This window comes from Sminthopsis crassicaudata, chromosome 4 (assembly GCF_048593235.1).
Source record: "Sminthopsis crassicaudata isolate SCR6 chromosome 4, ASM4859323v1, whole genome shotgun sequence".
In the NCBI taxonomy this organism is placed as follows: domain Eukaryota; kingdom Metazoa; phylum Chordata; class Mammalia; order Dasyuromorphia; family Dasyuridae; genus Sminthopsis; species Sminthopsis crassicaudata.
Window position 1 is genome coordinate 33,869,085 of NC_133620.1, and position 70,720 is coordinate 33,939,804.

Below are 70,720 nucleotides of genomic sequence, written 5' to 3' on the forward strand. Positions count from 1 at the left end.
ACAATCAGTTTGTTTGAAAATCTATCTGTCTGAAGAATAATAAAAATGCATAAATTTAAATTAGAAAATGACCTTAATACTACAATGAGAGACAATATAAGGTTTGTTTCTAGAGGCCATTATGATACACAATGGTTTCAAGATGGCACTTCTAATGCATATCCTCTGCAATCTTGGTTTTAAAACGTCTGGCATTTGTACTGTAAGAATCCACATAAATAATATCTCAATCATTTGATTATACAGTTGATGAAATATGAAAACAGAATAACAGAGGCTAATGAAGGAACTACTTTAATGCAGTATACAGAATACAAAAGAGTAAAGGCATTCATCTGATCATCTATTATATATCAGTTTGCTTTTGAATGTTGAACCCTTAGGATGGTTTGGAAACAATTTGATGACAGGTTGAGAAAATGCAAGAATACATTGTGTTTCGTCAGAAGTGGTTTATGATAGAATTGCTACACAAACATCAAAATCATTGTACACATTAACATGAGGAAACAAGCATCCTGCTATATTTTTATTAAAACTATCATAATGTTATAAGATTGATCATACCCTTTAACCCAGTTATGGAAGAAGAAGAAAAAGATAAGGGGGAGAAGGGAGAAGTTTACGTAGCACAGAAAGAATCCCTAAATTCAAATTCCTCTCTTAGACACTTATTAGCTATGACTGAGCAGCTAGTTTTCTCTCTGTAAAATGGTGATATAATTCCTATTTCCCAAGGTGATAAAGAAGAATAAATGAGACATTTATAGGTAATTAGTATAGTGCCTGTGACATATAGTAGGTCCTATATAAATATTAGCTATTATTGTTTCATTATTGATAATATGAGGAGAGAAGGAAAGGATGATTTTATAAAACTGTTCATAGCCTATCGATAGCAGTGCTAAGGTTTTTAAAAAAAGAAAAGATAAAAAGAAAGAAAAGAAAAAGGAAAATATCAACTATCTATACATAAATATTCTATTTATTCTTTTTTGTACAGTGGAAAGGGCAGCAACAAATGTAAACAGAAAAAAGGGGTTAATAAATAAATTATGGTATATCAGTATTCATGAATTATTTCAACATAAGAAAACTTGAATGTACTTAGTGAAGTAAGCAGAATCTAGAAAATAATATATTCAAAGAGTATAACAATATAAATGAGAAGAACAAGAGCTATTTTTTTAAAAATCAATGTAATTATGATAAGTGAGCTTGTCCCAAAGAGGAGAAGAAAATGTACTAGCTTCCCTTGTTTGCAGAAGTGAAAGACTAGGGTTATAAAATATGACAAGCTGCTCATTCTTGTAACCCCTCTCACATGGAGGCTAAAGCTAGCTAGCAGATGTAGAGTTTGGGACTTCTGAGCTGCAGTAGGTTGTCAGTCAGGTGTTCACATTGACTTCAATATTCATAGAGTGAGCCAAGAAGGAAGAATATAAGCCACCAGGTGGCCTAAGGAAGCATAAATTGGTCCAGGTGGGAAAACAGAGCAGATCAAACCTTCCATATTGATTAGAAGGAAATTAGCTTGTGAAGAGTTGCTGAGCTTCAAGTCTGGGTGAAACAGACTTTTTTTAAATTTAAAAAATTAAGAAAAAAATTTTAAGGAGCATAACAGACTCAGCTTATGCTTGTTTTGCATAATTTCTCTTCCCTATTTTGCTATCTTTTCTTCTTTTTTATGCTACAATAAGATAATATAAAAACAAAATACATTAACAAACATATCTTTTCATAAGTAAAATAAAACTACATGAAAATTTCGATGGGCTACTTTGTTTGGGGCCTTTTGACTTGCCAAGCAGATAATTATCTTATCAAATAGGTCCAAAACCTCTGACAGAGTACAAGAAAAGGAGTATGAACTACTGATGATTCACTAAGGCATTGAGGCAATAGCTTTTCTGCTCTCCATCTTTCCTTTGGCTAATCTGTTTACCTGACAATAGTAATAGCAGCTAAGCTGCTGGGTGACCCAACAATACCACTACTATATATATACCCCAAACAGGAGGAAAATAACTAATGTTTACAAAGATACTTGGAGCAATACACAGTTTTCAGATAATGAAATTGAAACTGTTTCTCCTCATATGAAAGAGTGTTCCGAATCGCTACTGATCAGAGAAATGCAAATTAAGACAACTCTGAGATATCATTACACACCTGTCAGATTGGCTAAGATGACAGGAACAAATAATGATGAATGTTAGAGGGGATATGGGAAAACCCAGACACTAATGCATTGTTGGTGGAATTGTGAATACATCTAGCCATTCTGGAGAGCAATCTAGAACTATGCTCAGAAAGTTATCAAACTGTGCATACCCTTTGATCCAGCAGTGCTACTACTGGGCTTACATCCCAAAAAGATATTAAAGAAAGGAAAGGGACCTGTATGTGCAAGAATGTTTGTGGCAGCCATCTTTGGAAGGGCCAGAAACTGGAAACTACGTGGATGCCCATTAATGGGAGAATGGCTGAATAAATTGTGTTATATGAATATTATGGAATGTTATTGTTCTGTAAGAAATGACCAGCAGGCTGAATACAGAGAGGATAAGAGAGACTTACATGAACTGATGCTGAGTGAAATGAGCAGGACCAGGAGATCATTATACACTTCAACAACAATACTATATGATAGATCAATTCTGATGGAAGTGGCTATCTTCGACAATGAGAGGATCCAATTCAGTCCCAATTGATCAGTGTGAACAGAACCAGCTACGCCCAGAGAAAGAACATTGGGAAATGAATGTGGACTGCTTGCATTTTGTTTTTCTTCCCATGTTATTTTTACCTTTCTAAATCTGATTTTTCTTGTGCAACAAGAGAACTGTATAAAAATGTACACATATATTGTATTTAAGATATACTTTAACATGTTTAGCATGTATGAGACTGCCTGTCATCTAGGGAGGGGGTGGAGGGAAGGAAGGGAAAAGTTGGAACAGAAGTGAGTGCAGGGCATATGTTCTGTCAATAAAAAGCTATAATAATAGTAATTTTTAAAAAAATACTTAGAGCATCCCTTTTTCTGGTTGCAAAAAACTGGCAATTAAGGGAATGCCCACCAAGTGGGAAATGACTGAACAAATCATGGTACATAGTCTTTTTTACTCTAGCTCCCACTGCTTAGAAACCAGGTATGCTATCTCTCAGCCCTTTTACATGGTTCTCTGTTCTTCTTAAGAGATTTGGGGGAATCTACTCTCTCTAATGGGTTCAGCCCTCCCAGATGATCTTCCCTCAAGAATAGGGGATGGATTCCCTGCACCCTAATTCCATTCAGCTTCTAATAGATTAGCTCTTACAAAAAAAAATTATTTCAAAGATATAATAACATACTGCTTAACACCTTAGATGGTAATTCCTTCTCTGTACCATCTGAGTCTCTGGGGAGGGAAAGGGAATTGTTAAAGCTTAGTTTAGTTCCTAGATAGCACAGTTCCAAGTCCAAAGCCTGCTTTGTTCTTGAATCCCAGATACCCTGGTTTCTGAGGGCTGTTTTGTTGGGCTGACTGGCTATATAGTACGCTATGTGGAATCCTGACTCCAAGGCTGCCCTGACTCAAATTCTTGGGTCTACTGGGAGTCAATGCTGGCATCTGAAATTGAGGCAAAGAAAACAGAACAGAGACGGACACACATCAAGCCACCTAGAAAAGGGGTGTGTGTTTTGGGGGTGCTATTCAATCCTTCTTAGTTCACTTCATGCTTTCTGTACTGTGGGTCAACAGAATGATCTTCACCCTCTGGGACGCAACAAGAAAATATCACAAAGGAAAGCCAGAGCCTATTCCAGTTTAGTAGTTTTTTAAAGGTGTGGCCTGTTCTGACTGGGCAAACAATCAAAGAGGCTATTCCTAGCCATGAGGTAGGCAAACACAGAGAAGCAGGATTAGATGATCTGGGTTATGCTCCAAGGTTATGCTTCCAAAAGTTTCTGAATGTAACAGAAAATCATTGTACCAAAAGAAAAGACGAAAGGGACAGTCTCAGAGAAACCTGGAAAAACCTGAATGAACAGATGCAGAGTGAAGAGTGTAGGACAATTTATGCAATCACCACATTATGAAGGCAATTGATTTTGAAAGGCTTAGGCAACGATCAACCAGGGTACCTTGGACAGTATATGCTTGTAACTTCTGAAAGAAGTGGTAGACTCGAGCTACAGAAAAAGACAGGCACTTTTTGATGTGGACAATAAAGACTTTATTGGGGGTGGAGTTTGATATTTTTTCAAGAATTTCTTTTCCTTCTTTTAAATTGGATTGGAGTAAAAGAGAGAGAAAATAAATACCTGCTAATTAAACATTCTTTTAATACAGGGAAAAGAAATCAGCTGGATTTCCTTAGGGAATTAAGCTAATGAGCCAGTGTTCTGAGATATCATTTCTATTCATTTTTAAAGTGCTTAAACTTTGACCGCAGTCATTTTTCTTTTACTGCTTTATCTCATTTTCAAAAAGCTATTACAAATTTCTGAAACTCAAGAATTGAAGGGGCCTAAATTAGGAAACATTAAAGTCAGCTAACCAGATAATCCCAAAGAGAGCCATTTCAAGCAAATGACCAGGGAACCTCTCATGCATCCCTAACATCTCCCAAATGCACAGAATCTTCCATATTGGATTACTTTGACTTGGAATGGACTATAACCAAGTCAGCAGCTTTGTAATTAAAAAAAGAATGATTGTTTTTATTAAAGAAACAGGGATCTGATGCTATCTGCTCTAAGAATTACCCTACCACTCACTCCACTAAGGCATTACACTAACAAGGATAAGATACAATACAATGATAAGAAATGTTTAAGGCACCACCTGTCTATAGTTTTTGTCAGGAGGATGAAAACAATCAATAGGTTAAATCTAGTCTTCAAGTTGGAAACTGCCTACTCAAGACCTAACTACCAATCTTCCAGACAAAGAATACCTGAACTAACTGGTCAGTGGGGGGACCTCGCATGATTTTGAAAAGCCAACAGTCAATTCAGCCAATTTCCGTTTCACATACTGTGCCTGGAGACTTTAATCAGGATTCCTTTTTTCAGGAACTTAAAAAGAGGCAAGAGGCTGATCACTTTTCTCCTCCAACGTGCACTTTCTCTAAAAGCTGTGACTTTGCTGCCCTCTGCCGACCATTGTCAAAACTGCCTTGAGACAACAGAAAAATACAAAATTGGAAACCACCTTGTCATCTACTGGCAATCAGGATTCAGCTCAAATATAGTCAGATGTAGCAGCTTGATGAAATAGCTCCAAAGGAATAAGATGTTACCTGAATACAATCAGGAGCGCAATCAACAATACACTTATTTTTTTTCATAAGAATGCTGTTTACACTGTTTGCATTTTTGTTTTTGTTCCCAGGTTACTTTTGCCTTCTGAATCCAATTCTTCCTGTGCAACAAGAAATTCGCTTCTGCACACATATGCTGTATCTAGGATATGCTGTAACACATTTAATATGTATGGGACTGGCTGCTATCTAGGGGAGGGGGTGGAGGGAAGAAGGGAAAATTCGGAATAGAAATGAGTGCAAGAGATAATGTTGTAAAAAATTACCCATGCATATGTACTGTCAATAAAAAGCTATAATTATAAAATTATTTTTAAAAAAAATTTTTTAAAGAATACTGTTTGCATTTAATAAACTTGACTAGTGAGTCAAAAGAAGCCCCATTTCTTCTCAAAAATCTTACAATTATACTATGCATTACTGAAGACACTGTAAAAGTCTGAAATAGTAGAAATGGTAAACTGTAATATCCAGACTGGCTCTCTGGGAGGATTTCCGGACCGATCTTGGTCTTAGTGGAAGAGTGAAGGAGGCAAGAGAGCCAATAGGATGGTCAAAGAGGGAGTGTCTTTATTTCAAGTCCTCTCAGCCCTTAATTACCTTGGTATAATTACATCATTTTAGCACACTGAGCATGTGCCAACTGCAGAACCATTACATCACCACTGAGCACACAGAGCAAGTACTAACTATAAGCACCCTGCTATTGATATGTAAATGCCTCTTACTATAAGTATCCCTTGCTTCACAAGGTGGTCACGCCCTCCCTGACTTCTCAGAAGAGGCACCTAAGAGAGATGGGGAACCAAACCAGACATTGTCAGCAGGCTCCTTCTGGGCTGAAGGGGCTTATACTTTATCCCCAATCTGTGGCCCTCTACAGTAAGCTAAAATCTGCTTAGAACTACTTCATTTCCAAGAACGGATATTTGATTCTGAAAGCTTTAGGGAAAGCACTACTGTGAAGACCTTGTTAGCATCTTGGATACATTAGAATCAGTTGGAGTCAGCATAAGCAAAAGACCTTGAGCTTTATTCTTGGTCATTAGGGGTAGAAGTGAAAGGATTAGACATGGAGGATCTCTGAGACTTCTCCTCTTTGTCCCCTGCCCAAAAGTGACTCTGCCTAGTCTTACTCCACCTCCTAGTCCCTCCTACAATTCTCTGTATACACCAAACATTTAGGCCAGCACAGAATAGTGGGAAGGGCCATTTTCCAAGCATAAGCTAATAGAGTATTGTCCAACCAGTAATTAGGCTTAAGTGCTCAGTTGTTCGACTTCAGTGCCTCAACTCAGTTTCATCCCTTCCCATCTCCCGCTTTCTTTTGTTTTAGAAAACAGGTGGTCACGCCATCCTTCTCAGGGAGGTGAGAACCCCAAAAAGGAGGTAATCATGCTCCCCTTGACTTCTTAGGAAGGGAGGTGAAAGCACTAAAAAGGAGATGATCATGCATCTCAGGAAGGGCGATAAAAAGCACCAAAGGGAAATGGGGAATCAAGCCAGATATTATTAGCGGGTTTCTGGGCTAAAGGGTCTTATTGGAAACAGGTATGCACAAATCCTTTAGCATGGGAGGTATTACACAAGCACATAGCAATAATGTACAGGCTATTAGTGATGACTCTCCCCACAGCTGGTGCAGGCTCAATGCGGTGTAACAAACATGAATTATACATGCAAGTAGTGATATAACAAACAATATGAATCAACATGGTGTTGTAAAAGATTTCCAGAAGTCCTAGAAGGAGGGTAAATATCAGTAACACATACACCTTCTTCAGCAACCAAGAGATAGTCCAAAACCAATCTATTGTCCATTGCTTCTCGTGTCAAGGAATCCAATGATTCCTGCAGATTTTGAAGTCTTGTAACAGTCTTATCATTTCTCAAAAAATCCAATAATTCCTGAGGGTTTTGAAATCCTACAACAATCTTATCATGTCTCAGAGAATCCAATGATTCCTGAGGGCTTTCAAGTGCTACAGCAGTCTTATCATATCTCAGAGAATCCAGTGATTCCTGAGGGTTTTGAAGTCCAACAATTTTTGATGTCCATGAGTGAATTGCCATAACTGCCAGGCTCTTTCAGTAGTGGGCACAGTTAGTAACGGAACCACCCAATGTTTCTTGGATCTTCTCCTTCGTTTCAAGGGTCTGCTCTGTCTCTCTCCAATGGACAAGGTGAATACGGCTCATTGGCACCCATCTGATTCTTTCTACATCTTTGGAGATACAAGCAAACCCTCTCCCCCAAGCAGTTAATCTATCTGGTCCCTTCCATTCACTACTTTCTGGGTCTCTCCGCATCACCTGGTGATTAAAGATAGTGGAGTTGCTCGCACTGGACACTGCCCTTCTGGTGGGTTATAAAACCTGTCTGCCAGAACCAGTACATCTTTGTCAAAAATCAAGAATAGTATGAAGAGCTATATTTAGACGTTCTCTAGGGTTTCCTGTGGCTTCCCCTTTCTTTTATTTTTGGAGGAGTGTCTTAATGTCTCTGTTTCTCCTCTTTACTATTGCTTGACCTTGAGGATTAAAGGGTATGTAAAAATCATACTGTGCCCAAAAGTGTGCAAAATGTTTAGAAGTATATGAAGATCCATTATCTGTTTTCATTGCTTGTGGCACCCATAATTGCAAATGCTTGTATAAGGAATTCAGTGACCACTTGGCTCTCTTTTGCTGCTGGTATTGTAAGAGTGAATCCTGAAGAGGTGTCTACCACCACATGGATATAAGACAGACGACCAAAAGATTTATAATGGATCACATCCATTTGCCAAATTTCATTAGTTCTCAAACCACGGGTTCTTCCCTGGAGGGAGCATAGGATCGTGGAAAGGAGGGCAAGCTATACAGGCTTTTACTATGCTCCTAGCTTCCTCTCTTGTTATTCCAAATTGTAAACATAAAGCTTGAGCAGCTTGATGATATTTAAAATGAGATTCTTGGGCTTCTTGAAATAAAGGAGTTTTGCTCAACATGGTCAGAAGGCTATCTGCTTTGAATTACCATCAAAAATAGGACCTGGAAGTCCACTATGAGAGTGGACATGCAAGATATAAATCTTACCTGGATGTTTTCTCACTTGCTCTTGAAGTTTCTTAAAGAGTTGATATATATTAGAGGTTACAAATTTTATTTGGGCTGTGGCAATACTTTGTACCACACCTACTGAGTAGGCCGAATCAGATATTATATTTATATCTCCTGGATAATAAGGGCTACAATGATTGCATACAATTCATTCTGCTGAGTGGACTGAAAAAGAGTTCTGGCTACTCTCTTTATAGTTAAGTCATGAGAGTAATCAATGCAAATATTATGTTTGGATGCATCTGTAAAAATAGTTGATCCTTTAAGAAGAATTTTAGAAACCTTTTCTTTAAGAATCCATCACTAATTATGTAATAGTCTGGTTATCTTTAATGGAGACCTGTGTGGAAATTTTGGAGTTGTGGCCAATAAAATTTGCCACTCTGGGATGGTTTCACAGCTTACATTAATTTGTGCATTGGTATAAAATGTGTATATCTTGTCAGGTCTTATCCCAGATAATTGTGCTTCTCACTTAATGGCCTTTAATAATATTCTAGCCACAAGCACTGGGTAAGGAGTAAGGCTTTGTTCTGGTTGTCCTGGGAGGTTCATCCACTCTATCACCCTGTCTCCTTGATGAAGGACTGCTGTGGGTGCCTCTTGTGTAGCAAAAACTGATATTTCCAAGGGTTTTTGAGTGACTCTTTAACCACATTGAATAAAGCCAGTTCAACTTCTCTCAAAGCCTCTTGAGCTTCTTTTGTAAGCTGTCATGGTGAGTTTAAAGCACTCTTCCCCTTAAAATGTCATATAATGGTTGCAATTGCTAGGTAGTCAAGCCTAACCCTAAATGCATCCACTGGTTATCTCCTATCAATTTCTGAAAGTAATTTAAGGTGTTTAGCTTCTCTGTTCTTAAGGAGAGTTTTTGTACTGTAAATATCTTAGGATACACTTTATATCCTAAATATTGAAAAGGAGTATGTCTTTGAATTTTTTCTGGAGCTATGTGCAATTTGTAGTTGCTTAGTGTTTCCATGGTCTTTTGTAGACATGCTTCTAACATTTATTCCTCAGGTGCACATCTCAATATATCATCCATGTAATATAATAACATTACTTTTGGAAATGTTTTTTTTTTTTTTTTACTGAAGCAAGAGCAGTAGCAACATACATTTGACACATAGTAGGGCTGTTTTTCATTCCTTGTAGCAAAATGGTCCATTCATATCTTTTATAGGGCTCAGCTAAGTTAACACTGGGCACTTAAAAGACAAATCTTTTCATATCCTCCTTATCTAGAGGGATAGAATAGAAAAAATCCTTAATGTCTATAATCCAGAGAGGCCATTCTCTAGGCAGCTGAGTAGGAGATGGAAGTCCAGGCTGAAGAGTTCCCATAGTTTCCATCTGTTCATCTACCTTTCTTAAATCAGTCAACATTCTCCATTTTCCAGATTTCTTTCTTACAACAAATACTAGGGAATTCCAAGGACATAGAGAAGGTTGTAAGTGTCCTTGGTCAAGTATATAGTATCTAATAGGGCCTGAATTTTATCACTACCTAAGGGCCAGTGTTCTATCCACACTGGTTTATCAGTTTTCCATTGGATAGGAATAGGTGAAAGTGTTGGCAGGCCTTCAACAGCAGCCCTGCCTAAAAAACTGAAGTATTCATTTTTAACCCTAATTGTTGTAAAATGTCTCTTCCCCACAGATTGATGTGGATTTTTTTCAACTATAAAAGGTCCTGTTTTGCCTTCAAATGTCCATCTCAAAGGGGTAGCACTAATTTCAGCTGCTATTGATCCTCCTATGCCAGATATGGAGGTGCCTGCCTTAATCTCTGGCCAGTGACTGGATCAGTTGGCACCTCTAATGACTGTATGATCTGCACCTGTGTCTACCAATCTTTCTAATGGTATGCCATTTATATAGATAGTGAGCATAGGTTGGTCAGCTGTCACAGCTGCTATCCAGTATATTCCTGGATCTTGTTGCTTGGAGTCAGAATCTGGGCGACTGTCACCAGGTTGCTTATTAGGAGACTGTATCAGTAAACCTGATGCTACTAATATGCAATAGAAATAAACTGCAACCTTTCCCAGTAAGATCAGGAGTGAAACGAGGTTGCCCACTATCACCATTACTATTCAATATAGTACTAGAAACGCTAGCCTCGGCAATAAGAGCTGAGAAAGAGATTCAAGGAATTAGAGTAGGAAATGAGGAAATCAAACTATCACTCTCTGCAGATGACATGATGGTATACTTAGAGAACCCCAAAGACTCTGCTAAAAAGCTATTAGAAATAATTCAGAATTTTAGCAAAGTGGCAGGATACAAAATAAATCCACATAAATCCTCAGCATTTTTATATATCACCAACAAAATGCAATAGCAAGAGATACAAAGAGAAATTCCATTCCAAACAAATGTTGAGAGTATAAAGTATTTGGGAATCCATCTACCAAAGAATAGTCAGGAATTATATGAGAAAAATTACAAAACACTTGCCACAAAAAATAAAGTCAGATTTAAGTAATTGGAAAGACATTCAGTGTTCTTGGATAGGCCGAGCGAATATAATAAAGATGACAATACTCCCCAAACTAATCTATGTATTTAGTGCTATACCAATCAGACTCCCAAGAAACTATTTTAATGACCTAGAAAAAATAACACTCTCTGGATGTAGCATCAGCTGCCATCATGCCCCAAGTGTTTTTTGCCTTGGGGCCTGGGGCTGGGCCCCTCATCCCGTTTCCCTGAATCAGTCTACATTCTGAGGCCCAATGGAAGCCTCTGTTTGTCCTGCTAGGGCTTAAGTGAAGGTGTAATGGTACTGTCACAGTGCAAATAAGCAAGGGTAAAGTAAGTTTATATTAGATAGTAGCAGTAATAAGGAATAATAGAAACGTGTTTCACTGGTGGAACGATCACATGATCTACATTCTACAAGAATCTCCTCGGTGGTTATGTGGTAGAAAGGCTGGAGAAGACAAAGACAAGGCAGGAGATTTAAGCCCAGGTAAGTGGGCCTGAACTAGAGTGTGATCCTGTGAGCAGAATAGGGACAGGAGTTATGAGAGGGAAATGAACATCTCAGCAATGACTTAGGATAAAGGAAAGGGAAAGGAACCAGATGCTAACTTGTTTAGCATTTACAATGTGTCACACACTATAAGGTCCCTCCTTCTCAGCTCAATGCTTACACGGCGCCTGGAGGGAGGTAGCAAAATGAGAATCATTCACATTTCTTTTTTCCTACTCAACTCCACCTCGCTGCTATTCTTTGCATGATCTTAAGCCCATTGCTAGCAACATTTGCCTAGGTCCCTTTACATCTGTATTATCCATTTCTTACAAGGTGGGAAAAAAGGCCAGAGTACTGACTGCATTGATTCCTTCCTAATTACTACTGCTACACTGAAAACTTCTGCAGCACTCAGCTCACACTCACGTCTTTTAGTGGGATAAATGCCTTGTCTACAATTACACTGTGCCTTTGTATTCCCCAATGCCTAAAGAAATAAAATTAATTCCTGAGGGAAATGGATGATTGTTAATCTTTCCAACCACGAGAGGCTAATTTAATATATTCCTGGCTACCATACAATAAATTAATACTTCTACAACTAGATAAAACCAACTGCACACTATACAGAAGTGGAAGTGTGCTACAAAATCCAAAAATTTCAACCTATCATCCATTATTAAGTAACTTATTCCTTGCCTACTCTTCCTCCATGGTAAAATCTACCTGGTAAAAATTAGAAATTCTAAAAGGAAAATGATAAATGTTGGAGGATGTGGGAAAATCGGGGCACTAATGCACTGTTGGTGGAATTGTGAATATGAATTATTCTGCAGAGCAATTTGTAAATATACCCAAAAATCTATGAAACTGGGCATATTCTATGAAACAACACTATATAATTGTGAGGGAACATTATTGTGCTGTAAGAAATGACAAGCAGCATAATTTCATAAAAATCCTGAAAGAGCTACATGAACTGATACAAAATAAGTGAGCAAAACTAGGGAACACTGTAGACAGTAACAGCAAAATTATACTGATGATCAATTGTGAATGACTTATCTATTCACAAAATAAAATGATTCAAGATAATCCCAAAGAATTTATAATGAAAAAATGCTACTTGCTTCCAGAGAAAGAATTGATGATGTCTAAATACAGATGGTAGAATATTTCTATGGTTTTTTGTTTGTTTGTTTTGTTTAAAACTAGTTTTCTTACAGAAAATAACCTATCAGATCATTTACCATCTCAAAGGACAGGAAAGGGAGTTAAGATTAGAATAACATTTGGAACATAAAAACTTTTATTTTTTTTTCTAAATTTTAATAGCTTTTTAATTTTTTCCCAATACATGCAAAGATAGTTTTTGACATTCACTTTTGTAACACGTTGTGTTTCAAATTTTTCACCCTTCCTTCCCATCCCACCTTCCCTAGATAGCAAGCAATCCACTATAAATCAAACATATGCAATTCTTTTAAACATTGCTATATTCATCCTGCTGTGCAAGAAAAATTAGATCAAAAGGGGAAAAAATCCATGAGAAAGAAAAAAAATAATAAGCAAACAAACAACAACAAAAGATGAAAATACTATGCTTTGATCCACATTCAGTCTCCATAGTTCTCTCTCTAGATGCGGATGGCTCTTTCTATCACAAATATATTGGAATTGCTTTGAATCACCTCATTGTTGAAAAGAGCCAAGTCCATCACAGTTGATGACTACATAATCTTGTTGATGCAAACATAAAACTTCAAAAAAAAATTTAAATTGTTATATATAATTGGGGTGGAAAATGAAAAAATAAAAATTCTGACATTCAGAATCTGTAGTAAACTGATAAAATTTCAGAGTAATACTCAATTCGCAATGGATATAAAAGACATTTTAGGAAAAAGGGAGAAACAAATTATTAAATTATTTGAAAACTTTAAAAATTCAATATTTGGCAGCGTTATGAGAATAAACATATATTGGTAGAACTGGCTCTTAGCCTAAGAATTACAAAATTGATCAATATTTTTAAAATAATAGCCTCATTAATAGGTTAATATACTAATGATACCATTAAAAGACAGAAAAAAAATCTATAAACTGAAGGAGTTGGACTGAATGACTGATATTTTCCAGTTTTAAATGTATTATTCTATGAAAAATATAAATAAAAGCTACTCTTTTTGTAATAGTGAAAAATGGAAATTATGTGTCCAACAACTGAGCAGTTACTGAAAAAGCCATGGTACATAGCTGTAATTGATTATGAATACCATAAAAATAACAAATGTGAATATAAGCACATAAAGTCTTAATATAATATAGAATGAAAAACTGGAAAAATATTATTCAAAGCAAATACATTTTTAAAATAATAAAGAAAACATTAATATACAAGTAGAAAAGGGACTGGAAATGGACATGGAAAATAATTTGCTCCCATTATTTTAGTGTATTTTCTTTTCTAAAAATCAATGTTCTTACATTTGGTTTTAACATATGTTTAACTTACAAAGCAAACTTTAAAACAAGGGTTTTTTTTCTTAAGGAGTTATAGAATGCATTCTGATGGTAACATTTTTCCATTTGATACACATGCATCCTAAATGATAAAAATGTGTCTTTGAGTTAGTGATTCAAAATAGACTTTCTTAACTAACCAACTGAGAATGGTTGTTGGAACTGGTTACATCTGTTATGTGATCAAGAAGCCTTTAACATAAGTAAAATAATCTTTCACAAAGTCACTAGATTGATTTTGATCCAGCCAACTTTTTTTTTTTTAAAAGACTACACTAAGTAATTGAGGAAACTGACAAGTTTATGAAACTGTAGATAATGTAAGTGGCCAAAAAAAGACAATAATATAACCATGCAAAATAATTCAAACCGAAATATATACACAAACCTGGATGTACTGTAATGACCCTCCAAAATCCCCAATTTTGAAAAATATATTTTTGTACTCTTAGTATAAATTTTTTTCCAAATCAAAAGCAGTCCACTAAATCAAAACCAATTCCTTATTTGGTTTTAAGATGTATTTATAACATGAAAAATTAAACATCAAGTGAGAAAAATAATATTATTTGTTTAAACCATTATATTCTAATTCATTTTAGTTGGTTGAATGAATAACATTTAAAGTTTACTACTAACACTGATTTGATTGTAGAAAAAAAGGCTATATAATTATCCCTTACATATTTTAACTTTCCCTATCATGGTTTTGCTGTAACTAATGAGTGGGTTGGCATAAGAAATTAAATGGAAATTTTGGGGAGAGTTTTGGAGAAGTCACAGGTAATACATGAAGGTCTGCAGATGTCTTTTTCATACAGCATTTACTTAACATTGACCTACATATAGCCTTAATCCAAATTTTACAGCATACTATTCATATCCCATTAAAAAAGAAAAAAAAGAAAAAAAAAGAAAAAAATTTAGATTTCTGTGGTACAAAGAGAAAGCCAAAAAAATTTAAACAGATTTTCCAGATCATGGGGGCAGTGTATGTCTAACCCTTGCAATGTGGAAAGGATAACTATTTTGTTACATATAATTCATAGCTTAAATCATTACATGCTTTAAGTTACTTTATGTTACATTTTATTTGCCTTCAAATTTCATCTTAAGAAAACATCATTTAATTAAAAATAACATGAAGATGGTAGACCTCTTAGACCTTAAAGTTTCATGCTTTAATAGTAGTTGTAGGTTTAAAATTCTCCAACAAGATTCTACCCCACACATGGCCCACTTCCTGTTCAATGTCAAATGTTCATCATCATAGAGTGAGGGATGTCCATTCTCTATAGGAAATTTCTAGCTTGCAAAAAAAGCTTCAAAAAGAATATAAATAGAAAACATTACACGACTACCTCTGAGGACACCACACTGTGCCAGTTTCATCCATCACTTTACCTGCAGTTTCCATTCTGGCTCTCTAGAATTATGGATCAGGGATCTCACTGCCATGCCCCAACTGCACCCCATACCTACTAGAAAAATAAGGAGATTTAAGAGTATTTCACCAGTACTAAACCAAGGATACAGTAGTTAAACAATTGGGAATGCAGTGATTCTAAATTTGGAGGCATTATGCAAAAGAAAATGCAAAATATGCTGTCAAGGGAGTCCTCCAGGAGCAATAGGACATCTTGGCAAATTCTCTGAAGAATAAATTTAACACTTATTAAAGAACACCACCCTATTTTTGCAGACCCGGAACTTTATATCACAAGGAAAAATGCAAGGGATTTTCAGGAAGACATCTGCCACTTAACAATGATAGTGACTTGAGCCTTGACAAGCCATTCAAATCCCAACTGAGGAAGGTGAGTCAACCCTTTGAGGTTTGGTGAACTTGGAGAACTTGAATCACCTGATTGGCAATTATTGATGCTATTTGGGAAATTCTGATGCCAAGGAGAAAAATCTCAAACCCAGCTTCTGATTCAGATGCACTCAAGACACTCACATGTCAAGTGGTGACACCAACCACTGTCTGACTTTTGATCAAATACCACTGCAAAACCTTACAGAGGAAAGAGTAATTAAAATGAGGTCACAAAAAATATAAAATAAAAGTAACACAACTCTTAACAATATGAAAACAACAAAAGGAAAAAGGGACATTTAACCTGTTATCACTCTATTAGGTAGCGTTGCTTAAGAGTTTGAGTTTATAGTTGGCTGTGACATTCTTAAATTTCTTTTTTTTTTTTTTTTTTTTGGCTGAGGCAATTGGGGTTAAGTGATTTGCTCAGGGTCACTTAGGAAATGTTAAGTATCTAAGGCCAAATTTGAACTCAGATCCTCCTGACTTCTGAGCTGGTGCTCTATCCACTGTGCCACCTAGCTGCTCTGACAGTGATATTCTTATGCTTGTTGGAAAGTGTGTCCAAAATGCATTTTTTTAAAGGTAATTAAGTATAATCAAACATTAAAGTCAGATCTCAGGTTGAAATATAAAAAGAGGTAACATTTAATTTCATAAGGAGTCAAACTAGTATTTCAGATCATTTTACCTATAGAATTGAAAATGAATTTAAATTTGATTTTAAGACATTAGAGAAAAAAGCTTAAAAACAAATTTATTTTTTTTCTCAGTCTTTATTTTTTATCTTTATTATAACAACTTTTCTGGGATTTTCATAGATAGATAGATGGATAGTAATGTTCTTGAAGGCAAGAATTTGATCTTATATTTCTTTTTTTTTTTTAAATAATTTTTATTATATATATTTTTTTATAATATTATCCCTTGTATTCATTTTTCCAAATTATCCCTACCCTCCCTCTACTCCCTCCCCCCGATGACAGGCAATCCCATACATTTTACTTGTGTTACAATATAACCTAGATACAATACATGTGTGTAAATACCATTTTCTTGTTGCACAATAAGCATTAGATTCCGAAGGTACATGTAACCTGGGCAGACAGATATTAGTGCTAACAATTTACATTCACTTCCCAGTGTTTCTTCTCTGGGTGTAGCTACCTCTGTCCATCATTGATCAACTGGAAGTGAGTTGGCTCTTCTTTATGTTGAAGATTTCCACTTCCATCAGAATACATCCTCATACAGTATTGTTGTTGAAGTGTACAGTGATCTTCTGGTTCTATTCATTTCACTCAGCATCAGTTGATGTAAGTCTCTCCAAGCCTCTCTGTATTCCTCCTGCTGGTCATTTCTTACAGAGCAATAATATTCCATAACCTTCATATACCACAATTTACCCAACCATCCTCCAACTGATGGACATCCATTCATCTTCCAGTTTCTAGCTACAACAAAAAGAGCTGCCACAAACATTTTGGCACATATATGTCTCTTTCCGCTCTTTAGTATTTCTTTGGGATATAAGCCCAGTAGTAGCACTGCTGGGTCAAAGAAAAACAAATTTATGTGTCTGTAAAAGAACACCACACTTATCCAAGGACATCACAAAAGCAGCTGAGATGAACCAGGAAAATTAACACTGGTTTTTATTTAATTTCCATAAGAATAGTGAGCATGATTTGAAAACAATCTCCTGAAAAGTTTTTTTGTGAATCTGAGTGTTAAGCCAGAGCATGTGATGCTAACGATTTCATATCACCTAAAAGAATTTGCATCTCGAACAGTCATGTTAAATTAATACTTTCTTGAGAACTGACCTATAAGTCCAAGAGAATGAAAAAAATATTTTAAAAAATCAATAAAATTTATAAAACTAATCAACCCTAAAAATTAAAAACTTGGACATAACACAAGTTCAAAACACTGCTCTAAAGGGCAAATGAATTTCTTTAAAGTATCTAATTATGATAGTCTAAAAAAAAGAGGCCCTAAGGGCATATTAAATAACAACTCATTTATACTATGTGTTAAGCTTTTCAAAGCATTCTTATAACCACTTTACAGGTAAGAGTGGGTATATGCCCATTTTTGAGATGACCTCTGAAAAATTAAATGACTTACCCAAGTTCACCAAGCTATAGTGTCTAACAAGAAACTGAACATAGGTTTTCTGGCATTAAGACTAATACTCGTCACACTACCTCATTAAAAATTTCTTCATTTTTTTCCCACAAATCTCGTTGAGGATTTACAACAGAATCAAGTTTCTGAATTTGTTGTTTCATTTCAAATCTCTATAGTTTTGTCCACATTAGGATATTTTTACATCATCAGAAAAGGCTTCTGGGAAACGTATCATTTACATTTGATTTTTGGCTTGCGTTAACCAATTTCAATTTTTCCTCAAATCTGATTTCAGAATATAAATGTACTCATTAAGCACGTCTGTTAAGATAGACCTTAAGTCATCTCAGTAACTCTGTGCACAGATTATTCATATATTTATACTCTGAGACTTGCTGCACCTGGACATTGGTATTCCTGAATTGTCTTAAAGAATTTTTGTGGCAGGGATAACTAAGGGGACCTCTGGTTAAACTTGTGCCTGCCTGAACAATCTCTTCCACAAAGCACCTGATGAAGAATCACTCTGCCTTTGCTAGAAGACTACCAGGGAGAGGGGAATCCATTAGTTTTCAAGATTTTCGTTTCAGATGTTCTAAGTTTGAGATAATAGGACAATCAAAAGGAAAAGTAAATGTCAACTTCTAGTTGACAATAAAGGACAAATTTTCAGGAGAAAGATTAGAACTAGGGAATCACCATCAACAAAGGATAACTGAAGTCATCGAAATAGATGAGATCCCCAAGAAAGGATATTGAGAGAGAGAGAGAAGTATGCAGGACCTTAGACTAAACTGAGGAATACTGACATAAGGGACAAGTAGAGAGAAAACAACAAAAGGGAACAGAAGGAACTCTTAAGAGAGATGAGAACTAAGATAGATGGTAACATTTGATAGGCCCTTCCAGATTACACCTTTGCATACTGACAACTGCGCCCAATAATAGCCTCAAAAAGTCAATGGGAAACTAGGTACTTCCTAAGAACTTTCAAGTTTTAAGTAGACAAATGCACATTTCTACTATCCACAAGAAGAGAAACAAAATGCTCCTTGTTGTTAAGTATCTGACTTTTATGCCAGGAAGACCTATGGAATTAAGGAACCATAATATATTTAAAGCTGGAAGAAACTTGAGCGATAATTTAGTCCCAACCCTCTCATATAAGGAAAATGAGTCACAGAAAGATGAAGTCATACAGAAACAGTCAAGATTTAAACCCTGAGTTTTTCCCACTAACCCACAAGATTTATCAAATACTATGTTTTCGTTTTTTTAATTCAGTTATACTGGCCAACATTTCATAATTGGAATTAAATATAAGCATGATGTCATTAATGAAACCAAACCTATAAAAAAACCAGTATTTAAAGATTCTATTTGATCAATTTTTCAGATGGTCCTTCTGACAGCATCTGGCAAACAATCTAATAATGAACTTTAATCAATATTAAGATAGTTAAACCAGCTATTTCCAGCACCAAATTTCCAGGAATTTTTCAATCATGACCATTTTCACCAGCTCTCACTGTTAACCTCTGCCAATTAACTAGACAACCAACCTCCAAATCACATTGTGTGGATGCAATGTTTTCTTGAAAATCACTGTATTTTGATGCAGAAAAAGAATTTGATAAAATCCAACATTCATTCCTATTAAAAAACACTTGAGAGTATAGGAATAAATGGACTTTTCCTTAAAATAATCAGTAGCATCTATTTAAAACCATCAGTAAGCATCATATGTAATGGGGATAAACTGCAACCATTCCCAGTAAGATCAGGTGTGAAACAAGGTTGCCCACTATCACCATTACTATTCAATGGTGTCTTAGAAATGCTAGCTTTGGCAATGAGTTGAGAAAGAGATTAAAGGAATTAGAATAAATATTGAGGAAACCAAATTATCACTCTTTGCTGATAATATGATGGTACACTTAGAAAACCTCAGAGATTCTACTAAAAAGCTATTAGAAATAATCCATACCTTTAGCAAAGTTGCAGAATACAAAATAAACCCACATAAGTCATTAGCATTCTTATATATCACTAACAAAATCCAACAGTTAGAGTTACAAAAAGAAATTCCATTTAAAGTAACTGTCAATAGTATAAAATATTTAGAAATCTATCTACCAAGGGAAAATCAGAAACTATATGAGCAAAACTACAAAACACTTTCCACACAAATTAAGTCTGACCTAACCAATTGGAAAAATATTAAATACTCTTGGATAGGGCGAGCAAATTTAATAAAAATGACAGTTCTACCTAAACTAATCTATTTATTTAGCACTATACCAGACTCCCAAAAAATTATTTTAATGACCTAGAAAAAATAACAACAAAGTTCATATGGAAAAACAAAAGATCAAGAATTTCAAAGGAATTAATGAAAAAAAATCAAAAAAGACTTTTAGCATAGATACCAGAGAAGCCAAAAGGTAAATAATGAAGAGGGAGAGCGTTATAGGAATGGAAAACTACCAATGGATCATCTTGTTCAAGAATAGCAAGGAAGTCTTTGTCACTGGACTGGAGAGGATGTAAAAAAGTTAGGATATGAGCATATTGTGAGGGGCTGTGAATGAACAATGGATTTATATCTGAGACTAGAAGTGATAGGGAACTTACTAAAGTAAGGGGGTGGGGTGGGTATAACATGATCAGACATGCATTGAAGGTAGATCAATCCGGTAGCAGCCATAGTAATGTCCAGTAATGACATAATAATACACATACAATACTACTTTTACAAATCAATACTGTAAAAAATAACTTAGTAGTATACATATGTGTCCCCCAAAGTATATTAAAGAGAATGGTTTCTGTCCCATCAAAGCTAGCAGAAACAATCTGTGACTGCAGTGTACATTGGTGACACTCAAAAGGTGGTGGTTTTCTTGCTTTGAAGAGATACCCATCTGCATATATAAACAGATGTAGATATGTGTGTCTAGAAAAACAAACTTTTTAAAAAACACCAATGTTTCTTAATTAGGCTCATCACGAAATCGGTCCTGGCTTAGGAATTCTTCATCCACATCAATTCTCTAAAGACAATTTATTAGGTCAAAGAAAAGCTATATGTATGAATAAAGGAAGCAGAGAGAATTACACTACAGGTCCCAGACGCATTCAAATGAGTATCCTCCTGTGGATCCTACATGATAACAAAACTAAGAACAGCACCATCTCAGAACCAAAAAAACCCTAAAAAGTGCAAGTGGACCAGAAGTGGATCAGAAAGATGTAGGGCAGGGGCAGCGAGGTAGCCCAGTGGATAGAGCACCGGCCCTGAATTCATGAGGACCCTAGTTCAAATCTGGTTTCAGACACTTAACACTTCCTAGCTGTGTGACCCTGGGCAAGTCACTTAACCCCAGCCTCAGGGGGGGAGGGGGGGAAAGATGTAGGCCAGGCTAAAGCAAATACAATATATTAATACAGTATGTTGTGACAGATTTGTGCACCAAAAATTACACAAAAGATCTCTTTAAGGACACATGGCTGAAAATGATATGGAAAAGGGATATCAACTGAGAGCTGTGACATACTGAAAGAATAGGAGGAAGGTATTGGATTAATCTATGGAAAGAACTGGGGTCAAGAACTACCCAGGATGAGAAAATGTGGATAGGCTATAGCTGCTTGAGAGCAGGAACTCTTTCCATTATTGAGACTATAGAGCCAGTTATGCATGCTTTTTGGTAACCTGAAGCCAAAAGGCCAAAAGTGTCAGAAAAATCTTTTATACACAAATAATACTAATACAAACCTAAAAATAAATGGATTGTCCATCTACAATCTATCAAATAAAGTCTAGCTGAATGCAGAGAAAAACTGAAAAGTCTTAGAAAACAAACACATTTGATATTTACAAATTATCATCCATTTTCTTTATAAGAATGCTAACATTTTCTATTTTTCCAGAAGTGGCCTTCAAGGGCTCTTCTCTTTAAACATTTATCGTTAAGCATTTACTAAGTGGCCCACAGCTTTTCAGATTTGGTAGCTCTGCAACCTAAAAATCATCTGCATATGGCACTTGTTTAATTAATACCGGGGAAATAAACAAATCAGAATTGGTGGTTTACTACCAGAGAGTCCCATAAAGAATTTTAATAAATGGAATTTTAATTCCATTTCATTAATTCTGAAAAGGCTGCAAAAAGCTTTAAGAGGCTGCTAATGCAAATATGATAAATGAAGATAAATTCTAATAAAAAGACTAAATTCATTTCTCATGAGAACCTGTTAGGATTCTTACAAAGTGCTAAGTCAGTTGTCTAATTTAACATGGTACTTAACAGTTCTCTAGTTCAGAGTTCACACCTTTCACACCTTTAAAAAAGCATATAAAAGGACAAGCCCACTGGAAGCTCAAGGAGATTCAGAGTCAAGATTCAATTCCAACTTCCACCTTTGTTCTGGCTGGAAACATCGGGAGGACGACAGGCTGGAGAGATTCAGAGGGAACTCTTGGAATCAAGGAGAGAGAGAGATAGGCCTCTACTAAAGCTAACCAGGCCCAGGAAAAGCTTCAGGACTTTGAAGGACACAATAAAGGATCTGGACTTTTAACTCTTGTATTTGGAATGATAATACTGAACTGAAACTAAGGCTGCCTCCAGAAGCTCCTCAAGAGATCTGCTCCAAGAGAATGATTGCAATTTGAAGAACAGAACATTACAAGAACCCATACTGCAGCTGTTTAGCATGGTTCAGTCAATTCTGGAAGGATAACAAAGCATTATGGTGATACATCTAACATACATACACAGCAAGGGTAGTGTATGGTCCTTCAGAATTGAAGAAACTTTTACCTCTCAGGTGTGATTGATGGAACTAAAGCTGCTAAAGAAGTTAATGACCTGTCAAATTCTACAAATGTCATTACAGCAATTCTTCAAAGATGTTATTTCTTTTGTAGGAAATATTTCCACCTATGTAGCACACAAAGTCATCTCCATGAGAATCTTAAGCGATGTCTAAAGGTTACAAAGACTAAATAATTTGTCCCAGGTTACAGATGGGTCAAGGATCACAATTAGAATTTTAATTCAGAGCTTCCAGACTACAGATCCTTAATACAATCCCCTATGACATAACTTTTCATTACTGTCTCCTTAATAGCCCCAAATCCAAATTATTTCACATCTGTGGGGAAAAAAATGAGAGCTCTTAACCCCAAATTAAAAACTATCTTAATTTTAGGGGAGAAAACATACATTTAGACAAGCTAATGATATCTTTCAATATAAACAATGATGAACAGTTATGAATAGTTATATTCTGACTTACTTATCCCTCACTAAAGGGAAGGAAAAAATGCTTAAAAGAAAAAATTTAAGGAGAAGTTCCACCAACCCTCAACCATAACTATTTTAAAGAAAGTGTCACAAAAACAGTCTTCTAAAATTCAGTGATTATTTATTCCAAAGAGACAATATTCACAAAAATATGACAGTTTGATTCTTAATCTATCAGTCAGTTAAGTGGCATGACAAACGAACTCATAATAGCTATGATACAATTCTGTATTTAAACATACAATCAAAAAAAGTCAAGGTTTGGCACGGGGAAAAAAAAAAAAAACTAAAAATCTCTAAACAGATCCGCCAAGATATTCAAAACCAATTTTATGCTGGAAAAAATGAAATTTGGAAAGCTCTATATTTGTCAAAAATTTGATTACTGATACAAATGAAGTTCTATCCAACAAATTTTCAATATCTGAATTCTGAAGCTACACAATCTTGATTTTGAAAATACCACAATGATAAATTCCAGTTGATCAAAATTATTACTTCAGGAAAAAATGTTTCTAAAAAGCATTTGCTACTAAAAATTGACACACAGTCCAAAAAGGTTTTTAAGTGTATACTCTTAACACAAATTAGCATACACTGAGTAATACAGTCTAAAAATAGCCATACTTAAAGCAAAAAAGTTCTGGCCCAATCATATTTCAAAGGGGTAATAATTCAAAAGTTTTTTATACATTATGAATATTTACTCCCATGAGCAGCACTTCTAATAAATGATTACAGTAGACATATTAATATTAAACATCTTAGTGTCAACATCTGTAAAGTGGGGGAAAAAAAAAAAAAAAAGGCAAAACAAAATCATACAAACAACTTACCAGATCTAAATTTGGTTACTATAAAAGTTTTACTAAAATAGTCTTACCCTTCATTTTTGTAAAACAAATCCAAAACATTTTGAATTTAAAGATCATGGAATGCATGCACAGAGTATTAAACAACTAATTTTATACTATTTAAAATCTTAGTCAATTTAGGGGGAGAAATGCTACATCTAATTCCTCGTGTCGTTAATTTTCTTCAGGCTGTTCAATATTGAAGTCAACTTGTTCTTCTGTTCCTTCTTCTTCTTCCTCTACTTCCTCCTCTTCTACTACTTCTTCTTCTTCTTCTACAGGCTCATCAATCTTTTCTTCCTCCTCATCAGATTCTTCTCCTTGTTGCTCCTGACTTGGATCTGCAGCTTCAAAAGGATTCTTACCCTGAAACCAAAATAACAATTTGTCTATAGAAGTGACATATTAGTTTTATGTGAATCAAATTCTAATACTCTGAACACTTTAAAATGATAGATACATGTGATCTGTTGTGATGATTACCGCCTGAAGAAGGCATGTTTGTGCCATTTATCCTACTTTTTACCAATAGAGAGCAACCAAAGAGATTTGCCAACCTAATGAAACTGCTAATTTATTTCCCATTTTCCTGCAGCCTAATAAAATTCTAGAGGCATTCATATGAAATAACTTTTTAATTATTTTTAAAACAAAGCAAATGTCATAAAAACTAACTGAACACAAACTCCTCATTAGTCACTGTATTTTTATGAGTCTTCTTAAGCTTCAGTTGAATGTTTTTTAAGTTTCATAATTTTGCAACAGTACTAAAAATTTATGACAGACATAAAATCTGGATGTCTCAATTATTGGTAATAGTGGAATTTTAAAAATTGAACATGCCATTTTAATCTCAAAAATGGCCTGAACCTTAATACTTAATAGCCTAAGCCTATTTCACTTAATTTAGCAGTATAAGGAGATGACTTTCTATTCTACAGTACCAATTCTGTACTAGCCTACTCTTCAAAAATCATTATCATCTCTTAGATAATTGGAGTTTGAAAGGAATCTAGATTACAAATTACAAAATTGCTTATGTTAAAAAAGAAGGGTTTTACTTCAGCAAGATTTCAGTTCTACTATAAGAACATTTAAAAATAGATATAAACATGAAGTTTTTAAAGACACCAAGCCCAAGAGATTTCTACTGGGAGCCTTAGAAAAGACTTACAAAATCCAGCCACTTCACAATAAAGTACTACTCTGTTCTCATGTCTCTCTAATGAATGAAAAAAATGTGGACATAAACACATTCCACCAAGTGACCTGTTAATATTCTTCAAAATAATTTGGAAGTTCAGTCAATTTCTTTTTCTACTGGATTCCATGATTACTTTTTGATATAATAACTAAGAGTATTCACTGAAAATATCTGCAATTTGTGCCTTTACATAATTTTGTTTAAAATATCAACCATATCACAGTTCTGTCTAAATAATTTACATAAATATTATAGCTAACAATTTACTCTTTGATATCTATCTAAAAAACTTAACAGGACATATATGAAAATTGAGGTCAAGATAACAAAGAATAACTTGCTTTATTTTTTTTTTTCAGAGAATGCAGAATAAGAGTCAGTCTACTTAATTACAGCCTATCAATATCATAATTAAGAAGTGACATGATATAGCAACTTTCTATAACTCTTCCAAATAGTTTCCCCATTCTTCTCAAAACTCAAGCCATTTCATTGAGGGGGAAGGATAGCAAACATGCAAGATGATGAAACAAAGTTTCAAAACACTCTGAATTTAATGGGATTTAATAAATATAAAGTCCTGAAGCTTGTTGAAATCAACAAGATGGGCAAGTTACTTCTAAAGGCTTCAACTTTCTGAGACTCCAAGTTCAGTAGGAGTCAGCACTATCATGTGGCAGGTAAAAGTTAATTACATGCAAATATAGATTGCTAGAATCATAGCTCTCAAAAAAGATGTCTACACCTAAAAAAAGTATCCAAATAGCAAAAAACTGTCCAAAAACAGGAAGTTGTGTGTGTGTGTGTGTGTGTGTGTGTGTGTGTGTGTGTGTATGTATAGGTCTTTATTTAAAACATTCAGTATAATTCCCTGACCTTATTTACTAAATCTAAAGATGGGAATATGTGAACACTGTAGCAACTTAATAATCACAGTATTATATTAACACTTGGAAAATCTGCTCAAAATCTTACCTTAACAAAAAGTTCATACCGTGCTTTTACAATTGGATTATTCAAGATGCTGGTTGCAGTTAAGACACTCTCTCTTTTTATTTGTTCCCTATATGCCTACAAGAAGAAAAAAAAAAGCCATAAATACTTAAAGAGTTAACTCAAGTGAAAGTATTCAAAATTCATAAGTATTTTCGTTCAAATCATTCATTTTCTATAACATTAGAAAACTGCCTACAAAATCTAATAGCTAAAATAATTAATTGTTCATTCATAGGATTTCAAGATATAAAAATCACTAAGTATTTAAATTATTTATCTTGTATAAATATTCTAAGAATCTATTTGTGCTAATTCCTCTCACTTCTAATGCTATTCTAATAACAAAAGCTGAAGGAGACTTGTTTTAAGACTGCATTTGTAATGCAGTTTTTCTACCCTCAATCCAATTTCTCCCATTTTCTTTAATTTTGCCCCTTTTATTCTTCTTTTCCCTTTAGGGCTCTTTTTTTTTCTTTGCTTCTTTCCTATTATTAAAAGTGAGCACACCAAAAATATAAAAATATAGTCATTCTAAAATGGGGTTTTGGTATAAGAATTAAGATGTTTAAATTCTAGTTAAAAAAAAAAAAGGTAGAACAGGGAAGATGGGTAAAAGCAAAGAAGGAAGCAGAAGGGATGGTTAGAACAGGAATGGTAAAAATGAAATTCACAAAATAAAAAATGGGTTTAATGATGTTTTAGGTCTTATTCTGGGAATCAGTGTGAATATGTTTATAAATATTCTCAAAGTGTATTCCACTTCAAAGCAAAAGAAGATGTTATAAATTTATTTATGCTTGGGACAGAGTTTTCTAATTTCTTTCCCAAACCACAAAATCTTTTGGCTTTTACTGACCTTAATAATGACCCTGCATGAACTACAACATGAGCTGAAAGCTAGATCTGCAGAGAAGCAAAACTATTTAAAACTGGAATATAGCTCAAAATTTCAAAGATGATATAATGATCTAGTATTTAATAATCCTAATGCTTTTTCTCTTTTTAGCAAGTTTACCTTTCCTACAGGTTACCAGAATCAACTTTAAAAATTGGCAAGTTTTCACGCTCTCAGTAAAGAAATAATTTTTAGGAATTGGGAGCTACATGGCCTTTTAATCACAAAGAAAAAAAAAAAAAAAAAAAAAAAAAAAAAAAAAAATATATATATATATATATATATATATATATATATATATGTTTTTTTTTTTAGCAAAGCAAGTGGTGTTAAATGACTTACCCAGGGTCACACAACTAGGAAGTGTTAACTGTCCTGAGGCTGGATTTGAACTCAGATCCTCCTGTCTTTAGGGCCGGTGCTCTGCCATCTAACCACCCCAAATCCAACTATTTTTAACAGCATTGCTTATATACTTATTTTTCCTTTCTTCAAAAATTAAAATCTCAAACCATTCAGCAGGATTTTAAAAATTACAAATCTAAGTATCCTTTCAGCTACAAATACCTGAAGATATTTATAGGGATCAAAGTGAAACCAGTTCAGAGGTAGTGACCCAGGAAGCACCATCAGCCCTTAGCAGCACAAACGTAAGAGAAGTCAATGGCTTACTAGACTAGATTCAAACATACTTGTTTCCCCTTGGCATGGTCAGGAGATTTTAAGTGCTGTTGAACCGAACTGTGTAAGGCAGGTACATACACACTGCAAGCACTGCAGTGCACAGTCTCTACTTTCATCATGTGGTCATCTGCAGTAACCCCTAAAAAATACATTCAACTATTAAAGAGAATTAATAACTCACAGTGCAACATTAAAATGCTGCCTTGAGAGTAGTAGACAAAATCATGTGTAAAAGACTGTTATTCCAATAAATATGAGAAATCGACTATATTGATCAAAGAATATACATATCAGAAAAGAGCAGGACTTATATAAACATTTTCTCTATACTAGAAACTTCACACAAGTCATTTCATTCCCACATTACACTGAAGAGCAAAAAAAAGTTATCCAAAAAATAGGAGGATAAATTGGAAAAAAAAAAAAACAAAACAAAACCCTACAATCCTTAAATTTGGAAAGCTAGAGGCCAAGAAGAAAATCTAACAAATTGCATAAAATCATGAAGAGCATGAATAGGGTGAACATAAATTCACCAAGTCCCAGCATATCTAGCATACCTTAACACTTGCATAAATATGCAAAATTTCAAATTATGCCAACTACCAATATACATAGTATGACAAGGACAGTGTTATCCTAAAAGGTAGTAGAGGCCCAAAACAAACCAAAATAGGATCAATAATGATAAGACATAAATTCACAGACAACACAGAACAACAATGAGCTAGAAAAAGGAATTAAGCATGTTTGGGGTTACATAAGGAATTTTAAAATGATAGTAACACTGGACAACCCTGCCTTATTACACAATTCTCTATGGTATTATGAAACAACTCAAGACAATGTGGAGAGACCAAAGGGGTCTGACACAGCATCATGGATCATAGGATCATTGATGTTCCTAAAATCTAATTTCTCTATTTAAAAAAAAAAAAAAAAGAAATATGATGAGATCTTCAGCGACTCAATAATTTCAAAGAATGAGGAAGAAACAGGGATAAAGAGAAAGGCCAAGTACTGAAGTGAGAGGAGATGAGGAGCTTCTCTGTAGCAGGATTCAGGAAAGAGAAGAAAGGACAAATTGAAGGAAAGTGCAAAAGAGAATTCTATTAGGGCTCCAATGTTTCACCTTGAATACCCTCCCAATCCCTCATGGATCATCTCTCTCATTCCAGAAAAGACAAAACACAAGGACATAACTTCCTTCCAGAATAAACCATCTCATTTTTGGCTATTTGATCTTAAGCTCTCCTCAAAAAAAACAAAACAAAACAAAACAAAAAAACAAACCAAAAAAAAAAAAAAAAAACAAAACAAAACAAAAAAAACCCACAAACAAACTTTACTCCTGACATGAGTAATATTGACCCTTAAGGAATCTAAGACCAAAGTGGCATTTATTAAAATCCTCTCCTTATGCCTAAATGCTAAGTGCAAATAATGATAATCATCTAATTCCAAGTCTTTTATCTGAGGTATATGAATTTCTTTTTCTCTTTTTAAATGTTTTCTAATGTTTATTTCAATATAATTTTTTTCCTTTATAATCCTATACATTTTATTTTATACATTTAAAAACACTATTCTGAAAAAGAGGTCCATGGGCTTCACTAAACTGCCAGAGAGGTTCATGACACACAAAAAAGTTAAGAACCTATCTTATCTAATTATTTAGAGCAATAGAACTGGAAAAACATGTCATTTCTTTCATTTGAAAAGATCCATATTCTGGTATATTCATTTTTAATCACAAGTTCATTTTAAAAGATGATAAAGTGGAAGCATTTAAACTACCAAAATATTTATTGCTGTAGCATCAAAAGGAATTTTAGAAATCAAACCTAAATAGAATTGTTTAAAAACTTTAAAAATATGCATAATTTGCTGAGGAGAGAATTATAGAAAGGGGATAAAGTCACATTAATAAAGTATATTTTTAAAAGAGAGACGGGGAAAATAGTCTTTCAACAATGTACTTCTTAGAGGAAATAAAATACAAAATCAATTCATTTGATCACATAAAAATAAAATAGTAAAGAAAAATACCCTCCAAAAGTTGTATCAACCATTTCTACTAAAATTTCTAAGTGACTAATAAATTGGCAAGAATAAGAGCCATTCTTCTATAAACATGTGCCTTAAAGGATCACATAATTACTATTCTAAAAATCCACAGAGGCAATCTAGTCCAATCACCTCACTTTATGGATGAGGAAATAAAAATGCAGGACAATAAACTAACTTACCCAAGATCACAAAGTGGGAGAGAGCCAGGATTTGAACCCAGGTCATCTGACTCCAAATCCAAATGCTCTTATCCCACTATTATACCACAGGGAAATGAAAAGGCAGTTCTGGAAACCCATAAATTACCAATAATCACATCAAAAAATCCAAAAATCTCTATAAATGAGAGAAACATAAATTAAAATTCTTAGAATTTGACTTGATACTTATCAAATTGGCAAAAATAACAAAGGAGGGCAACTGTGTGGTTTAAAAAAACAAAAACAAAAACAAAAAAAAACCTATGGGGGAAGCTATGAATTAGTTCACCCCCTTCATTAAGCAATTTGAAATTATGTCGAGTGCCATAACAATATATACCCTCTTTAAACCAATGATCCATAGCCTGAGACTGTTGTATCACCATGATCTTATAACAAGGGGGGAAAAAAGAAATGTTGATATAAAAGCATGGCAAGTAGTAGCACTCAATACTCCTAGAAGCAGCAAGCCCCAAACTAACATTCAGCTGCTGGAGAATGGCAGAACAAGCCATGGTGGCTATTATATCACTCTTTTTAAAAAAAAGAATTCAAAGAATTATGGGAAAAATTACAGAATGAGAGACAATATAAAATAGAATCAAAAGAATAAGGATACACACTCTACAACTTTAATTATAAAAAAAGAACAATAAACCTAGGAATTAAATTCACAAAAAAGGACAAAAAATCAGGAAGTAAAAGGTGACAAGGATGTTAAAGTCATGTATAGGTATCTTTGGGACTTGCTTTAAGAAAATAGCACATAACAATATACAACTTAATTATTCACCATGCTTGCTCATTTTTATTATTTCTTTATTCCTACTTGTGAATCTTAATATTTGAACTTATGTAGAGAAGTTACAATAAATTTTTCTTAAAGATTTTTAAGGATATTTTGCAAAATTCTATCACTTGCATATTGCAAATATGAAATCCAAAACACACAACAAAGACCACTGCCTTTAAAATGATGTCTTCACATTCTGAATCTTGCTCCTAATTAGGTGAAAAGGATATCAATTCTCAAGAGATAGAAAGACACAACAAGCTCCCAAGTTTATCAAACATTTAGAAAACACAAATGGTGAAAAATATCTACCTTCCATTACATCTTTCTCAATTGCTTTGACAGCTTCCGTATCATTCGTCGTCTGTTGTTTACGCATTGATGTTTTCTTGAATTTATTTACCATACATTCCTAAAATAAACAAAGAAAGAAAAAAAGGTCCAGCAGTATAAATATATAATAATAGCTATCATTCATATATTCATACAGGTTTATAAAGCACTTGACATCTGTTATGGCACTTAAGTCTTATGTAACTGATGTAGAGATATTATCACTTTAATTTTAAAGAAGAAACTGAGATTCAGAAAGCTTAAAGTGTCCTGGCCACGGTGACATAACTAATTTGTACTGTAAGAGAAATTGCAGATCAGTCATTCCTGACTCCAAACTGAGTCTCAACCCTCAAGAATTGCATAAGGTCATAAAGGAAACAACATAAAAAAAAAATATAAAAGTTAAAAAACAATATAATCAAATATAAAGATATACTAAACGAAATCACAAACCTAGTAGGAGTTTTTATTTTGCTATTATTGTTTTTAACTGGAGAAGCCAATGCAGACTGGACTAATTAACTGAAGCTTTATGGAAAGGTAAGGAAGACCTCCCCTATCTCAGGATAGAAACATTTCTGATAGTTAAAATGGCTCATTTTCTTTTCAATGTTAGATTCCCCACTCTCATCAAGAATGCCCATTCACACTGACAAAAATGTTTAGATTTTTAAGTCCTTCTCATCAAATAGGGTTCCAATTTATTTCTTATTTCTGGACTACAGTATTTGTGACATCCAAGTAAAGATTCACTTTTTCATTGTTTATCACCAAAAGTCCAATGGACCAATAGCAAAAAATCAGAATTGTCAGGTGCTAAACATCCTAACAAAGCAATTCTGTAGAAAGAGTTCAGTTTACCTGCTCAATCAAAGCAAGCTCTTCATATATTCCATCATTTTTATTGCAAAAGATTCACTCACCAAATATTGCATATAATTTCTAATAATTACAGTGTACAAGAAGAATGTATAATCCACAAGAACCAAATTTCATGGAATTAAGAGAGCTGCTTCCAGTACCTGATAGATTGTCAGGCCATGGGCCCAAACTGGTGACAAGGGAACAAAGATACTCTATATACAGACCTTCAAGTTAATAAGGGACTTTCCACCAATACTATAGTATATTGTCATGATACAGGTTTAAGTTCTCTGGAAGCAATTTAAGATAAGGGAATATATTTTAGACTCAGTAAATGCCAACATAGTTGGCAGACAGACATGATTAGTATGCTAGAAAAGAGAAACTGGGAGAAATATACTATTGACCAGCACCTACTGCTCCCCACAATGGACCACCATTACAAATTCCTTTTCTTATCTTTAAGCTTAACCACTGGATGTCGTGACTCCATATGCTTTGGCCGTTTCTTGAAGATATAGACTGCTTTGTTTTTTTTATTTATATTTCTATTAAATAGCGCAATAACAAAAATACAATAATAAAGACTTGATTAATGAATAACCAGTAACAGCTTTCTGCTTAGTCCCCAACATCTTGTTTATGTACTTGCTTTTTTTATATGTGAACCCCCATCTCTGATCCTCAAAGAGAATGCTTCCCTTCCCCCTGCCTCAATCTCTGAATACCTAATAACCAGTAAGTATTGATCACATGTCTACTTTGGAATTCAGCATCCTGATTACTCAATTGTTATTACTTTCATTATCTTAATTCTAATAAAAAAGTAAGGGTCCATAACTATGGGGAAAACTACTTACGTGTAAAAATTCCATAACTATTTTGTCAAATTTGGTTTGTTTCTGAATATGATCTAAAGTTTCCTTGTGAGAAGAACTTTCCAAATGAAGCTCAATTTCTTTTTCTTCAAATGTTCGAAATTTGCAAAACGAACACGTGAATGCCATCCTATGAAGGAACAAAAACAAACCAAACCAAAAATTTTAAGAAAATGGTCAAACTTAAGATTTCTGAGAACTGTACCAATGAAATTGATATAATAAGCATTAAAAATTTTCTGAAGTCCCACCTGAGGGCAGGGGGAAACAACACTATTTTTATATGAGTAAGTCAAGCAATGGTCATCGTTTACAGTTTCATCATTGTAATGGAACAATTCAGCATTTCTGGCCTGTATCCCTCAATCTATGCATATAAAAAGGCTCACAGAGATTCCTATACTGAACTTCTAAGTTAAGCCAGAATCCAGAAAGGTCCACTTCAAAGTTGTATTATAGAAAACTTAATTCTCTAGTTATTGAAATCAAAATTTGCACCTTAATTTTAATTTCATAATTAGTTACCTAAAGAAATCAAGGGAACTTCTAATAAGTCTGGACCAAAGTAGTATTACTTAAGATTCAGAAATAAACTCTTTCTCTGAGTGTCTCTGAGGACCAGCAACCTTCTTAACAAAGAATGATTGCTGGCTCATTAAGTCCACCTCAGTCTAGACACAAATATTCAGAGCCTCTGGAATAATCCTAGAATTTAGGATCATGATTATAAGAGTTAATGATAATTTGTAAGAAGGTAATAAAAGCTATCTTGAAGAGGAAGGCGTTGTCTTAGGAGCTAAAGAATTTTCCCTCACTTGAAAATATGAGAAGATTGAATGGCATCTTGACATATCTTGCCATTCATTTTGCCACTGCCACTCTTCTCCCACACTCACCTGAATAGCACCCTCCTCCTCTCTGGACCTGAAACTTTTGCCTTCCTGTCCAGGTGACCTAACCAACTCAGCATTGGAACTCCATCCTAGAGATGACTTTGGGGAATGAATACAAACTCATTAACCAGGGGCAGCTAGATGGTGCAATGAGTAGAGCACCAGCCCTGGAGTCAGGAGGACCTGAGTTCAAATCTGGACCCAGACACTTAACATTTCTTAGCTTAACTAACTCACTTAATCCTAAATGCCTTACCAACCCCCATGTCCCTCCCAAAAAAACCAAATCCATTAACCAACTGTATCTAAATGGTCCCAGACCACTGCTTCCTATTCATCTAACCTCCACCTTTTGGGACATCTTTCCATGCTCCCTCTAAGCCATGTACTTGCCCCTACTTCCCCTTTCTACTTTCTACCTCTTACTTGGGAACAGTAATCAAAGTGAGAGGCTCACACATCTAGAGCTCACAGGATCTAAAGAGGCTCATGTCTACAGAGGAAGAAAATGAAGCCTAGAGAGCCTGAGGGGTTTGTCCAGAAGGAAGCAGGCAGCAGCCACACCAAGGTCTAAACCCTTGACTTCAGACAATAATTCTGAATTCTAGATGTGCCAGTGCTTCTCACTGCTGATGGAAAGAACGTGACACTTAGCAGTCCTGAGATTCCACCGCCATGCTAGCACCCCCCATTCCAAGGCCACTGCTTTTCCTCCTTGTGTGGTCTTAGCTCTCTCAGGAAAGGGACAGTCAGGGTCTCAGCAAACTTTTAAATGCTTAATGACATCTCTAACATAGTAAGCACTTAGTGTTTATATAAACAAAAACTGCTTATATTATTCTATTAAGCACAGACCTGTACTCATCACCATACTTCTCACTGATCTTCTCTCTTCTTCGCCTTTGTTTCTCTCTTCGTATTTCTACTCGTCGTTTCTCCTCTTCACTTTTAGGAGTCATTTTAGCTAGCAAAGTACACAAATAACAACAGTTAAGACTAAAAGAATTTTTAACAAGATTTCTTTCTTCTCTTTTAGCCAACAGGTTCAGAAAACATTTTTTTGTTCTTTTAAGAGAAGAGACAGCAGCAAATACTAAGACATCATAATCAGGGTCACCTAAGTCCTTAGTGAAAAAATAAGAAAAGATCTTAGAATACAATATTCCAAAAGGCAAACAAAAAAGATTTACCATAAAGAATAACTCTCCCTACAAAGATGAGTATCATCCATGTGGGAAGGGGTGGGGGGAGTGGGCGGGGATAGGGGAAAATGGACTTTTAGACTTTTAAGCATTTCTGACAGGAAGACTGGATGTGAGTAGGAATTTTAAAATGTAAAACCATTAGAATAAGGAGGAACCTAGAAAGGTAAATTTCTTGAGACTTGAGAAACAGGAAAAGGCTGTATGATGACATAACATCTAATGATTGAGGAGCAAAGAAGAACAAGTGTCCCATCAGAATTTAAATGTCCTTAAAGGGTATTGAGGAAAGTAAATAAGAAAAACCAGAGGACTAAGGGTTAAGATTATACTGTAGTAAGGGTTTTGAGAGAAGGGAAAGTAAAAAGACTAACAAAAAAATTAATAAGAAAAAAAGAAGATAATATAAAACTTGCTATTTCTTATGATAAGCATACCAAAAAAAGAGAATATAAAAATTAATCATATGCCATAGGGAAGTGGACATCAACTGACCTCTACACTTGTCTGAAATGGACAAAGGAGTATGAAATATAGCCATCCACCCACCCACAATGATACCCATACTCATACCTACACTCACACACAAATATACACACAATTTGGTGGAGAAATAATAGCAAACTCAACTGGGAAACACAATTGGGATGGGGGAATGGGATATAAAGTAAGAAGATACCAAGAAGGAATAGTTCTAATCAAAACTGACTTCCTGATTCTGAAGAGAAAATTGAAAGAGGGGAAAAAAAGAAAAAAGAACTCAATTCTAAAGGAGTGTTCATCATTTGCAAAATGCTTACTAAACAAACCATAGTATTTGAAAGTAAGAGAATATTATTGCATGGTAAAAAAAAAAAAAAAAAAAAAAAAAAAAGGACAACATTCTTCAAACAACTTTGAAAGATTCAGGAATTCTGCCTTTGATGACTGACATAGAGCACTTCTTATGAAACATATTGCCAACTTCCTGTCAAAGAAGAATGGCACTCTTCTCTCAAAAGAGAAGAGAGAGACATAAATCTGTGTATACACCCATTCAGAGGATTTACTTTGCCTATGTTTTGCTGTTAGGAAGGTTTTCTCTTGTTTTTTAAAAAATTAAGGGTGGAACTAATTGGGAAGGTTTGCAATATACACAGACACATACAGACAGACACAAACACACACACAAAACCTTTTTATAAATGCACAAGACAGAAATTCAGTCAAAAGCAAAATAGCTAATAAGTCCCCAGCTTATCTTAACGAAAATTTCTTTCTCAAAAGATGAAAAGAACCAGTGATCAAAATTCCAGTTCTGGACCTTGTGCTCACCCTGAAGTGGGGACTTACCAATTAGTTTCACCCTTTTTTAAAAAAGAGAGAAAACCTTCCTAACAGCAAAGTGAAAATAATGGGAACATGACTTCAAAAATTGCCCAAAAAAGAAGGAGGTGAGTGGACCTCAGGGGCCATCTAGTATAATCCTTATCCAAAAGGAATCCTCCTTGATAACTTACAAAGTAATGATATATTTGAAGTTCCTTAAAAAGGGGGAATCCACTAACTCTGAAGAAAGTTTATTCTACTCTGGGATAGTTCTAATTGTTGTAAGTTTTCCCTCACATTAATCTTAAATTTGAAACTTACACACAGCCCTTTTGGTTCTAATCTCTGAGGCCAAACAGAACCAATTTTCATTCATTCAAATAAACATTTTTAAGTTCATTCAATGTGCCAGGCTCTATGCTTAGCACTGAGGATAGAAAAAGAGGCAAAAGAGAGTCCTTGCTCTCAGGGTCACAAAATAATGGGGGAGACAACATGTAAACAAACATATTCAAAGCAAGTACATACAGGATGAATAGAAAATAATTAAAAGAGGAAAAGCACTGGAATTAGCAGGGGTTAGAGACTTCCTGAAAAAAAAATGGAATTTTAGTTGAGATTTAAAGAAATCTAGGAAGATAGAAGTCAAAGCAGAAAAGGGAGAGAGTTTCAAATGAACTAAAGGAAACCCCAAAGCTAAAAGACGGCATGTCTTGCTTGTAGAATAGGGAGGATCACTATGGAACAAAGAATGCATATAGGAGCATTTGGTGTAAGAAAAGCAGAGAGATAGTTTGGGACCAGATTATGATGGGCTTTGAATGCTTAATAGAGCATTTTGTACTTTTCCTTCAGAAAATTTATTGAAGGTGGGGGGATGTGTGTGACATGTTCCACATGGAAGCCTTTGAAATACTTTAGCACTATTGTCATTTCCCTGTTACCCCCATAGTTTCTCTCCTCTAGTCTAACTTTCCTCAAGTTTCTCCAATCACTCCTCATGTAACAGGATCAAGGCTTATGTAACAAAGGAGAGAAAAGCCAAGCATAGTCTGACACAGACCCCAAATTTGGGAAGGATATACTTCAAAGCATTCAGTGATAAAACAGGTAGGATACCATAATTCAAAATTTCAGAAGGGAAGTTAGCCCAAAAAGGAAGAGAAGGAAAAGGAATAACAATGTCTATTTTGCACACTACATGTCAAGCATTGGGCTAAGTAAGTGCTTTTACAAAGTTCTTCAAAGCAACCTTGTGAGACAAATACATTATCATTACTTTTCAGTTGAAGGAACTGCTTAAAGTGACACATTTAGTAAAAATTAACATATTTAGTAACTGTCTGAGGCCAGATTTGTACTTGAGCTTTTCAGACTCCAGACCTAGCACTATGCATGAGCCATGAAGTACCTCTAAAAGAAATAGGAAGCTCTCATGAATGGCACTGTTAGGATAAAAGGGGAAATAATTCCCAATAGAAAAAGGATGGAGTTGCCTAAAGAGACAACCAAGAATGGCCATGAAACCTTCTCAACCAACTTTTTTTTTTTCTTTTAATGGGCTGGACAGAAGGAAATGAGGGCAGAAAACAACAGGTAAAGGCAAAAAGAGAATAATTTAAGGAATACTAAAGTTTCAAAATGCCCCAAAACTGATGAAGATCCTGGAATGAGGAGAACAGAAGGAAATTAAAGGACAACAAAAATCACAGGTATTTATTGTTTTAACTACTAGGTGTTTTAACTACTGAGTCAAAGGGGAAGATCAAAAAAGGCAAAAAATGGCTATCCAGGGAAGATAGGATAAAGAAGCATAGAGGGAAGAGTTGTTCAACTTTCTTTGCTTTGATCTTTTCTGCCCAGAAGAATAACCTTTTACTAGTAGGGAGCTGTTAGCCAACACAGAGAAAGGAAAAGAATACCTATAGTCACTCCTAAGTTCAAGTGGCCAAGTTGATTAATGAATAACATATCTAGATATTAAGATCTTGATCAGTGCAATTGCTGAACCATTGTCAATGATTCTAAAGAACTCTACAGAATGGGAAAATTATACAACATGAGAATAGGGAATTTTCAAAAAGGAGAACAGAGTGGATTCTGCAAATAGGCTGATGATATGGACTTCAATTTCTGCCAAAAATGCCAGGATGGGTAATGAACAACTAAAAAAGGTATAAGTAAAGAGCAAGCATGGATTGAATTCATCAAAAATAGGTGAAACTTTACTACAGTGAAGCTGCATCATATCATTAATTTGGGAGAATTCAACTGTCATATGCTTAGATCGAAACAAAAAAATTTCTGAGACAGAGAGATGACAATTTAAATAGCCCAGATGATTTTTACCAGCCATGTGAGTCTTCTATTCCTTCAGCCAGTCTTGACTCTTATTTCTCAAAACATGGGTATCAAATCCAGACAGAACTATGGAGACTGAATGTAGATCCACCTCTTTTTTGTTATTATTTGTTTCCTTGGTGTTTTTTTTTCCTCTCATGTTTTTTTCCCCTTTTTGATCTGATTTTTTTGTACAGCATAATGAATATAGAAATACGTTTAGAAGAATTGTACATATTTATTCTATATTCGATGGCTTGCTGTCGAAGAGGAAGGACAGGAGAGGTAGAAAAAAAATGGAACATAAGGTTCTGTAAAGGTGAATTCTGAAAACTATCTTTGCATGTATTTGAAAAAAATGAAATATTATTTAAATAAAAAATTTCTGACTTAAATACAAAATACATGGTATCTCTCTCTGCTTTAAAGTAAAAAAATCTAATCCTGGGAAGCTACACTAAACCTCTAATTATGGGAAACTAAAATAATTTTCCAGAATAACTTTGACTCTGTGAGATTTCTGCCTTAAAAACTACTTTCTCACATAAGCTCCAAGCAATATTGAACTCCATAGTTACCTCTTTATCTTTTCTGACTAATAGATTAAAGAATGTTATAGGTAATAGTTTCCTTAAAAATTCTGGCAAAAGACTTTCAAAAATTCTCTCATGTTATTCTTAAAAGATAGATAAATGTAAGCTGAAATAAGTTACAATTAGCTGAATCACTTATAATTAAAGCAATGTAAACAACAATTCAGAGATACTGCCTCATATCCATTAGGTTAGCAAAGTTGACAGAAAAGGAAAATGATAATTGCTGGAAAAGTTGGTGCAGCCTTCTGGAAAGCAATTTGTAACTATGTCCAAATATGAAATCGTGCAAACCCTTTTACCAATGACACTGCTGCTAGATCTTTAGTTCAAAAGATCACAGAAAAAAGAAAAGGGAAAAATATGTTAAAAAATATTTATGACAGCAAAGAACTGAGAAGATGCCTATTAGTTGGAAAATGACTGAGCAAGTTATGGTGTAATATATTGGATTTAACATATATTTTAACATATTTAACATGTATTAGACTGGAGAAGGAGTGAGGGAAAGGAGAGAAAAATTTGGAACAGAAAGTTTTATAAGGGTCAATGCTGAAAAATTACCCATGCATATGTTTTGTAAATAAAAAGCTTTAATAAAAATGATAAAGAACATGGTGTGAAAATGATGAAGAGGATTGTTTTAGAGAAGACTGTAAAAACCTTTACAGAGTAATACAAAGTAAATTGAACAGAATCAGAAAAATGATTTATATAACAACAAAACCATAAAGACAAAGTACTCCAAAAGACTTAGATACTCTTATCAATGTAATGACCAACTACAGTTCAAGAAGACTCATGGTGAAACATGCTGGTTCTCTCCTGAAGGAGAACTGATGGGTTCAGAAGGCAGATTGAATAAAATTTTACACATGCACACATGTGCATACATGTAAACATACATAAACAATATTCATGCATATCACTTCCATGCATTTAAATAACACATATATGTGTGAGCATATATGTTGTCTGCATGCATATATATGAGTTGGTCTTTATACACACACACGGAGAGAGAGAGTGTGTGTGTGTGTCATTATGGGATTGTGTTCTGTTTGAGAACATATTTTGGTGAAAGGGTCTGTTTTTCTTGTTTTCTCATTGTGGGGGGAGATGGTGGAGAGAAGAGAAAAAATTAAAATACAGATAAAATAAAGTTGAAAATTTTTTAACGTTAAAATGAATTGCTATTAGAACTGGGTAAATGGCTGGATCCAAAGAACAATAACAACATGACTTCAGTTTGGAAGAGACTCAATGAGAACAATTCACTAACTGTTACTAAGAGTGCAATTTTCTACATAAAACTTTTGTGGAATCTAAACTAGAAAGTATTCAAAAAAGCCCAACCCCCTCCCAAACCAAAACAAAACAAATGAAAAAAAAAACCCCACAAACTTACTTTATAAGTAAAAAGGCCCAACTGATCATTTCACTTTAGTACTTACTAGGTGATTTTTTCTGATTTATCTTCTCAATCACTTTTGTCAGTTTGAGTTTCTTGATAAATGTCCCGCCAGGCTTAGTAGATGGCTGCATCAATTTTCTCTTGATTCCTCTTGCAGCAACTGCTACATTACTGGGTTTGTTATGATAGTCTACAATAATTCCAGGTTTACGCTTGCCTCCAAAATCACCCATATGCTGTAAATTTGCAAAATCAGTAATTATTAGGAAATTATCCAATCTAAAAATGTCGATTCATATATAAGTTATACATTTCCTATTCTTTTGTTTATTCCTGAAAACTCCCCAGAATGTATATTCTGACATATGCAGCACCCTGGAAAAACATTCAATAGATCAGTATATATTTTCACCACCAGTAGAACAAATATGGATATTGCCTACCTATACAATGGATTTCTGAAATTCACAGTGATTAATTCAGATCATGAATATGCCTATCAAAAGGTTAAAACTTGTACAACTCTCTCTGACAACTCCTCTTCAGAGTTCCCAATTGAACTATCCGAAGAAAATACCTTATAGTAAATCTTTACTTTGCTAAAACTTATGCTTCTAACTAAAAGGTTCTTTTGTTTGGAGTTCTATAAAAGGAAAAAGATGCTAAGATCCATTAAAATTTTATCAGGCTAAAGATTCAGAGCTAAAAGGGACCCCAGATACAATTTAGTCCAAAACCTCTTCCCATACTCCATTTTATAGAAAAAAAAACTAAGATCCAAAGAGATTAAGCAACCTGCCCAGCATCAGGTTTAAAGCAGGATCACTTACTACCCTTCAGACCCAGCACAAAGTAAAGCGTAATCACATCTCATCTACTCTGTGAGCATTCCCCACTTGGAAAATAGATTCTTAACTGTAGTTTCATATAGAAAAAAAGTATATAGATGAACAGAAATCTAAATAACTTTATTTTTACTTTTTCTTCTTGTCTAGGAACTACCAAAATCTCAAGGGAACAAATGCCTCACAGAATTTTATTTAAACAACCACAATCTTCAAATACAAAGCACAGGAGTAATCTGAAGAGAAGAGACCAATGGGAACTGTACAAGTGCTATCGGGGGAAAAAAGAAAATCTTGTTGGTTTATTTAATTCATCAAAAGAAGGGAAGAAAGAAAAGTCCATTCAAACTGGACTGGTGAATACAAAGAGCAGAAATATCTGTTTTACTGCCATGAAAACAAAACTGATGTTTCTTAAAAATATTATTTTTTAGATGAAATCCCACCAAAAAAAAAAAAAAAAAACACCACCCTAGTTACAATAAACTAGTAAACCAAACTGTATAGAAAATATTTTAAAAGTCCTATAATTTTAACACAAGTTTTATAAAAACTATTTTTCAATTCCTCTTATTTATAAAATATACATGAAACTAAGATATATTGTTTACAATTGCATGTTATCTATGTAAACTATATTTAATGTAATTAATAACTGAACAAAGTTTCCAAGATGACTTACAGGTTCATGATTTAAAAAAACCAAAAAACTTTTAATAATTGTCCATTAAAGGTGCAATGCATTTTAACACAATAGTGAACTGCTATAAATGCAAAATTTCTACATGAGGACACCAAGTTATATTGAAGTACTTGTTGCCTATTAATCAAAACATGTTCTTTTTATATATTTGCTCAAAATTATTTTCCTTTGCAAAAAAAAAAAAGGCAGTTGACTCTTTAAAAATCCATTTCTTTAAATAAAGCAGTAACAGAGACATAATATTCTTTATACAATCAAGCTACATTATAACCCTCAAATCCACATACTTACTATAAAAAATTTTTCATCAATCAAATTACTTATGAATACAGGTATAAATACTAAATAACACATTTTGAAATTAAACAATTAGGAGACCAAGTAAAAAATACTCATTTAAATAGTTACACAAAGCATATTCTTTATTATAAAATATGATCACATTAAGGCAATCAAGACATTAAGCTAACTATACATAAGAAATCATTTCTCAATGGTAAAACTAGTTATATGGGTGAAATCAACTAAAAAGAGACTGCATTAAAGAAATTAAAATTGAACAAAGAACTACATCATACAACTTATTAACACCTCTCCAAGCATCCTATCTCCATCCCGCCCCAATGTAGAAACATGATTAAGCAAAAATGAAATGCTTCCGACTTTTAGTCTTTATTGTTTAATGTGGAATCTGTTGAGAATTATGCTTGCCAGAACTTATCAACAAAACTTTTTTGGGTCATACATTGCACCTTTAACCTACTCAAAATCTTAAAAGGTTTCACAGTTACCTTTTACAATAATCTAAAAATATCACACCAGCAAAAATGCTCGTGTTTACAAGGAAAATGCAACTCCTTTTAACCCCTTTTAGACCAAACCTGTATCATCCTCACTTTTCAAATAAAAGGATTTGAACTATTCCTCTCCTACTGCCATTCATTTTCAACTTTGTCAACTTAAGAAAAACTTACTTCCAACTCAGTTTATGCTTGGTCAAAGTACAGTGGGATGAAAACAGTATGTGATCCATGTTATAACTATGGTCTTGAAAGGGTTTAAAAGAGTGACTAGTAAAAAGAATCTGAAAAGATTCTGTTGTACTTACTCCTCGGCCTCGGCCTCTGCCTGTTGATGGTCCTCCAAAAGCATCATAGTTTCTGCTTCCAAACGTATTTTCAGGATAAGCAGGCGTTCCTCTCCCCCGAGAGCCTACAGGTGCAGGCTTCATATGGGGTGAAGAAGAACTGCTGTAGGAAGAGTAACTTTCTCTTCCTCTGTCCTCCATAAACCCAGGCCTCAATTTTGAACGGGAGTAAGGTGCTTCCCAGCTAGACCCGCCCTGGTTTCTACCTCCGAAAGAGTCAAGGCTATTCCGGTAGGAGCTCTCAAATCGACCACCATAACTACCTCCGAAGCGGCTTTGTTCGGGTTCATTAAAATCATAGCCAGATCTGTACAGATCTCGCCCACCCAGAGAAGACCCGGAGTCGTAAGACTCATAAGGTCCAAACCTGGAAAAGTTGCACAGTGAGGGAAAAAAAAAAGGTAAGCTTACTAATGTTAGACATTTCAAAAGACAAATTATCAGCTGACATTTATCAACTAAAATCCAGTTATGCTATGCTGATTTATACAATTCTGGTTTTGTTTATTTGATTAGAGCTGGGCAATTTGGTACACAACCAGATAGAAAGCTCTGTGAGCCAATTTCTAAGAGACAAGTTTAATAAGCCTTAACTTGATGTATCTACTTCTCAATGGCTTTTCTCTTAAAAAGAAAATATTTTTCTGTCATCATTTAAGCCCAGCCCTAGTCTCATGGGGGAAAAAAATTCACCTGCTAGAGTTCAGCAGATAGTTAATTTTTCCTTTTGTGAACTCTTACCTAACACTGAAACAGACACAGCATTTAAAACACCTTAATTTTCAATTAGGAAACTATCCTGGGCTATGCATAGACTATTGAGAACCCAGAACTGAACCTTATGTACACCAAAAGTTTTTCACAAAATTATTCTATTGCCTCTGGAATATCCTAAAATTTGTATGTTATCCCTGTTAACAAATTGTAACAATCTGTCAGACTTCGAGGTGAATCAGATCAATAATCAATCCTCAGCCTCTTTACACTTGTAGACTACTAAGTCTCACAAATTCTAAAGGATTAAGGCACATGATATAGGACTGAATAATGACATCTATCTCCAATATATGCCCTCTACCTGTGAAATTTCAAGGCAGATGGGAAAGGTTATTCATTGCGAATAAATTGTATCAATGACTTTAAAAATAATTTACTGCTTCCCCATACCACCTCCCCCCTCAAAAAATTATAGTTCCTTGAAATTGTCCTAAGGAAAGGAGCACATAATCCCTTCTCATTTTTAACATAAAGAGAAATTCAACAGAAATTAAAACAACAACAACAAAAAAAACAACCCACCCTTTTTAATCATACAAATCTAGACTTACAAAATCATATTTATATAATCAAACTAATTACTGAGAAATTTTTAGAAACAAGATTTACAAATGTTGCTTGATATTTTATTTATAAGTTAGTTTTATTAAGAAAAGCCCTGTTACACACAAAAACACAAAATTCTATGGAAATAGTCTAAGCACATTTTCAATGAAATATGGTAATAATGGACATTAAAACATGTTACATTATTTCAATCATTTACAGATTACTAAATGGAAGGTACTATTTACTTCAGAAACTCAACAAGTAGAAAAAAGTATATATTTTCCATTCGAAAGGAACTGTCAAATGCTAAAAGAGACAACACACATTAAACATCAGGGGAAAAGTAAAGTCTACCACTGAGGAACCCAGACCTTACAATTTGGGAATGAGAACATCAGACTCCCTTTTCCCACTATCTACTTTGACTTGCTTCCATTCAATAACATTCTTTATGCCTTAAGGGACAACAGATTCCTTTATTCCAGAATGTAATTGAGCTAAACCTTGCAGGTGGATCAACTAAAACTTACATCTTACAGAAAGCAGCACTTACATATAAATAACACTGTACCTAAATTAAAAATAAGATTATAATATTTATAGTCTTTTTTTTCTATGCTACTATTCTAAAGCTTATGTTTTTTGGGGGTAAGCAGTACCTGCCAATAAAATAACCTGGATATGATTTAGAGAAAAGAAAAAGTTTAATTTACAATATACTCTTAAAGTTATACATTAAAATAAAAAGAATATGAATAGCTATCTTAAATATGTTCCTTAGATATAGAATACTACAAAACAACTTTTACTTAAAATCATCCTAGTTAAAAATGCTTTGCTGTTTTTTTCCACCATTCCCACTTAAGAATAGATTGTGAAAAATAATTAACAAAGCTTCAAAAAATATTAATGCCAGTAAAGGACCAAAATTATCTTAGATCACAGCTGATTGGGGCACTTAGTCTGAAAATCAGACAAAGGTTAAAATTAAATTCTACTCAAAAGATATTAAAATATTTTATAAACATTCCCATTTTTTAGTTATTTAGTAGGAAAGAGTATATTTTCCAGTTTTTTAAAAAACATTACATCTTTTAGATACTCATTATAAGTTTTCAATTTAATGTGAATTCACTGATAACAAGAACTAGACATTATATCTAAGGAACACTTAAGTTAAAAGATTACATTTTGAATCTTACATTAAGCTATTGAATCATTTGGTCAAAAGAATTTTAAGTAATTTACCTGTTACCACCACCACCACCACCACCACTACCACTATGATTATCCATATCATAGGACTGGTTTAGGTAGGAATCCATGGATCTTGGACCCCCATAGGAGCCATGGCCATAATCACGATCCATCCCTGTAAAAAATTTAAAGAAACTAAATTAAATTCACCTTTACTTGCACTCAAATGAAGAATTTTTGGATAAATAAATTTAAATGTCAGACCTCCATAAAATCCATGGCCATAATCCCGATCTATTCCTACAAAAGAAAAATAAAAAGTCAATACTACTCATTCTAAAGGCAAGACTTGTTTCTAGACCTCTAATAGAAATTCAAGACCAATACAATAGAAGGTATCCTTTGCATCCAACCCTGGAGCTTATTCTGCTGCTTATGAATTTCAAAAATTAAAAGGGTACAATTTAACTCCAGCATAATAATAATAATATTAATATTAATATAACAAATATAATAATATTAATAATAATAATACTTACTTTACAAAGCTCTCTCTAACAATGTTTTTACCCCTATCTCCTGTTTTAATTGAATCTTAATAGAAAAATCTAATCATCCACCTAAGTAACAACTGATTATGAATTAAATAAAAGCTGTTATATTAACAAGAAAGATAGTTTTAAAAACTCAGCAATTATTTCTGCACATTAACTGAACCAAATTTAATGTTTTAAAACAAATTAAAGAGATAACTCCATCAGATTTTCCTAAACAATTTAACTATCTGTAAAAGAAACGGATTGCCTAAGTGCTATGCTTTTTCTTTACCTTATTGTTTGCTTAAAACAATTCAAACATGTGAAAACCTCTTTTTAGACAAAAGTGACAACTTCCATTATCTATTATCTCTAGATAATATAGATTGAGAATAGGATTCTTATCAATGTAGTCATCTTAATAAGATTCCTCAATGAATTGGAGCAGCAATTCACAAACTTTTTGGTCTCAGGACCCCTTTAACATTCTTAAAAATTATTGAGGACTCCTAAAGAACTTTTGTTTATGAGGGTTATATTATCTATTGTCATTTACTGTACTAGAAAGTAAAATGTCTCATCATTATTATAAAAATAGTTTTGACCCTATGGAATTCGTGAAAGAATATAAGGGACCTATTTTAATTATTTTAGGAAGATTCTGAAGATCAGAGAGCAAGATAAGTTCACTTATCTTAGCAGTATTCTTTCAAAGGATACACACACACACTGACAATGAGAATGACATACACATTACCAAAACTAACAGTGTTTGGAAGGTTCCAGTGTGAGAGTAGAGAGGTATTAGACTGACTACCAAACTGAAGATATACAGAGCTGCTGTGCTAACGTCATTGTTGTATGCCTATGAAATCTGGACAGCATAACAGCACCATGAAAGGAAATTGAATCACTTCCATTTGAATTGTCTTAGTAAGATTCTGAAGATCACCTAGCAGGATAAAACACCAGACATTGAGGCTGTTTCTTGAACTAAACTGCTAAGCATTCAAATTCTACTTCAGAGAGCCCAATGCTGCTGACCACATTATCGGAATGGCAAATGTACACTTGATAAAAAGACTTTTTATGGAGAACTCACATAGGGTAACTGCTCATAAGGTAGTCAAAAAAAGCAATATAAAGATACTCATAAGGCCTCTCTTAAGAACTTCAGAACTGATTGTAAGACATGGAAGACTCTGAAACAAGACCATCCAGAAAAAAACTCAGGTGTGATCAAGAAAATATTAACTACTGAACTTTATGACTACTTTCCCATCTCTATCAAAATTTCACAAAAATAATTTATACTGACATTAAAGGCATCCTGATGAAGATATAAAATTAGAAAAGTCAGGCTTTGCAAATGAAATTCTTTAACAAATCATATCTTTATAATAACATAATTGACTGAAACAGAGAATTATAAGATTCCACTACTACTTACTGATCACTGACGATAAAAAATGCGTTTTATTTAGAACAAAACCCTGTTTTAAAGATTCCTAACAAGGTGTCTCCTGTGCACATATAAAAATCATACAGCACTATTTGAAAAATAAAATAACAAATTTAGTGATTTTCTGATAGTGTCTATCAAATGTCAAACAAGATGTCAAAGATGTCTGTCCCACTGTCATGAAGAATGTAAAATACAGAGACCAAACAGAAAAAGAATTCCCTATAATGGTCACCTAGTATAATCTGGCATAATACTTAACTGATTAAGCCAAGCTTTCAGATTCAGAAAAGCCTCCTAAGTGTGGTAGCAGTTTACAGGGATAGAGAGTTTAAGGGTTTGCAAAGGTTTTTTACATACGTTATATCTGATTAAACTATACAAAAACCTGTCAAATAAGTGTTATTTCCATTTTATAGATGAGAGAAGTAGAATAAAATAAAGTGATATGCCAATGAATTGTGCCACAATTATATGGATAGGCTGTCACTATTGTTTGTTCTTTGTTCTCAAAAGCATGAGGGAGGTGATGCCATGACATATAAATGAACTGGATTTGAATAAGGGAAAGCAGTGAAAAGCTACCAGTTTCACTTTCTCCTCTGAAGTTATTTGGGTCAAGTAGGCAGACAGAGATCAGGACACTTGGGATGGCCTTGGTCTTTTTAAGATAAGATTTTTAACAGATATTAGTTTGACTGAGGCAACCAATGATTAAGACTAGGTAAGAAAAACTTGGACAGGAACCCTGATTAGAAAACAGTTTTTCTGATTCCAATCACTCATATTGTATCATATTGACTCTCCAAATCCATAATCACATAAGAAAAATCAAGTAAACTAATGAAAATCCTAATTTCACTTACCATGAACTTGGACAAATAAACCAAAGAACTCAGAATAATGAAATGAGTCCAGAATTTAACAAGAAAAAAAGACAGCAGCTGAGATTAACTCGGAAAAAACAGTGTCTGTAATAAAGTGGAAACAAAGTTCTATAACAATAATATTGTTCCAAAAGTGCTACTACAATACATACTACCTAAGGCCTCTAAAGAACTGAACTTCAAGATCACCTAAAAGGCAATGGAGGGGCAAGTAATAGAGGTGGAAAAGGGTTAGTTATCACCTACCCATTACCTGTCTTGTACAAACCAAAGCCAGTCACTCAGCCACTCTAGGCTTCAGGTTTTTTTAATCTATTATAAAAAAAGAGTTGGGGGGCAGGTAGGTGGCACAGTGGATAGAGCACCACCTCTGAATTCAGGAGGACCCAAATTCAAATCTGGTCTCAGATACTTAACACTTCCTAGCTGTGTGACCCTGGGCAAGTCACTTAACCCCAGCCTCAGGAAAAAAAAAAGGGTTGGTCTAGAAGCTATATAAGGTCACTTCCAACTTGCAACACATCCTGCAACATAACACCATCCATGAACCACACAAAAGAAATAGCAAAAACAATGTCTTCAGAGAGATGTGTGACTAAAAAATGGTGACTAAGTCTCAGGGTAAGAGCAAAAACTGATTAATAAGAAGCCTATATGCTTCCTAACATAATGTGTCTATATGTGTGTGTGTGTATCTATATATGTATAAATATATATAGATATATAGATATAAACACCTTACAAGAATGTAACTAGCATATTTAGTGATCACCTTGCAAAGGATATATAGGAAAACAAGGCAAGAAGTACACATGAAAAGATCATCACAGATAGGTGATGATCAGATTATAGTTGTAATTAAAATAAGTAAAACACGGTGTGCTTATTTATTGTTTAAAAAATGTATACATAATAAGTTAGTGATATTACATAAAAAAGGATGTAAATGTCAGACGATTTGCCGCCCAAAGGCTTCACAATTTTCTGCTTGGTACTTTAATAAACAAAACAATCATTTTCTTAAAGTTGCCTAAAACCTACTCACTGCTTTAAAATATATAATTTGTGTCTTATCACCCATTCTTCTTCATTCATTCTTCTTCCACTTTCAAACTAGCCATCTGCTCTCAGGCCTTCTCTCCCTTGGCAATGTCAAGTGAACTTTGAAGCTCCCACCACCTGCTCCATGCTGGGGATACAAAGAGACAGTCTCTGCTCTTAAGAAGCTTACACTCTAAAGAAGGAAGACAACACAAGAAGGGAAGCTAACGGGGCCAGAGGGCAGAAAGCATGGTCCATAATGAAACTCTGTTCAAAGGAGAGCAGGTGGCTAGGAAACGAAGAAATGACTGGCCCAGGAGTCTACATCAGAAGGGGAGAGGGGACTGAGGGGACTGATAACTTTGAGTACCAAGGCTAGTCCAATCTCACAAGATGATGAGTTTTCTGATGTTGCCATTCCTGAAGCAATGTAGTTCCCAAAGGAGTGCAGCAGGGTTGACAAGCAAGAGATATTGGCATGCGGCTTTGAAGGGAGCTGCTATGATTCCAAATATCTACTCCCATGTTTGACTTCTTCCCTCAGCTCAGGTCTCACTTATATTTGCTTTATATGCATTATATGATATCCCACCACCCCTGTCTAAAAACACTAATCTGGCTCCACTCCCTCAGCCCTGCCCCACCCTGCCCTGAGCCAGTGATGCTTCCCCCTCCTTCTGCCTCCAGAGCCTCTTTCAGAGTGAGCCCCTTCCCCAGGAAAGGGGACCAGCCACTCTCCTTCCACCAGGTCGTTCCCTCAGCCAGACTGTCTGTCTGCTGAGCCCTCCCTCAACCCCCATCCTACCACACAGTCCCAGCCCATCCTGCTGCCAGGGTGCCCAGTAGCCTGAGTCAGCACTTTGCACCAGTGCTAGGAGAGGGGATGTGGTTGTGAGACTAGACCTCCGTGGTCCTGAGTGGTTCAAAGGACCCCTATAGGCCTCACTCATAGTTTCCTCCATTGGGGTGGGTGGCATAGTGGAAGAGAACTTGGACCACAGCGCTAACTTCTTTTGAGTTCCTCACCAAGGAACTGAGCCTGAGTCAGGACCCATTTAACCCTGATTCTACCCCCTTGAGCCTTGACAAATTGGCAAAAAGAGCTCAGTGAAGACATTTCTGTAAGAGCCCAGAGAGAGTGCTGACTGACCAGTGGAGATCTCTGCCTGTACCTATAACCCAAGGACTCTCATTAGGGACAGCAGAATAAAATGGAGTCCTGTGTTTGGTTAAAAAATAAAAACAAAAACACTGAATTAATCAGCTTCCCTGTGAAGTCAAGCTTCAACCTGATAGTCTTGCCATTCTTCTGGGCATTCCAATCCATAAGTTCACACTATTCCCTCTCTCTTTAGCCCACTCACATACACCCTACCCTGTAACTTACTCTCACACATTCTACCACACTACTATCCCTCAACCAGTAATGCTCTCCACTCACACTGTGACCATCCTAGCTCCAATCCACATCACTGCTCTCTCTTAAACTGTACAAAATCTAACTGCATTCCCTGCCTCCAATCTCTCCCTTTTCCAGTCCATCTTTCACAAGGGTGTCAGAATAATTTTTCAATACAGATTTTACTATAACATCCCTTCATACATACATACATATATTTGTGTGTGTATCTTTTGAGTTAGACAATTAAAAGGAGATATTAAGTTTAAATTTAGTAAATTATAAACAATTATTTATTGATTAGGTGTTGTTGGACAATGAATATGTTAAGACTTTAAAGGATCATTTTTCCAATAAAGTTTTTGCTTCAGAGCATTCTCCTGAATAAGGGAGAAACACCGCCCCTCCCCCTTCAAACCCTCAAGTAACAAATGTGGATGGTGAACTGGAGAAGACATTTCAAGCCCTGATTAAAAATCCTCTTAGAACTCTACATATATAGCCTTGGATCCTACAGTATCACTTCAGGATCTGTATCCCAAAGTGATCAAGAAAGAGGGAAAAGAACCCACATGTGCAAAAATATTTGTGGTGGCAAGGAATTGGAAATTGAGGGGATGCCCATCAATTAGAAAAAGGCTGAATAAGTTATGGCATGAAAGAAATAGATTATTGTTCTGTAAGAAATGATGAGCAGGATGATTTCAGAAAAGCCTGGGAAAGACTTACATGAACTAATGTTGAGTGAAGTAAGCAGAATCAGAAGAACGCTGTATACACAGTAACAGCAAGCTTGTGTGATGATCAACTATAGCAGATTTAACTCTTTTTAGCAATACAGCTACCCAAAATAAATCCAAAAGACTTGGGATAGAAAATGCCATCCATGTCTAGAGAGAAAACTATGGAGGACCGGATATAAATTGAAGCATATTATTTTAATTTTTTGTTTTGTTTTTTTCCTTTCCTATATTTTTTTTCCTTTTGTTCTGATTTTTTTTTTTTTACAATATGACTAATATGGAAAATGTTTAAAATGATTGTACCGGTATAACTTAAATCAGACTGCTGTCTGGGGAGGAAAAGATGAGAAAGAAAAAAATCAGAAGTCAAAATCTTACAGAAATGAATGTTGAAAACTATCTTTACATGTAACTGGAAAAATAAAATACTATTAGGTTTAAAAAAATCCTCTGTGAATGTCTTATTTTATATTTTAGTAACTTTTATTTAAACACGGTTTTCTTAGTAATTCTAAGTATTTATAAATTTAAAACAATTATTTTTAGAAGAAGTCTTGAAACTTCAACAGACTGCCCCTAAGAGTTCATAATACTTAAAAGGTTAAGATTTACCTGTCTTAGCTACAAAGTGAATATAATAGATATAGCACTGGGCTTGAGAGTAAAGATCTGAATTGACATCTTACAACAGACACTAGCTATGTGATCTAGAGAAAGCTGCATTACTTACTAAGTCATAGATTAGTGGTAATCTAAGTTGAAAGAGAAAGTTCTCTACCTGAGGAAAAGAAAATTTCTGCATTAGCCTAAAACACTCTTTAAAATCATAATGAATTTTGATGTAGTGGAAAAAGCATTAGTTTTAGAGTAAGAGCACCTGGGTTGAACTTTTGGTTGTGGTAAAGTGTGAGAGTGGACATATCTCAACTTTCTTGAGTCTCAATTCCATTTGCAAAATAGATATAATACTTGTCTGACTTACTAACCAGATTTTTATTTATTTATTTAGGCAATTGGGGTTAAGTGACTTGCCCAGGGTCACACAGCCAGGAAGTGTTAAGTGTCTGCACCCAAATTTGAACTCAGGTCTTCCTGACTTCAGGGCTGGTGCTCTATCCACTGCAACACCTAGCTGCCCCACTCACCAGATTTTTAGAAGAATACACTAAATAATATATGTATGATAATTTGCAAACCACAAATCTTTAAATGTTTTATAAATATACAATGTAAGAGGATACACTTAATAGAATAGTCAAAGTATATTTTTAAAAGAATTGTTATCCAGAAAATTATATAACCCATGAAGAGATCAAAACTATATAATTATAACTATATATAATCACATAAAATGCTCTAAATCATTACTGATTAGAGAATGCAAATTAAAATAATTTTGAGATATCATTTTATAGCTTATCAGATTGTCTAAAATGATAGAAAGGGAAACTACCAATGTTGGAGGGGATATCAAAGAAATGGGACATTAATTCATTGTTGGTGGAACTGTGAACTGATTTAATCATTTTGGAGAGCAATATGGAATTATGCTCAAAGAATTATAAAACTGTATATACTCTTTGATACAAGAATACCACTATTAGGTTTGTTTCCCAAGATGATTAGGGGAAAAGGAAAGAGTGCCTATGCTCTAAAATATTTATAGTAGCTCTCTTTGTGGTGGCAAAGAAATGGAAATTGTAGGGATGTCCATCAATTGGGAAATGGCTAAACAAGGTGTGATATATGATTGTGCTAGAATACTGTTATAAGAAATGATGAAATAAATTATTTTAGGAAAACACTGATGAAATAACAAAGAGTGAAATGAACAAAACCAAGACAACACTGTAGACACAGATATAGTTGTCTTAAGAATATTGCAGTCATTTTGTGTTATTTTAAGTACTCAAATTAACTATGAAGAACCTGTGAAGGAAAATGCTATCAATTACTAATGAAAGTACTGATAACTACAAGTATGTATAACATGGTATGTGTGTCAGTGCACTCATTCACACACATATTTGTGTCTAATGAAAGCTTTCTCTAGAGCAAGATGGAAAGAGAAAAAAATAAAACAGGCATTGCAGAAAACAAAAGAAAACTTAGAAGGAAGCAAAGAAAAGCAGAGTGGCTTTGGAAAAAATAGTGAAGCACCTATTACAAAGCTTTCAAACTAAGTAAACAGTGTGAAATGAAAATTCAGGAATTAAAATTGAATCTGTTTTTTATGTTGCACTATGTACATGGAAATGTTCTCTTTTTTGTCTTTAAGTATTCAAGTTCAAAATAAACTTTAGAAAAAAAATCTATGAAGGTATAATCAAATTTAGATTTGGAAAAATGGAGTATTCTTTAAGTGGATGTTCAGTATCCAAAAAAAAAAAGAAGAAATTATATATTTCCCCCACCAAATTTTTTTTTTAAATAATTGCTTGATGGATAGGTGTTTGGAATATAGTACATCTGTATATGGATCATTTAATCAGTGAACAGAGAACTAGCTTTGTAGTCAGGAAAATCTGCCTCTGGCATACAAGCTATCCCATCTTGGAAAACAAGTTGCTCAGAGGGAACAAGAGTTACCACACAGGGAGTTTCCTGCTCTAATGAAACTTATCTTGTTTCTGAAATACTCAAGGACAAATACAATCTTTATGAATCCCTAATTAAATTTCTATTTTCCAGATGACAAAGTTACAGGACTTGTCTGAGATCACAAAGACAGTCAACAACAAAGAAAAGACTTAAATGCCAATCTTCTCTTTATAATTTAACACATTCTCTCTAGTAATAGCAAATGCGTGTACCTTCACAATGTGCACTGGCACCTGTAAGCAAGCCCACATAACCACACATACCCTTTGATGTAGCTAAGGCTCATTGTACAAACAAATGTGATTCAAGTAACCCAATAATTAAAACCCAATACTAAAGCATTATTGTTTTTTCCTGCTCCAAAAGTGGCAGCTTTTTGTTATGTTAATTATAATAGTATATTATAAATTCTGAGGAGGGCAGGCATTCTCTCCTACAGTTTTGTATCCCTTTCAAGTGCCCTGGTGAGCAGTTCTCAATAAATTTTGTATTTATTCAGTTGCATTGAATTCAATAAATTGAATTGAAGTGCTGCATATAACATCACAAAAAGTAGTCTCATTTCCTGAACTATTTCAATTTACAGCAGATAGAGGTATTTTTTGAATGACAGAAGGGAAGCAACCTGGAATTAAAGCAATTTAAAAACTAACAACAAATGTCCTCAAAGTTAAGTTTCTTTTTCCACTCTACTAAAGAATCTAAGATTTTTTTTCTTGAGATACACAGATTATGTCACTACCTTACCAAAACATAGCTAGAATTCACAAAATATTCCTTTTCAAAGCAAAAAATAAAAAATCATTCTCGTTAGTTTTAGGAATACCAATTAACGAAATGGCTTCAAGTTTATCCCAAATAAAAAACAATCAATTCTTTAGGACTTGACTGGGAAGTACTTTGGGTCAAATCATGTCCTTAGCAAAGTAACACAATGTGTAAAAACCTAATTTTTAAAATGTATTTTGATCCTTTTATTAAATGATATTAAATAGTTTAAAGTTCATCTATTAAACAGCACTTTGAATGGTAAAAATACAAAATAATATCGTCATACTTGAATGCTTTTCTTTAAAAACACAATTCCAGTCCCTCCCCACCCCACACAAAACAAAACAAAACAGCCTTAGAGAAAGAGGTAGACATCTGTTAAAAAAAAAAAAACTAATTTAACAGGCTTAAATACCAAGTATTTCAGGGGTTGCCAGGGCTCAGTGGAAAAGATCCCAGGATATAGAGACAAAAGACCTAAAGTTCAAATTCTGGCCCTAATTTTTTTTTAATTATTTTTTTTAGTGAACCTGCTATTTTTCCCCTTTTCAATGCAAAGGAAAACCAGAAGAGATTATTTTTCCTTTTCTTTCTTACAACGAACTAGAAGCAGATTTTCCCCCCCTCCCAGAAAAACCATCAAAATTTTCAGTTATTCCTGAACTGCTAATGGGAAGAGATTTGTGAATCATCCCAGGGCCTTGTCTGAGGCTACCCTTCATTTACTGATTATTTTAAGCAAATCTGCTTCAATGAGAGTCAATAAGAGAGACTAAGGGCAATTCAAGTATGTCAGTACTCTTTTGGGGGGAAATGTGTCTAAAGTTTGAGTGATGTGAGAACATAAACAAGAAACACTAAAATGTTATCCTTTGCTTTAAGAACTTTCTTGTTATGCATTTGTAAGACTTACCCATTTGGCTATCAACGACCTGCTTAGTCTGTGATCACTTCTACCAGTGAAAGGAACTTAAAAAAAAAAATTTTTTTTTTTTGAAAAATATCTGGTGAAAGGCTTTTTCTAAAGATGGTCAATACACAGTCCCTTCACGCAGACAATGTAATAATAGCACTCACTACTGACCTCCAGGCTTTATAATAATTATCCCCGGGAGAAAACTGTTATCACATTCTTTGTATCTCTGGCACTGTTACTGGAACTTGTATGATAAAGAGTGAAAATTAGTGGAAAGCTCTCCCCAAACCAGGTGATCCTCGCCCGTTTAAGCAACAAGCCTTCCTAAACTCCAACACCAAGATCCAATGCACGACTTCCCAGTGGCCAGAACTTTCACCAGGTCGCCCCCGAAAGGCTTGCACACAGAAGGCCTCCAAGCAGAGGCGGCACTGCCCCCCGCCCGGTGTTACTTAGTTTCTCTAAGGTATGTTGGGATGTGCTCAGGTGGTTGGGGGGAGGGGGGTTCTTTCTCTGAAGTGGCGGGAGGGGCCTTTTAGGCTCGAGAACAGCACGACCGGCCCACAAAAGGAGCGTCATCAACGACGGAGGATGGACTTTTGGGTTCCTCCTAGCAAGAAATCTGGGAGAACCCCGAAAGGCGGGGGCTTGTCCCGGGCGGGCGGCTCGCTCCAGGAATGAAGCCCGGAACGTCCTCCGCCAATTGAAGACAGTGTCCGGGGCAGAAAGCGGGAGGGGGCGCTGGGGCTTTGTGCCCCAAGCAGTCCCGGCCCCGGGGAAGGGGAGGGGCGGCCACATCTTCAGAAGGGGCTCCGGGGGAGTCTCTGGGTTTCAGAGAGTGCACTGAAGGGCACGCTCCGGGGAAAGGTCCGTCCCCGGGTCTGGGGCCCACGGAAGGGCCCCCCGCGCGCCCGGGGGATCGGACGCCCCTCGGAAAACAAAGCACTCGTAGGACGGGGGCGGGGCGGGTTCGGGGCGGGCCCGGGGAGTCCTAGCCGGCTGCTACGCATCCTTCTCCCTACTCCCTCCCCGGGACGGGCCGAGGCCTAGGCGCGAGGCGGGCCCGGGGCGCCAGGCTAAGCCCCCCACCAGCCCCGGCCATTTTGAGGCGGCCAGACCACAGAGGCTCCCGAGTGGGCTCCCCGGTGTCGGGGTGGCGGGCTGCCGAGGGCTCACCTTCATCGTAGTCCATGGCAGACGGGCGGGTACCTCGGGCCGAGGGACCTCAAGCAGCGTATATTGCTCCAGCGACAGAAGTTACTGAAAAAGATGCTCTCACCTCAGGCGCCTCCCGCGACAATGAGGCTGGTGGGAGGGGGCGGGAGCCTGGCGGGGCCCGGAAAAGGTCACCGAGGGAGCGCGGCCCCTGATTGGCCGAAGTGCGCGTGGATGGGGCGGGGCTTAGGGGAGGAGGCTAGGGGAAGTCGGTGTTCCTGTCACTCTTGGGCTCTCCCAGGCCCCGTGCCCCCTCCCCCACAACAGGTGGGGGCGGGGCAGCTGAGGAGAGGAGGCGAGTGCTGGAGCTAGAGGGGTGGGCAAGGAGCCGGCGCTGGGGTACCTGGGAAGGGCGGAAAGTACTCCCCGCTTTGTCCAAATGCGATAAAGTGGGGCCTTAGCCAGTGGTCCTCCAGGCTCTTATTGGGGGGAAGAGGCTAGATTGGGGAGAGTCTTCTGCCCCTCACTCATTTCACCTGTCTAATGGGAAGAATGCCTGGAGCGTCCACTTGGAAGGGTCGTCGGGAGGGTCCTAGGAGAAGCGGATGAAAAACGTTTTGTCACTTTATGTAGCGGCCGGGAACCTGAGGCCTGGATTCAGATCCCGCCCTGATCCTCTTAGGGTGAATGCTCTGGTTCTAACAGTTGTGGGGAGCGTACATCGCGGCGGTGCTCGTGGGGCTGCCTCCGCAGAGGGAGCTTGCGCACGGCTGATGAAATCAAACAGGTGGAGGGATGGATGGAGAGAGGGATATGAATGTACGGAGCCCGCCCGGCACGTTTCAGAGATCTCTCCCGGGGTCAAGAAAAAGTTGTGCGCCTTTCTCACCAGAAGCAGAAAGTGAGGCCTGAGCATAAGCGCCATAAGCAAGACATGTCTCCTGATACAATATTAGCACCTCCCCCACCCCCTCTTGCTGGCTCATCCTAGTTGGCTGAGAATGTGGCCTTACCAGGGCAGCTAGGGGGCGCAGTGGAGAGAGCACCAGCCCTGAAGTCAGGAGGACCCGAGTTCGAATCTACCCTCAGACACTTGACATTTCCTGGCTGTGTGACCCTGGGCAAGTCACTTAACCCCAGCCTCAGGGGGAAAAAATGTGGCCTTAATTTCTAAGCCTAAAAGCTATTTTTTAAAAATTATATAAAATATTATATATAATATATATATGTTATAAAAATATATATATAAAAAAATATATATATTAAAACAATCTGACACTGTTAGTTGGAAAAACAGGGAAATATATAAATTAGAATTTAAACAAAGACATGTCTTGTGCTGACCCTGAGATACGTGTTCTCAAGGTATGGGCTGGGTAGATGCGGACTAGGGCAGTTTGGAAATTGTTCCTCTGGGAAGAAAGGCGTGGGAAAACAAACCTGATCCTACAACTTGGTTAACTTATAGTTTCCTCTTGAAGAAATAATCAAACTTTTCCCATTCAGTCCCACCTCTTTATTTTTATGAGGTTTCTTCATAATTTTGTAAGATTCATTCACACCGTTGGTCTCTTTTTTTCCCCCCGGAGGCTGGGGTTAAGTGACTTGCCCAGGGTCACTCAGCCAGGAAGTGTTAAGTGTCTGAGACCAGATTTGAACTCGGGTCCTCCTGACTTCAAGGCTGGTGCTATACCCACTGCACCACCTAGCGGCCCCTCCGTTGGTCTATCTAATCCTCACCCTGAGGAACTCCCCATCCCACAGCGGTGAAAGAAATCCATTCCTATCCCTTCAATATTAGCATCCTTGCTTGTTGGAAGAACCATCACCATCTTGTTAAGACGATCCTGAGCTACAAAGGTCATTAACTGAATTAAGCAGGGCAGGCAGACGGTGATAAAAATAACTCCACTCAGAACCAACTCCCATTAACCAGCATCATCCTGAGGTGCCAAAGAGAATTCCAAGTCTGTACCAGAGCCTGAGCCAGTCCTAACGTCCCTGAGAACCCCTTTTACCAAGGCAATAGTCGGTATTTTCCCATGGAAACGTAGTCTTTTCTCACAGGAATAGTAGCTATGAAATCACCCAGACAGTTTCCTCCCATCCTTGCCCTTCATTCTAATCAACTTAGATAACACAGATTGAGAACATAGGAGGACCCCGCCACGTGTTGCGAGGATAGCCTTCCACTGACGTCTCCTTCGGATTGACTGGAGTTTTCTTCTTGGGCTCAGGTAACAGGACCGCCCCTCATCCCAACTAGTTACGCCCCACCCCCATAATTGGAGTGGATAACCTTGGGAAAATAAAGAGGCCTACTACAGAAAGTCAGCGCTGTTAAACATATGCACCTAGCAACAGAGACACAACTAGGCCAAATACCCACTTTACATGATAATGACCACATATTTTTTGAATGGTGCTCATAGCTTCTACTGACCATTTGCTCTGATTATAAAAATTTGCCATAAGAGAGAAAAAGAGCAGGAACCTGATTTAAATAGCATCAAAACTGGTCCTTCAGGCCTTGGGCTGAGAGCATATATATAATAAAGGATAAAGCATCCTTAATTCAATTTTACTTCAGGTAATTGTCCCAGTTTTTAATTAATCATGTACTAACAAGTCCACCTTAATCCAGACTCAGAAATAATCAGGTGGGTTCTTATTCAAAAGAACACCACCGGAAAACTGAGTCTGAAGGATCCCACTTTCAGTGGAGGTCAAGGTTATTCTCACAATGCTTGCCCAGATACTAACTTCCACCTGTAACAATTCAGGATCACGTTCTGAGTAGCTTGTGGTATATTCCTGTCAGATGGTGGATCTCTGGCTTGATGATCCATCAGTCAGTCACAGATGAATTTAAAACTCCAAATAATATCAGCTACAGTCCCAAGAGATTTTATTTCAAACAGCAAATCTCATTCATCAAAGCTTCAGGTGAATTTATCTCTCAAAAATCACCTTCTAAATAGGTATTGACTATAACCTTACATTGATAACAGTAAGAGATTCATCCTAGAAAGCACAGCTTACCTTTCATATCTAAGTAGATGGTTTTAAGTTCAACATTACACAAATCATTTTGCTTTTAAAATGCTCAATATATAGAAAAATTCTACATTGCATATTGTCTGTAGCTTAAACGTGTTAAAAGGGACAAAGGTGAAAACTATTGTTCTCAGAATCCCTTTAAATAATGGGTACAACTTTAAGATGACCCAATAGAGCCAATTAAAACAAAATTTGATAAACTTCACATATATAAGAAATTTCATGTAACATCTTTGATTCTTTCTATAGTAAAAATTCACCCTGGTATGAGATAAACATTAAAAATCATTTTTATATGACAAACTTGTAGATTATCAATAAACCCAGTCCTTGTTTGGAAACTATAAAGCCTAAACAAACTCTTTTCCCAGGGCTGGCAAAATGGTAATTGTCCTGTTGCAAAGTCAGTTTTTACAGGTTATAAATTGTCTTTGACAGTGTATTCTTGAGGTTCTTCTACAGGTCCTTTAGCCTTGATATAGAGTCCACCTCTTCTCAGCCTCAGGACCATGGTCTTGGTTATCAATAACATCTGATAAGGTCCTTCTAACTTCAAGCCTCCCAAGATTTAAAAAGCACCCAATCACTTGGAATGACAAACTCCAAAAGTGTTGTCTGGATCAGGAATCCTTGCTTCCGAAGGGCTGAAAACAGAGGACATGTGTTAATGGGCCAGAACTTGAAACAAGGTGCTAAGTCACTGATAGATGCTTATGTACTTAGAGACAACGCTTATGTACTTAGTTCACACCTTTAAAGGAGTTCATACACTAGTTCACACATTCACACCTTTGAGAAGTTCACAAGCCCACTAAAGGACAGGCCCACTCTTGGACTTCCGAGAGATTCACAAGACAGAAACCCACAAGCCTCTCTCTGGGAGGAGGAGTCAAGATTCATTCCAACTTCCACCTTTGTGCTAGATGGAGACATTTGGAGAGATCTTGGAATCAAGGAGAGAGATAGGGCTCTAAGAAAGCTAACTGGGCCCAGGAAAAGAGATAAGACTTGGAAGGAGAAAACAAAGGATCTGGACTTTAACTCCTGGATGCATTTGGGATTATTGAACTGAACTGAAACTAAGGCTGCCTTCAGAAGCTCCCAAAAAAACCTGCTCCCAGAGAACAATATATTTTAGAGAAGCAAACACTACATTTTGGCGCCTGAACGTGGGACAGACAGGATCCTGATTCAGTGGAAAAGTCTCTATGACCCAGAAATTAGAATACAACAAGGAAACTTTGTTAAAGAGCTAAAGTAGAATTTCAGCTGAAATGGGACAGATGTTTAGAAAACATCCTTCTGTTTCTCTTCAAGGAAAATGTGTAGAGAGCATTGTCAGGGTTATGAAAAGCCAAAGTTCGATTATTATTTGGGAGCAGATCACTGAACTTTTAGAAACTGTACAGTACATATCTCCTTGGTTCTCTATGGAAAAAGAATTGGATCTAGAGGAGAGTGGGAGAGCAACTTTGTCAATACTATAATAAAAATGTACCTGACTTGATTTCCAAAGACACACTTAATACATACAATTTAATACAGCTGGCTTTAGGAGATTATATAAGTTATAGAATAAGGAAAAAGAAGAAAGAGCATGAGGGGGAGGTGCCAACTAAATTAGGTGAAAAGGATGAAAAATTAGATAAGAATGGAGTTAAGTACAATTTTGAGTGTGAAGCTTCACTTCAGGAGAAATTAGATCATTCCCAGTCCCCTGAATTACCTCCCTTAATTAACCCTTCATGGGTGGAGGGAGAAGGAGGAGGGGAAAAGGTAGTAACACAATCAGCACCACCTATAAAGCAGCCTATGACAAGATTAGAAAAGGCATTGGTTAAGGCAAAAAATGAAGGACAGGATGTATCTGATTTTATAAGTGCATACTCTGTGATTGAAGAGCTTGACTCTTCAGGCCAAAGAAGGAGAAGATACACTCCTTTTGATCTAGAAAAAATTAAGGATTTGAAAAAAAGTTTGCACTCTTTATGGGGCTACATCATCTTATGTTAAAATGTTACTAGATAATATGGCTTATGAAATCTTAACCCCGAGTGACTAGAAATCTATAGCAAGGACATGTTTAGAACCTGAACAAAACTTGTTGTGGCTTTCTGAGTTTCATGAATTATGTAGGATTCAAGCCACATGCAACAGGCAAACAGGAGTTAATGTACAAATCACTTTTGACCAACTAGTTGGTGAAGGTCAGTATGTAGAGAATTCAGAACAAATTAATTAGCCCACAATAGCTTATGAACAGATCGTCACTGCTGCAACAAAAGCTTGGGTTTCCCTCCCTGGACAAAAATATCGAGGAGAAGCCTTCACAAAAATAGAGCAAGGTCCCAATGAACCTTTTGCAGATTTTGTGAAACGTTTGCAAACAGCTATATCAAGAACTATTGGAGAAAATGCAGCTACAGAAATAATGACCAGACATCTGGCTAAGGAAAAATGCCAATGAGGTTTGCAAAAGAATTATATGGGGACTACACAAAGATGCTCCTTTAGAGGAGCTCATAAGACGCTATGCTACAGAACATGGGAAGACAGGGTCCCTCTTGGCAAGGGACTTCTAGAGAAAATCACCGATGTTTTCAATGTGGAAAAGTTGGACCTTTAAGAGCTCAGTGTAGATATAGAGTGATAGGACAGGGTGAGAGAAAACCTAAAACCTATGTCCAAAATGCCACAAGGGTTTCCACTGGGCTTCAGAATGTAGATTGACCCAGGGAAATGAGAGGCAGGACCTAGCCCCAAGATATCATACAAAAGACAGGTGGGGTATGATGGCAGCTTAGTTTACACCTAGAAAGTCTTTAGAAGGTCAGGACTCTGATATGATCTATCAGCCAAAAAGTAATCACATGGCAGAAAGGGATTACACTTGGGGAAAATACAGGTCTTTTAAACCAACAGGGAAGTGTCCAGTGCAAACAGTTCCAATGTAATTACCAGATGATGAGGAGAGATTTAGATAGTGGTGAATGGAAGGGACCAGATAGGTTAACTGCTTGGGGGAGAGGGTTTGCTTGTATTTCCACAGATGGAAAAGGAATTAGATAGGTACCAATGAGCCGTATTTGCCTTGTCCATCAGAGAGAGACAGAAAAAGAGAAAAATCTGAAAACAAAGGAGAAGACCTAAGAATAAAATCTACAGGAATCATTGGATTCCATAACACAAGATAAGACTGTTGCAGGACTTGAAAATCTGCAGGATTCATTGGATTCCTTGAGATAAAAAATTGTTGATAAAGACTGTTGCAAGACTTGAAAACCATCAGGAATCATTGGATTCCCTAATACAAGATGAGACTATTGCAGGACTTCAAAACTTGCAGGAATTATTGGATTCCTGGCACATGAACTAATGAACAATGGATTCCTTTTGGACTATATTTAGGCCATAGACATGTATAATTCCTCATGTTGATTCATGTTATTTGTCACATCACTTCTAGCCTGTGTTATATTGCTATGTGCTTAGGCAACTTATGTAATTTTATGTAATACCTCCCATATTGATGGATTTATGTAACCTGTTTTTAAGAATGAGCCCCTTTAGAAACCCATTAATCTGATTTGATTTCCCATTTCCTTTAGTGTTTTCATCTCTCTTCCTGAGAAGTCAGGGAGGGTGTGACCACCTTCTTTTTATGGTGTCTTCACTTCTTTTTTGAGCAGTCAGAGAAGGCTTGATCACCTTCTTTTTTGGGGTTCTTACCTCCTTGAGAAGTCAGGGAGGTCATGACCAACTATGTTCTAAATCAAAAGAAAGTGAGAGATGTTATGAGCCAGAACTTGAAACAAGGTGGTAAGTCACTGATAGAGACAATGCTTATGTACTTAGTTCATACCTTTAAATCTATATCTAGACATTTTACACACAGACATAATTTGTTCTGCAATTACAAACATCCTTATGTTACATGCCAAACCTTCCTGCCTCTACCTCTTTGTTAAAGGGAGAAAGAAAGACAAAACTTTAAGATTAATATTCTAAATAGCTTTGGACAAAATTTCACAAAATTTATATTACATATCCAGCTGGGCTGACAAAATGTTAAAACACAGCCCAATATACAATTTGTCAAGCAACATAATAGGCTTAAATGTATTTCCTCTAATTAGGAAATACAAACATGTAGTTAACAGAGAACCAAAATTTTTAAGTTAAAATCTAATCAAATACAGATTTAAATTTCTAGTAATGATACTTCAATAGCAATGCACACATTTCTAAAATTTTATACCAGAATAAACAAGTTTACAATTTTAGCACAAACAAATTAATTGTAATTATCCCATACAATTTCAGAATCAGAATTCCAATTTAAACACACACACAGCCCCAAAACTTAAAGTGGAATAAAATTGCCCTTTCAAGTCTTACTGATATAATATAACTTCTAGGGGACACAGCAATAATTTTATGGTCCCCTGACCTTAGGGGGCTTCTATTCTAACAATCTGCCAGTGATTCTAAAGTCCTCTGGCTTTGGAATCTGTGACCCTGAGGTCCCCCACCCCCAACCTATTGTTCTACCACTCTGTCAACAAACATTATTGTTTACTGGTCAGTGATAACCAAATTCTTGAGACCAATCCTTGGTTCTACCACTGGACCAAAAAATCATATCTATAACATGAAGAACTAAATAAATGTGTCTCCTTGCTTGGAATTTAGATTGCTTTAATTGGAGTTGCAATTTACAATAAACTTTGCCCCTTGAGTTGGATACAGGTCAAGCCTGCAAATTCTTTTCAGATACCTCGTGTCACTAGATGTGACCCCTAACCTTTTGAGGTCCCTTCCCAATCTCGGCATTTGGAGAGTCTGGCCTCTCCAGGCTTGTTTCCTCCTTGTCAAGGTAAGCCCCCAATTTTTTCTCCCACAATCCTATAGTGGGACACCCCAAGTCACTGGGAGAAGGCTTGTCTGGATCATTTGAGCTCCACACTGAGCAAGTTTTCCTTGACTGGGGACACTTGGAAATTCTTGCAATTTTCAGCAAAGTTCCTAGGGAACCTTTGCCACCCTTTCATCTTCTCTGGGACTCAAGGAGACCAAGTGCTATAGGATAGCTTTTGGTAAAATTCAATGGTTTTTGGCCTCTTTCATGTCAATTTGTCTGTGTCTGTGTCTCTATGCAGAATGTCTGTGTCATGTTTGTTCTGTGAACTAGATTTTGTTATCTGGAAAGATTTAAAATGCAACCAGCAAGAAAAAACCTCTATGCTGTAGTGAGGATGCTGAGAAAATTTCTTAAAAGGCCTAACTTTTTTCTGTGAACTTCAGCTCTGGTCAAGCTGGGGGCTACACAAAAAAGTTAGCTTAATTAAAATTAAAATAACATCTTAGTAGATTCTCAAATTTTTGAAAGCAATGATTAGGAAGTTTGGCAATTAGTCATTTTAAGATTGCAAGAAAAATTCCTGAAACACTGGGGATAATTCCAGGAATTAAGAAAAGAAAAGAAAAAGAAAATAAACCAAACTAGGTAAATAGCAACTTTTTGCTAATCTTTCCTTGGCTCCTATCTTGCCCTCCTTCTGCATTTGGTAAGACCACCATTCTCTGTTTCATTTGTGAATATGTATTAGCTATGTAATTTATGGTAAATTATTTTTTCTCTGCTCAGTTTTCTGATTTGTAAGGAGAAATAATAGTTGTTGCTGTGAAGATCACATGATTGCAAAAGTGCTTAGCTTAAAACATGCTATATGAATGATAACTGCTTTATTGGATGTAATTGCTTCATATTTGATAACTTTATGGGGGTTTTTTAGATGTAAGCATCAGATAAATGATTTCTACGTGTGTGTAAAGTAATTTGGAAATTTGTCTGAGATTTGATAGTAAAAGCAGTTTTAAAGCAGCTCCAATTGGAAAGCCCATAAAGGGATGTGTAAATTATAATCTATTTGCACTGATAGTGTTAACAGAAGAGTGTGGGAACTTTAGGAAAACAGAAAAACAGTTTGCTACTACTTTAAAAACCGTGTCTACCCAAACAACCTCTTTTTGAGTTATCTAGAGTCAGACTGCTGACGGCCCTGTCAGTAAAAACTGATGCCTTAACCCTTTTCCTGTCTCACAAAAGAAAAATGATTTTCGTAATTGGAAAATAACCAAATGGCGATTCAGTTTGTCTAGAACATTTAATCAGAATTTAGGGAATGCCATTAACTAAAGTTGTCAATTTAAAAAATCTATTCTATCTCAGTTTTAAGAATTGTCTTGTTTTTTCCCTAAAAGAAAAGGACAATTTGTTTAAGGGAATAGAAATTACAGCTAAGACTATTTGGCTATTACTTAGAAAACTTCTAAAATTATTAAATAAGTTACAGGGAGTTATTGTCATCATGTTAAACCTAAAATTGGTAATTACTCTGTGTGGAACAAGAGGGATGAGGTGAAAGCCTTGTTCATTTACCTTCAAGTATGAAGTGTGCAATATCTTTCCCCCTTCACAGAGTGGGGGGGGAATGGGCAACAGCAAGTTCAGCACCTTCCCTGGGGTTTCTGTCAATTCCCTTCAATTTGTAAGCGTGCCAGTCCACCAGGTGACCAGCAGGGTGACCAAAGTCATCAGTCCTGAGAACTGAGCCTGTTTAAGATTTATACATTCTAAACAAGGAATTAATTTACTAAGAATCTATAAGCTTGTTTAATGATTGATCCTTCACATCAGGATAAATTTAAATATATATATATAATATGATGTTTAAACTTATAAATATGTAAATATTTATAAGTATTAATATACACAAATATATGTATTCATATATACATATATATGTTATATATAGGTCATATATATGTTTTCATATATATATATATATATATGTAACATGTTAAATAAAATTTCCTTTGTGTGTAAGTCCTGGTAAACTTTTAAAATAATATATCTAGCCTTAAGCTATGATTAGTAGAATTTGCTATTAGAGATAAAATCTTTTGGGACTATAACTGATAATCTTTTGAGTTTTAAATTTGATTGCCTGATCATTAAGTCAGTAACCCAACATTCAGGAGAAATGCCATAAATTACTCAAGAGGAATGCCTTCCTGGATGTCTTATCTGGGCAAGAGTTGGGAGGACAACCTTAGCCTCTGCTTAAAGTGGGATCCTTCTGACTCAGTTTCCCTCTGTTTCCTTGTTTCCCACCTGATTATTCCTGAGTCTGGCTGTAAGGTGGAATTATTACTACATGATGGCTGTCAAACATATTTAAGGGTGCTTTATCCTGTCATGTATGTGCTCTCAGCCAGAGGTAGGATGGACCTGTTTTGATGTTATTATAATCATGTCCCTGCTTTTTCCTCTTATAGCAAATTTCTATAATCAGAGTAAATGGTCAGTAGAAGCCATTAGCCTAGTACAAATATCCCAGGGAACACAATGGTTTTCTACCTTAGATCTTAAAGATGCTTTCTTTTGCATACTATTATATAAAGATTCACAATTTCTTTTTGCCCTTGAAGGGGCAAATCCAGGGAAATATAATGGGCAGTCATGTCCATAACGTGGAGGTAGCTCAGGGCTTCCATGACAGCCCCACATATTTGGACAGGCCCTGGCTATCCTGGATGTAGGTGATATTTTGATCTGCAGCCCCACCCGAGAGGCTTCTCTGGCTGCAGCCATAGAAACTAACTTCCAGCCCCCCTCTCCCCCAGGCCTATGAAGATCCTTTGTGTAAAGGCCCACACAGCCTATCAGTTTGATTAGACACTCCCTGAATTGTTGTGTACTTTCCTGAGCATGGCTAAATTTTATAACTAACTTTAGTTATTGCCAAGCCCCTCTATAATTCTATTTAAGACACAATTCCCCTCAAATGGGGGCCCTGATCGGGTTGAGTTTTAAAGACCCTAAAAGCTAACCTAATCTCTTGCCTGACCTTAGCCCTACCTAAAGCCTTTTACACTGTACATTGATGGAAGGCTGGGCCAGGCCCTAGGGGTCTTGACTCAGTTCCCAGGACCCTATCCCAGACCCCTTGCTTACTTCTCAAAGAAACTTGGTGTTTTGGGGGTGACCCTCCTGCCTTAGGGCTAACTGCCATAGCCCTTCTAACTGAGGAAGGCTCCAAACTCACCCTACGCCAACCACTGGAGGTTCTAACCCTGCACCAGGTGCAGAGCATTTTGGAAGCCAAAAGGCATCAATGGCTCCTTAGTGAGAGCCTCTCCTGCTAGACACCTGGTTCTCGGGGTGCGTCCCATCCTTAACCCCGTGACTCTGCTCCCTGACAACACTCGGTCGGGTGACATCCTTCATAATTGTGAGGAAGCTTTAGATTCTGTCTACTCCAGCCCATCTGATTGAGGGACATTCCTCTTGTCAGCCCAGATGGTGAAGAGCTTACAGATGGGTCCAGTTTTCTTGAAAATGAGGAAGGGAAGGCAGGTTATTCTGTGGTGACCCTCAATGGCCACTTGGAGGCCAAGCCACTGCCTCCTGGAACTCCCATCCAAAAAGCTGAACTCGTTGACCTTACTAGAGCTTTGGAACCGGGGAAAGGAATGAGATTGTGCATCTATGCAGGCTCCAAATATGATTTTCATAGTTTGCATGCTCATGGGGTTGTATGGAAAGAAAGAGGACTTTTGACAGCTAACAATTCTATTAAATATGCAAGGGAAATTCTATATCTATTGCAAGCTATCTACCAGCCTAGAGAGGTTTCAGTTGTATTTTGTAAAGGACACCAGAAGGGATATTCACTTCAGGCCAAGGGAAACAGGCTTGCAGATTCAGCTGCCCGTGCTGCTACCCACTTGCCCCTGACCATGGCACCCTTAATTCCCCAGCTCCTTGACTCTTATACCCCTTCATGTATCTCCCAGGAAAAGGTCCTTTGCTAAAAAAATTAAAAATAAAAAAATACACCCTTTTCCTTTCTGGGTGGTTTCAAATACCCTCAGGTCAGCTTCTAATCCCAGAGGCAAGTCAGTAGGAACATATTTTTGGTCTACACCAAGCTACCCACTTGGGAAAAAAATGCTCTCCCATGCCTTGTGAAACCTATTTTCACTGTTCATAAATTAGGAGAAACAATTAAACAAATCTGCCAAGGCTGCCCAGTTTGTGTCCGCCCTGAAAGGGCTGTTGACCCCCCCTCTCCTGTTAACCGCCCCCTCTCCTGTTAACCGCCCCCTCTCCTGTTAACCGCCCCCCCTCCTATTAACCGCCCCCCCTCCTGTTAAACCGCCCCCCCTCCTATTAACCGCCCCCCCTCCTATTAACCGCCCCCCTCCCCCTCCCAAGCCTATCTGGAGGAAGGGTACATATTTGGGGAGGACTGGCAGGTTTTACACATTTGTCAGGGACCTTCACACTGCTTTTGGTTTTTGTTGACATTTTATCAATTAGGTCAAAGCTTTCCCTTGTAAGACTGAAAGGGCTCAAGAGGTTTTTGCTAATGATAAGCCCACTTACAATAACTTATTATCTCCACTCTGCCTGGCAGCCTCAGTCTTCTGGAAAAGTGAAGAAAATGAATCATACCCTCAAGCGAGTCCTTACTAAACTGTTCCTGGAGACTAGAGGATTGGATGAAGAATCTCCCATTTGGGAGGACCAGATAAGGTCATTCTGACTACTCCAACTCGAAGGTTTAAGTAGAAGGTCTTGTCTTAGGCTAGGACTCCCTGGGCAGTGGGGGGCGTTCAGGATTGTTGGGTGTGTCCTCAGCATCCCTAAGGCAGCCCACATAGGGGACCTGATGGATTATTTGCAAAGGCCCCTTCCCAAATATCACATTCCCACCCTGATGTCACCCCATTGTTACTAACTACCCCTCCAGGGGAATAACTTTAACCTGACTCCAATTTTATTGCCAGAAAGGATCTCTTACCCACATAATAATTATAGGATATCCATTCCAAAATTATTCTCACTCCTAAAGCTTCTCCACTACCATCATCTTTGAAGATTCTTCATAACCTACTGAGAACTAACATTCCTATTGGTAGATTTATTTCCTCTAGATTCCAAGCTGTGAACTTCCAACTATTCACCCTGAATACCACTCAGCAGCCCTCTGAATGCTGCTGCCTCCATCTTGCCTCCCCTCCTCAGTCTGGACCCCACTAGACAAGGACAGCTCTAAGCCCTTTATCAGCATGAAGCAGCTCCAGAAGATGAGATCTCCGCTCCTTTGTCCCGAATGAATTTGGAGTGTAAACTAACTGCTTGAGAGGAGGAGAC

The 70,720-nt window shown here is 36.2% G+C and overlaps 1 protein-coding gene and 1 long non-coding RNA gene across 2 annotated transcripts in view; one reads left to right on the forward strand and one right to left on the reverse strand.

Moving 5' to 3' along the window:
- Positions 1–23,286: 23,286 nt before the first annotated feature.
- LOC141541794 (DBIRD complex subunit ZNF326-like) lies at positions 23,287–57,592 on the reverse strand. The gene is made up of 11 exons (XM_074266274.1): positions 57,457–57,592; positions 46,189–46,224; positions 45,976–46,099; positions 43,363–43,768; positions 40,747–40,942; positions 34,705–34,813; positions 32,939–33,086; positions 31,191–31,290; positions 27,824–27,954; positions 26,216–26,311; positions 23,287–24,402 (listed from the first exon to the last, which is right to left on the reverse strand). Exons 1-11 carry the CDS (start codon positions 57,470–57,472, stop codon positions 24,211–24,213), a joined length of 1,554 nt encoding a protein of 517 aa, XP_074122375.1. The 5' UTR covers positions 57,473–57,592; the 3' UTR covers positions 23,287–24,210.
- A 7,705-nt stretch (positions 57,593–65,297) lies between these two features.
- LOC141540521 (uncharacterized) overlaps positions 65,298–70,720 on the forward strand; it is a 5,566-nt gene continuing 143 nt past the window's right edge. Inside the window, exons 1-3 of the long non-coding RNA XR_012481566.1 lie at positions 65,298–65,371; positions 69,981–70,099; positions 70,501–70,720. The exon at positions 70,501–70,720 is cut by the window's right edge and continues 143 nt beyond it. This is a non-coding gene — a long non-coding RNA (uncharacterized LOC141540521). The remainder of the gene's footprint in view (positions 65,372–69,980; positions 70,100–70,500) is intronic.

What these genes read in the sequence shown, in the direction of transcription:
- LOC141541794 (XM_074266274.1), bottom strand. An exon ending in GGTGGTGGTGGTGGTAACAG is followed by an intron (nt 43,769 to 45,975) that starts GTAAATTACTTA and finishes CAACTTTTCCAG; the next exon opens with GTTTGGACCTTATGAGTCTT. An exon ending in GGTATGAACTTTTTGTTAAG is followed by an intron (nt 24,403 to 26,215) that starts GTAAGATTTTGA and finishes TTTTGGTTTCAG; the next exon opens with GGTAAGAATCCTTTTGAAGC.